General features: G+C 51.3%; 2 protein-coding genes across 4 annotated transcripts in view; both read left to right on the top strand.

The window, feature by feature from the left end:
• On the top strand, window positions 6830-57863 carry PIK3R6 (phosphoinositide-3-kinase regulatory subunit 6). Of its 3 annotated transcripts, none has more exons than XM_018064641.1 (20): window positions 6830-6920; window positions 16775-16878; window positions 26445-26528; window positions 27096-27187; window positions 27914-27982; window positions 28679-28811; window positions 28952-29021; window positions 30135-30270; window positions 37488-37653; window positions 39821-39907; window positions 44121-44544; window positions 44882-44960; window positions 45761-45883; window positions 47985-48095; window positions 49944-50034; window positions 50320-50390; window positions 50879-50969; window positions 51352-51467; window positions 56526-56638; window positions 57225-57863. In XM_018064641.1, exons 2-20 carry the CDS (start codon window positions 16866-16868, stop codon window positions 57376-57378), a joined length of 2223 nt encoding a protein of 740 aa, XP_017920130.1. In that variant the 5' UTR covers window positions 6830-6920; window positions 16775-16865; the 3' UTR covers window positions 57379-57863. The 3 variants fall into 3 exon arrangements, with proteins under 3 accessions (XP_017920130.1, XP_017920129.1, XP_017920128.1); XM_018064640.1 differs by having other exon boundaries at window positions 30087-30270; window positions 51358-51467; XM_018064639.1 differs by having other exon boundaries at window positions 30087-30270.
• Window positions 60796-61163, top strand: part of MFSD6L (major facilitator superfamily domain containing 6 like) — a 2200-nt gene continuing 1832 nt past the window's right edge. Inside the window, exon 1 of the mRNA XM_005709755.3 lies at window positions 60796-61163. This exon is cut by the window's right edge and continues 1832 nt beyond it. Within this exon, the coding sequence (XP_005709812.2) occupies window positions 60899-61163 (265 nt within the window). The 5' untranslated portion in view covers window positions 60796-60898.

Raw genomic sequence — 61163 nt, 5'->3', positions numbered from 1 at the left:
CGACAAGTAGAAGCAGATAGGACCAGAGCGTGGGGGCCAGGATGCGCTGTGTATGTGCGTGTGCTTGCACGTCTGTGCGTGTGTGTACACACGTGCACAGGCCAGATGCCTCGCACAGGTAACAGGACTGGACTCAGCTTTCTTCCTGATGTCCTCGTCCATTCTCTGCCTTCTCAGTGCGAATTTTACACAGACAAGCACCTCCTCCACACCCTGAGGAGCTTGCGGACCTGTCCTGGAGGACCTGCCTAATAGGAAAGTAAAGGGGGTTGGGGGTGCTATGAAGGACAGGCGACCTGAGAACAGGCAGAGTAAGGGCATCCCAGGCCCTGCCCTCCAGGGAAGCCCCAAGTTCTCTCTGCCCTTGACCCGGTCTCTGAGGAACCTGAGGGTCCCCAGGAGTTTGGAAGGCGAACAGGTGTGAAGGGAGGCCTGGGCAAAGTTTTCCTCACCAGCTTGAAAGATGGCTTGTACCAGAGAGAATGGACTGGGTTTCTATCTATCCCGTTTCTCTCTTTTCTTTAATAGCCAAACCTAGATTTTTAAAATTATTTATTTATTTTTGGCTGTGCTGGGTCTCTGTTGCTACGCCGGCTTTTCCCTAGTTGCAGAGAACAGGAAGTCATCTGTAGTTGCGGTGCTCAGGCTGCACCTTGCAGTGGTGTCTCTTTGCGGAGCATGGGCTCTGGGCTCATGGCCTCAGTAGCTGTGGCTCCCAAGCTCCGGTGCACAGGCTCAGTAGCTGCTCCAAGGCATCCTCCCAGACCAGGGACCGAACCCGGGTCTCCTGCGTTGGCGCGTGTGCCTGCTGTTGCTTCAGTCAGGTCCGGCTCTGCAACCCCATGGATTGTAACCTGCCAGGCCCCCCCGTCCATGGGATCTCCAGCACGCCCTCATCTAGGGGATCTTCCCCACCCAGGGATGGAACCCGCGTCTCCTCTTAAGTGTCTTCTGCGTTAGCAGGCAGATTCTTTACCACGAGCCACCAGGGAAGCCCTGTATTTTTCCAGTCTTGATCCATTTAAATGTGTTACTAGTCCAGAAAATATGGACATTTAAGAAAAGAATGTGGTTTGTCCTTAGATACTAATAATGATTTCTAAGAAACAAAGCAAGCCGAAAAACAATTTGTATAAATCACTTCAAGCTATGGAAACTGGTGATCACTGAATGGAGAGGGAAAAGAAGCTGGGAAGGAGGAAGAGAAAGCTCATTTTTTAATTCTGTAATATATATGTATATATATAATATGTAGTTTATATATTAAATATAAATAATAATTTTATTTTATTTATATATTTAATATAAAATTATATATATTTAATTTACTCTAATTAAATAGTTATAATTTAAATATGAATGTATATGTATACTGCAGTATAATGTTTGTTTTTACAATGAAAACATATTTGTGAATTGTTTGAACAATTTTTTAAACACTAAAATTTTTTTTTAAGTTAATGGTGTTTAAAACAAAAATTCTGGGATTTCTCCCAAAGTCCAGTGTTTAAGACTCTGTAGTTCCAATGTCAGGGACGCGGGCTTAATCTCTGATGAGAGAACTAAGATTCCGCAAGATGCATGGCCAAAAATAAATAAAATAAAAATTCCTTCTCTTCCCACATAAGAATGCCTGAAAGGATAAGTCACTAGATTAAAAAAAAAGATAAAAGCATAAATCTGCTTCCTACAATTGTCACCCTATTAGCCCTAAGTCTGGGTTCTCACACACCCCACAAAACAACACTGTTGGAAGTGAAGTCTGGAAAATTCCTGATACGTGTACTGTTCCTCCTTTTACACACCCACACCAGACAGTTCAAGTTACTAACAAGTTACTAACAGATGCCTCTGATGCTGCTGGTCCAGGAATCACACCTGTGAAACCCTGGTTTAGAGCCTGAGGTTCTGCTGCCCCTGCTTCCCTGGGCCACCGGTGTGAGCGCCGGAGGGAATTCACTAGAAGCAGAGATGCCCACCAGGAGAGCAGCCTTGCCAATGCCTCAGTCTCCCGTGAGTAGAGTCAAGAGCCAGGAGCGCAGGACAGGCTTCAGGCTGGCTCAGCCTGCGGTCCTCTCTGTGGGCCCTCAGTGAACTCCCGGGACTAGATGTTTCCTGGTTCAAGTCCCACCACTTGCCAGTTACGTGAGCCTGTTTCTAAAAAGTTTTGTTTTCCACAATAACATCTCTTTATTTTATGTGTTTACTTTGGCCACTCTGTGCAGCATGCAGGATCTTAGCTCCCTGTTGCCTGACCAGGGATTGAACCAGTGTCCCCTGCACTGGGAACATGAAGTCTTAGCCACTGGGCCACCAGGGAAATCCCTGCATGAGCCTTTAAAGTGAAGTTTGCCATAATTGTCCTAACTCATAAAGTGATTGCATATTTCTATAACAGCTATCTTCTGGTTTATTACTTCTCTCAGCTTTCTAAGAATAGGTCCTACCAACCAGAGAACCATTTGATTTTGGGGTTGTTGTTAATGAGTTCGGGGTATAAAAACTGGGAGACAAGGATTAGAATGGAGTTGAGGTGCTCTGAAGGCACTTCAAGAGGACTTTGAGGTGTTTGTGAAAAACTCTTGGTGGAAGGAGCCAGGAGTTAGTGAGTTGGGATCACTTGGGGAGAAAAGAGAGGATGAAAAGAACTCTACTGGCTCCATAGCATGGCCTGGAAGAGGGCATCTGGACAAAAGAAATACTCACTGAAGTTTTTTTTTTTTAAGTTTAGATTTTTTTTTTTGGCTTGTTTGTTTTTAATTTGGCTGTGCCAAGTCTTAGTTGTGGCATGTGGGAGCTAGTTCCCTGACCAGGGATGAAACCTGGGCCCCCTGCGCTGGGAGCATGGCGTGTTAGCCACTGGACCACCAGGGAAGTCTCTCATGGAAGATTTTTAGATAGCTTGTTAAGAGATGATTAATATCGACTTCTTTTCTGTCCTCCCAATGTAATCTTCAGGAAAATCTATATTGCCTTTTAGGATTTTCTGTGAGTGAATTCCTTAGAAAACTCAATGAGATGATGGATTCTGCCTCAGCTACTGAATGATCCCAGAGACAGTTCCCACAGAAGGTGGGGCTGGAGGAACACACAGATGGCTCTGGGTTTCCTGTCCCCAAAGCAAATGTTAACAATTCTTACTGGACTCCCATACTGTGGTGTTCCAGAGTGTCCTGATCCCAGCGCTCATCTACCTGCCGCCATAGTTACAAGAGGATTTTAATTTGTTTAAAAATTAAAAGTTTCATTTGCTCTGTCATAGACAGGAAAATAGGTCAATATTTTTCTGAATAGAGGCGCTTGGAAAGAGGAATGAGGATGGAACAGACATGGTGGATTCTCTGCAGGAAAGCTAAGTAACTTGGCAGCCCCAAGTGAGTTCGTGAGCAGACTTCCAACACCCAGGAATGCAGAGGGATACAGGACCCTGGGCGAAGCCATCATGGCTGTGGCTGGAGGAGCCACAGACAGTGAGCCTCAGCTTCTGTATCTTGGGCACCCACCATCCAGAGCACCTTTGCTGCCCTTAGCTCACCGATGATCCAGAAGCCAGAGCAATAAGTGCAGGGAACCCTAGCTCTCTGGATTCTGATGCTGACTGATCATGTGGTCTGTGCATGGGTTGGAAAAGAATTTCCAGACATGAGGCAGAAGGAGAAAATAGAGTTTATGCTGTCAAAACAGCGGGATGGCTCCTTTCGCAGGCCAGTAGCCAATTTTATAGCCTCAAGAGGAAGAAAATTCCTACTGAAAGGATGGCGTTAGGTGAGGATGCTATGCGCGTGCCTGAGTGCCTACTCTTTGTGACCCCATGGACTGTACCCCGCCAGGCTCCTGTGTCCATGGGCTTGTCCAGGCAAGAATACTGGAGTGGGTTGCCATTTCCTCCTGCAGGGGATCTTCCTGACCCAGGGACAGAACTCGCGTCTCCACGTCTCGTCTCCTGCATTACAGGTGGATACTTTACCACTAAGCCACCAGATTGGTCAGGAAGCTATAGGATAGATATTTTACCTGTGAAGTCAGGGAATTGGCCGGTTTAGATCAGGAGGCTTGTGGCAACAGTTGCCATGAGGCTTGGTTAATTGTGGAGATTTTTGTCCTGTGACCTTGGTATAGGGCTCCACAGTTTTGCTGGGGGCTGTTCCTGGGAGACTGGTGCAGATGGGAAAGTTGGCAACAGATGGCCTGAAAAGCCCAGATTAAACAAACCCTAGAGTGACAGGGAGCCACTAGGATCAACCAGAGAGGCCGTGCCACCTGCCTTGCCGATGGTACATATGGTGAGCTGGGGGCATCTAGGGGTCTCAGTCCTTCATCCTTGCACCTCCTTTTCACTCTCTTTTTGTCCCTGGCTGGCCCTCAGCTGCATGCCCTCACAATAAGGCTGCAAGGGACATCCCTCTTGGTCCAGTGGTTAAGAATCCGACTTCCACTGCAGGGGGCACAGGTTCCATCTTTGGTTGGGCAATTAAGATTTCCACATACCACATGGCATGGCCAAAATAAATAAATGACAATAAATTCAAAATGAGGGCGCCTCAGCTCATCCTCACAGGGGACAGCTCCGGGGCTGTCCACGGTCACCAAGCAGCCCCTTTGGTGGCCGCCACACCCAGGGTAGTTGCAGACACAGCAGCCCATGATAAGAGGAGAGGAGCAGCCACAGGAGGCTGACATCAGCTTGTGATTTCCGATCAGTTAGGCCAGAGCTGATAATGAGAAGGCGCTGCCCGCGATGGCCACACTGCCAGCTGCTGCTGAGTGCTGAACCTCCGAGGGCTCCGTTCTTGGCCCTTTATCTTGTCCTAAACTTTTTCACTTCGCTCATTCATTCCCTCCTTCATTCCTTCATCCACTTATCCATTTGTTTTATTTACTGAGCTCAACTGTCTCTCCACATTCTCTTATCTTGTGATGGATAGAATAATGAATAAGACCTAGCTGCTTCTTTCTCAGAACTTCCTGGGGGAGGGCAGAGGGATGAGGCAGACACGTGACCTAAGAATACAAAGATGCTTGATAAAATTGGGAGTCCACTCACATGAGTGGGACCGAAAAGAGGTGGCTATAAGGGAGTCTCCTGGTGGTCCAGTGGCTAAGACTCTTCGCTCTCAATGCAGGGAGTCCAGGTTTGATCCTTGGTCAGTGAACTAGATTCTGCAGCCAAGTAAAAAAAAATTTTTTTTAAAAGAAATAACTATAAAAGGGAAGCTGAGCTATAGAGCAAATGGTTTAAATTTCTGGTCTTTTTTTGTTTGTTTTTCAAATGGCCTCTTCTCCAAAATGAAGAGATGGAACCAACCCACTCAGCCCTTTCAGAGAAGGGTCAATGACTTCTCCTTTGGTTGCAAAGGAGAAACCCACGTACCAGAAACCAAATGCAAACAATCTTAACGGAAAAGGAAGGGGCCATTTATCAGATCACATAGTTGAACAATTAAGAGAAGATTCTAGGCCTCAGGGTTCCAGGCACAGCTGAAACCAGGCGGTCATGCAGTCAGCAATCTGCCTCTCTCCAGAGCCATTTAGCCATTAGGCCAAATCTGATGATAGCACAGAAGTTCTGAGTTTTTTTCCAAAGGTCTAGAAATGTGTTGGAGAGGCCCCTAAGTATTGCTTGGCTTCCAAATGTGAGAAGAAGAAAGAATACGACAAACTAGCGAGCGCATTGCCTTGGAGGCGATCTGCTCCCCAGCACTGCTCTCTCCTCATCACCAAGGTCAGCAGATACTTTTTCCTGCTCTGCATCCATGTCCTCTCTGCAGGCTTGGACATCGTAGACTGTCATGTCCTTGACACTGTCCTCGCTCCCGCTTCCACAGCACTCCACTTCTCCTCCTTCCTCCCTGACCTGTTTTTCCCACTTCTGTTCTGAAGGAAGGATGGTTAGGAGTGAGGCAGAAGGGTTGGGAGATAATCCCACTGCCCACATGAAGGCCTGGAGGTGGGAGATGGCCTGGATCTTTAAGGAACTACAGTCATTCAGGACTTCTGGAGGTGTCAGAGCGAGAGGACAAAGCCCGAGGGTGGGGATCAAGGAAGGACCAGATCATTCCTTGCAAATCACGTGAAGGAATTTCGCTGTTCTCTTGAAAGTAATAGGGTGCTATTGGGGGTTGTAACAAAGGTGTAACAGGATCAGATTCATGTTTCACTCTAAGAAAGAGACCTTCGGCTGTGAGGTGGAGGCAGGTAGACAGCAACGGGTCGTAATAATTTAGGAGAAAGACGATAATGATCTCATGACTGCCATGGGGATGGGAAAAAGGGGGGAACAATTCATGAGACAGTGATAAGACTTGGTGCCATTGAGTGACACCCAGGTTTCTGGTTCTGAGATGAGCAGCAGAGAAGTGGGTTTTGAGGGTGAAATGATGAACTGGGTTTGTAACCAACTGAGCTGGAGAAGCTTGGGGGCATTTAGCCAGAGTGTCTGCAGTGGGAGGTGCTTGGTGTGTCTGGAGCTCCAGAAAGAATCCTCAGTTCCCTGCATCCAGCCAGCACCAGAGGGGGGCCCCGGGAGGTGCCACCTCCCACCTGATCAGAATGAAGAATGTCAGTGGAACTTCCCTGGGAGTCCAGTGATTAAGACTCCACACTTCCGCTGCAGGAGGTGCGGGTTCGATCTGTGGTCAGGGAACTAAGATACTGCATGCCTTACAGCACAGCCAAAAAAAAAAAAGCTCCAGTGGCTGTGGCTGACCACAGACACTTCTCTAGAAAGAGACCTCACAGCAGGATGTGCTCTGGGAGGAGCTTCGAGGGCCATGGGGAAAGGGAAGGAAGAGGAGGGGACAGAGCCAGGCCTTGTGACACTGGGCTTTTCTCTGCAGGGCTAGAGCTGCAGACACCCATCGTCCGGGACTGGTGGCCTCCCTGGGCAAGACTGTGGGCCGCTGAGTTGCTGCTGAGTCAAGGTAGGTGCTGGCTGGAGGCAGGGTCTCCAGGGAGGGATCTGGGAGGAGCAGATGGAGGGTCCCGGAGGAGGGACGTTGGAAGGGGAGCCCATGGGGGCCGAGACATCCCTAGCCCTTATGAACACACACCCAGCATTTCTGAGACAGGTCACCCAGGTATGGTGGCTACTAGGACCGCTCTGCCAGGTTAAGATTACTCAACCCATTTTCACAAGAAAAAAGGATGCAAGACCCTGTGAGAAGACCTCTCCTTTCTTCTCCAGATCCAATAAATGCCCATAATGAAGGACTAATTATTCCTCCCTGGTGCTGCAGAGTACATTCATTAGCCTGTTGGATTCCTACAGGCGATTGGAGGAAGGCTGGATATGTATTAATACTGCCCATTTATTGATCGGGAGACAGAGGCTTAGACGGATGGAGCAACTTGCCAAAGATTGTAGAGTGGGGAAGCAAGATGCAGGACTCTGAGAGAATCTTCTGGGCCCCCATCTGTGTCCCTCCTGGGACACCATCTGTCCCTGTCTGTCCCAGGTCTTGGCTACTCTCTGCACACACACACACACACACACACACACACACACACACACACACGAAGAGGCCCAGCTGGCATGGGGTTGAGACCCAACTGTGCATGACCAACACAGACAGTAACAGGTGCCAGGGCCCCTGGCAGAGTGAGGTGTGGGCTCAAATGGAAAAAGTCCCCCAGGGGTGGGGTCAGGGAAGGTTCTGCTCAAAATGTCAACTGGGCCTTGAGGCAGACAGAGGGCTGGTGTGCAGAGATGGGGCTGCAGGCATCTCGCTGAGGGGGGCAAACTGCAAACACAGAGGAGGAAGGTGGTGTGATGGCAGGAAAGAACAGCTAGAGGTTTGGTTTGGCTGCTAATGCATGCGTTTGGGGAGGACCAACCAGTAGGGGCCTGTCCTGTTTATTTATCTGTAAATAAGTGTCTTTTGAATATCATTATTTTGAGTCCTCACAGAAACCCTATGAGTCAGGTGCTATTATTAAGTCTTATTTAAAGATAGAGAAACTGAGGCACAAAGGCTCTAAGCCACATGTTGCCATAGCAACAAAGAGATTTGGTACCCAGCAGTCTAGCGCCCAATGCTACCTGCCCTAACACTGTGTGGCTCCCCTCTGTTACCTCCTCGGCTCCCAGGGTGGGCATGAATGCCAGGCTGACTGGTGGCCACCTGGTCCTCAGGCCTTCCTGGTCTGCATCCAGGCCCCGTCACCTTCCTCCTAGGCTCCCTGCCCCCAGGAACAATACTCTCCTGCCTCCTAGACTGGCTCTCTCACATCCAGGTGTTTCCTTCGCAGTCAGGGGCAGACACAACAAAGGAAGCAGGCCTGCCCAGTCCTCGGGGACAACTGGGAAATAAAGCCCTGAGGGATCTGGAAAGCCCAGCAGGGCCTCGTGGGATGAGAGTTGACGGGGTCCCCTCGGAACCCCAAGCTCTGCCTTTCTACCCCCGCTAATCACATGCTTTAAATCGAAGAACTGGGTGTGTCGCCTGGCAAGTCTGTGTCTATGGAGAGAAAAAAATCCAAGCCCTGGAGATGGCATCTGCCAGATACCCTGGGGGCGGGAGGAAGCGTGGGTGGGAGGAGAGGGAAGTGGCTCCAGGGTGGGATGGTCCCCTCTCTGTGCTAGAGCAGCAGGCAGAGGACAGGAGGGGGCAGAAGTGCATTCCTGGGAAGTTCCATGCCTTTCTTCCCAGGGGGTGGTATAGGTGGGCTGGGTGATGGCTTTTTCTGGCTAAATAGTCTGGCCCAGGAACCAGCAGCGGGGGTGGGAGGCCAGGGTAAGCAGGGCATCAGCTGTAAACTTCATGGCGAAACAGTGACCCAGAGCCTGGCCATCTCAGACCCTCTCAGTCCTGCTGCCTGCAGCCCTTCCTCTGGCCAAGAAGCCTTTCCCACAATCTCCTGCACAGAATGAATGAGCAACAGCTGCTGCAGATAGGGTCCCATCCGCTTCTTGCTGCTGTGTGTCATGGAGCCACCTCTGGTTCTGCGGCTGGTTCTGTGGCCTGTGTTACCCCCCGAGGCAGTGAACAACTGTGCATTTGCACCCTCCCTGAGGACTGTTCGTTGCTAGTGTTCTGTGTTTAAGGAGGAATGTCCTCTGAATCCCGATTCATTCAGACACCCATCCATTCTTTGTCTCTGGTCCCATCCCTTTGACAAGAGCTGTAAGTGTCTAAGATTTACCCTGCTGATAACTAACAAATTGAGGCTTCCCGGGTGGCTCAACGGTAAAGAATCCACCTGCCAATGCAGGAGAAACGGGTTCAATCCCTGGGTCCGGAAGATCCCCTGGAGAAGGAAATGGCAACCCACTCTAGTACTCTTGCCAGGAAATCCCGTGGACAGAGAAGCCTGGTGGTCTACAGTCCAAGGGGCTGTAAAGAGTTGGACACGACTTAGGGACTAAACAACAACAACCACTAGCAAGTTAGTCTGCCAGTTTTATGGTCGCTGGCAGAAAACACGAGACTCCAGAGTCACAGATCTGTATCACTCGCAGTGAAACAAGCATCATGAGCGTCCTGCCCTCAAATCCCCTGGGAGAGCAAAGAGGTGGCCCCAAGAGGGTGCTGTGCATCACTGCTGAGGAGCCCGGAGCTTTGAAACCCCTAGTGTTCAAAGGGTTGGGAGGGTGGGCTGCCAGCAAACCTGCCACTTCTGCCCTGGAAGGAAACATTGTCTCTATTCCACTGGTGGCCAAGAAATCTGTTCTTGGCCCTGGGGAGGGCAGGCTCTCCGTTCCAAGGTTGTCTGTGATACAGATCTTGAAGAAGTGGTCTGGAACGAACGCTCATGAGGTGGGCACAAACCCATGGAGGATTGCCTGCCAGGGTTCTCCTACTGACTGCTCCCCGGCTGCATTGTCCCCTGAAGTGCCTCCAGCACCCCCTCCTCAGTGCTTAGCTGGCCATTCCCTTCGTTTGGACTGTGTTTTCTGCAGACTTTGCCTGGATTGCTCCCTTCCTCCTCCAGGCTTCTATTCAGAGGTCACCTCCTCGGGGAGACCTTTTCATACTGCACCCCAATCACTGGAACCTCATGATCCTATTCTCAGCCATATTTCTTTAGCACTTCTCAGCTGTATAATTAATACACAACTTAATGATGGCATTTTTGTCTGCACCACCCCCCCCCCACCCACACACACATAGGGCTTCCCCTGTGGTTCAGCCGCCTGCAGTGCAGGAAACCCAGGTTTGAATCTTCAGTCGGGCAGATCCTCTGGAGAAGGAGATGGCAGCCCACTCCAGTATTCTTGCCTAGAGAATCCCATAGAAAAAACAGCCTGGTAGGTTCCCAATCCATGGAGTCACAAGAGGCATGGGGACATGACTTAGTGACTAAACCACCCCACCACCCCCCGCAACAAACCCACAGGTAGTACAAGTTTTATGCGAGCAGGTGTTTGTCTGTTTTTAACTTACTACCGCATCTCCAGGACCTGGAGTAGCATCTGACACTTAGGAGAGGCTCAAAAAATACTCATTGTCTGAATGAATGAATCCATCCACTTATCTGATCTTCAGAGGAAGACCTGGTTCTTCTCACTTGAATCTGTAGGACAGATAAGGCTCTGTCATATAGAGCAAGTGAGACGAGGAGCGAGTAGCTCAGGCTGGGAGTTGGGGTTGGGGAGTGAGAGGCCACGGTGTGTGACCTTGGGGATGCTCCCAGGTCGTTGGAATTTTCCCTTTGGCCACTTCCCATGCTCTTGGTACCCACTGCTGGGAATCTTCTGGATTGGTGGCCGAGGCTGGTGTGTTTCTGTCCCACAGTGTCATGTTCTTGCTGTGATCGGGAGCTGGATTGGTGGCCAAGGCTGGTGTGTTTCTGTCCCACGGTGTCATGTTCTTGCTGTGACCGGGAGAGCAGGGAGAGGGCAGGGGCTTGCGAGCTGAGCTTGGATGTGCCATTTGCTTGGTCAGCGATGCATAAAAAGAGCCACAGTCCAAGACGGAGCCCGGCCCAGTCCCTCCCGCAGAGGGTGAGCACAGTGTCCTGACCACTCCATCCGGGCCCCCCTCCCCACGGGAAGGCTATCTCTTTACCAGGATTCTGAGCATCAGCCTCATCTCTGTGACCTGTGCCGTCTGTCGTGCCAACCGTGCCAAACAGACTGGCTTCCGCTCCCTCACCTAAGAATGGTTTGGAGTCAGGGACCCTGTGTTGTCTTCACCTGAGTGCCTGACAGTCACGATACAGTCAGGGGCTACGGAGGAGTAGAGAGGTGTACCATAAATGTTTATCGAATGACTCACATGGCACCTCGGGGCAACTCCAACTCCCAGCTCACGTCAGGCACATCTGTAATGAACTCTTCTCTCTTAGAACTGGGGCCTGGCTGGAAGTGGACAGTCCCCAGCTTACGATGGTTGGACTTAAGGTTTTTCGACCTTACACTGGTGGAAAGGCAAGGTGCATTGAGTCGAAACAGTGCTTCAGTTTTTGATCTTTTCCTGAGCTAGCATACCGGGTATGATCCTCTCTCGTGCTGCTGGCAGGGCAGTTCCTAGCCAGCCGCACGATCACAGGGGTCAACAGCTAGCACGCTCACAACCATTCTGCATCCAGACAAGCATTCCGTTTCTCAGCACTTCACTAGCAGATAGGCTTTGTGTTAGATGGTTTTGCCCAACTGTAGGCTCATGGAAGAGTTCTGCGCATGTTTAAGGTGGGCGGGGCCAAGCTGTGATGTCCTGTAAGGGTAGATGTGTTCAATGCATTCAACATAAGATATTTTCAACCTACAGTGGGTTTGTGTGTGTTAGTTGCTCAGTCGTGTCTGACCCTTTGCGACCCCATGGACTGAAGCTCCCCAGGCTCCTCTGTCCATGGGATTTTTCAGGCGAGAATACTGGAGTGGGGTGCCTTTCCCTTCTCCAGGGGATTGTCCTGGCCTAGGAATCGAACCTGGGTCTCCTGCATGGCAGGCAGAGTCTTTAACATCTGCGCCACCAGGGAAGCTCTAACGATGAGCTTATTGGGATGTAACCCTATTGCACGGCTCTGCTCATTGCAACTAGAGAAACGCCTGTGCACAGCAACAAAGACCCAAAATGAACAGACATATAGATGCATAATTTAAAGAGATGAGGCATGGATAAGATAAGAAAAAGTGAGGCAATCATTCTTCACTAGTACAGCTGAGCTATAGGCTCCTTCATGGGATGCATGCTCAGAAATGATGAAATTAGCACAGGCCACTTACTATTTATTAATGACTCACTGATAACTGTCCTCGGTCTCTGTGAAATAAATGTGTTCTCATGCTTGTTGTGAGGTAATAAATGTGTTCTCATGCTTGTTATGCGGTCAGTGTGCCAATTGTGGACTGAGAATGTGACGAGTAGGGTCACACTGCGGTCAGTAAGAAGTCACGGACAGGTAGACCCCCAGCTCCTAAGGGTAAGAAACTGTGTCTCATTTACTTATCTCTAAACACTAGGGCCTTTCACAATTTCCGCCCTGTGAATAGTGTTCCATAGGTGCACTTTGGTTTACTCAGTGATCTCAGCCCCTAGAATTACTGCCAGGAGCTAGGGAGGAGCATCCTTGGGCCTTGGAGCAGCCCAAATAGATGTTCTAAGCCCACTGCTGAAACAGCATTCACACCAGAGAAAAGAAGCCATTCAGTGTGGGATGGAGGCTTCCTTTAGCTGCCAACAGCCCCTGGAATCTTCACCGTGTTACAGCCTAGTGCATGCAATCAGCTCCCACGACATTCACCCAGAACACCTCAGAGGCATGTCCAGGTGCCTGAAAGGGCAAGCTTTATTTCCTGAGAAGTTCACATCACCCTGAACTGAAGCAAATGCAATGTTGATGCGTTCCAAGAAATGACCTGGGTTCTGCATATTTCCTGTCTGATGCAGACTTGACCCCGAGGGCTCTGCCCCACACGGGTGTGGTCAGCAGCCCAAAGGACAGGAAACAGATTACACAGGTCCCCTCAGAGGAACAAGGGGGTGGTGCAGAGAATCCCCAGGTCCCACACAAATATATATGGATGCTGGATAAATGTTTGATGAGTGAGCGAGTGAATGAAGAATGAATAAGCAGGCTTTGTGACAGTGACTGTTGAAGCTTCTTAGAATTTCACTTTCAAGAAAAAAATCAGCCCAGGGTTTCTCTGGTGGTACAGTGGATAAGAATCCACCTGCCAATGCAGGGGACACAGGTTCGATCCCTGGTAGGGGAAGATTCCACACGCCACAGGGCAGCTAAGCCCGTGAACCACAACTATTGAGCCCCAATGCTGCAAGTGCTGAAGCCCGCAAGCCCTAGAGCTCATGCTACACAAGAGAGGCCGCCTCAGTGAGAAGCCGGAGCACCACAACCAAGAGTAGTCACTGCCTGTCGCAACTAGAGGAAGCCTGAGTGTCAGCAAAGACGCAGCACAACCAAATAAATACATAAATGTTAAAAATCCACCCAGATCATCCACAGCTTTACAAGTAGAGCTGATTTACAATGTCATGTAAGTTTCAGGTGTGCAGCGTAGCAATTCAGTTTATGTGTGTGTGTATATATGTATATGAATAAATATATAGTGCTTCCCTGGTGGCTCAGATGGTCAAGAATCCGCCTGCCATGCAGGAGAACTGGACTCAATCCCTGGGTCCTGAAAAGATCCCCTGGGGAAGGGAATGGCTGCCCACTCTAGTATTCTTGCCTAGAGAATCCAATGGACAGAGGACTCTGGTGGGCTACAGTCCATGGGGTCGCAAAGAGTCAGACGTGACTAAGCGACTAACATTTTCACTTTCAAGAATAAATATATGCATATATTTATTATTTTTTCAGATTATTTTCCCTTATATGTTATTATACAGTTATAATAATATATATTATAATACATATACATTACAGTGCATATGTATAGTATAATAATAAAATATAATATTGAATTCGGTTCCCTGTGCTATACAGCAGGTCTTTGTTGGTTATCTTTTTTTCAAATTTTTATTTATTTATTTATTTTTTGTTGTGCTGGGTCTTCATTGCTGCATGAGGGTTTTCTCTAGTTGTGGTGAGCGGGGGCTACTCTTCATCGTGGTGTATGGGCTTCTCATTGCAGTTGTTTCTCTTGTGGCACACACGCTTAGTTGCCCCATGACATGTGGATTCTTCCCAGACCAGGAATCAAACTCATGTCCCCTGCATTGGCAGGCAGATTCCCAACCACTAGACCACCAGGGAAGTCCCCCAATTTCTATTCTTTCCAGCTGAATATGACAGAACAAATTTCTCATGTCCTCCCCAATAGTTGATGTTACTCTTTTTTCTAATCTCTGCCAATGGTTTGGCACATTTTTGCATTCATTTTGATGATTATCATTCAGTTCAGTTCAGTCACTAATGTCCGGCTCTTTGCAACCTCATGGACTGCAGCACGCCAGGCTTCCCTGTCCATCACCAACTCCCAGAGCTTACTCAAACTCATGTCCATAGAGTTGATGATGCCATCAAACCATCTCATCCTCTGTCGTCCCCTTCTTCTCCTGCTTTCAATCTTTCCCAGCATCAGGGTCTTTTCTTAGGAGTCAATTCTTCGCATCAGGTGGCCAAAGTATTGGAGTTTCAGCTTCAGCATCAGTCCTTCCAATGAATATTCAGGATTGACTTCCTTTAGGATGGACTGGTTAGATCTCCTTGCAGTCCAAGGGACTCAAGAGTCTTCTCCAACACCACAGTTCAAAAGCATCATCTCTTCAGTGCTCAGCTTTCTTTATAGTCCAACTCTCACATCGCTGATTATCATTAGACTAGAATTATTCAGAGTACATTATAATTTTAATACTTTGAATTAAACTATTTGATATTTATCTTATAATTTTACATCTGTATTTATAAGTGAGCCAGATCTATTTTTTCTTCTGTTGTGGTAAAATTATACATATCATGAAATTTACCTGTTTTAACTACCTTAAAGTGTACAGTTCCATGGTATTAAGTACATTTACAATATTGTACAATCATGACTACTATCTATTTTCAGAAGCTTTTCATCATCCCAAATAGAAACTCTGTGCCCATTAAACAGTGACTCCCCATTCCTACCTCCCCCCAGCCCCTGGTCACCTCCATTATATTTTGTCTTTGTGAATTTGCCTATTTAGATGCGTCATGAAAGCGGAATCATATAATATTTGTCCTTGTGTGTCTCACTTATTTCATTTAGCATGATGTTTCATGCTACGTTGCAGCACGTATCAGAATTTCATTCCTTTTAAGGCTGCATAATTTTCTGCATACACCACATTTTGTGTGAACACTTGGGACTCTTTCCACCTTTTGGCAATTTTTAAATAATGGTGCTATGAACATTGGTGTACAAATGTCTGTTAGTCCTTATTTGCAATTCTTTTGGGTGTTTACCCAGGAGTGGAATTCCTGGTAAACCATACAGGGAATCTCTGTTTAACTTTCTGAGGAATCACCTTACTGTTTTCCATAGCAGGTGCTCCGTTTTACTTTCCAGCCAGCCATGAACCCAAGTTCTCATTTCTCCACACCCTTGCCAACTGTTGTATTTATTTTTTTAAAATAGCTATCCTGGTGGATGCAGAGTGTTTCCTCTATTTTTGTAAACTATCCTCATTAGATTTTCATATCAAGGGTAGGCTGCCTTCTTCAGAGAATCTTTTCTTCTTTCTCTATGCTTTGGAACAGTTTTTGCTTTACTCTGCATATTTGAGATAACTTATCAGAGGAGCCATCTGAGCCAGATGTCACTTTCTTTGAGGGCTTTCTCTGTTTCCTCACTGGTTACCAATATAAGCAATTTCTCTGAGTTTTCTAGAACCTTTTGAGTTATTTTTATTTTCAGAGAAAACTGTGTGATTTCGAGGATTCAGGGCTTTCTTTGTATAGATCAATGTCCTATGTGATGTTTATCATTCCTAATATTGTCTCTTTTTTCTCTCTTGATTAGCTGTCCCATGTGTGTAGGTTTTTTTTTTTTCTTCTTCTTCTAAGAACAAGCTCTTGGATCCTTTCAGAGTTCCTCTGCTTCTCACTTGGGGAGTGTATTGCTCTGGGAAGCTAACTCTGGGAGTCCCTCCCTCTGCGGTCCCAGTGGGGCAGCTTGTGGTCATGATAGAGGGCTTGAGCTCTCGAGCTAGATGGTCTGAGTTCAAGTGCTCATTCTTTTACTAAGTACCTGACCTTGAATCAATATTTAACCTCTGTGCTTCAATTCCCCATTTGTAGAATGGGGAGAAAAGAGTACCTACCTGACTCATTGGAAAAGACCCTGACACTGGGAAAGATTGAGGGCAGAAGGAGAAGGGGGTGACAGAGGATGAGGATGGTTGGATGGCATCACCGACTCAATGGACATGAATTTGAGCAAACTGTAGGAGATAGTGAAAGGACAGGGAAGCCGTGTATGCCATCATGGTCCATGGGGTCGCAAAGAGCTGGACACGGCTTGGCCACTGAACAGCAACAGCATAAGGTTAATATTAAAGAGTGAATAGTTTGGACTTCCCTGGAGGTTTAATGGTTAAGACTCTGCACTTCCACTGCTGGGGTGGCTTGGTGGGGGCATGGGTTTGACCCCTGGTCAGGGAACTAAGGTCTCACAGGCCAAACAGTGTGACCAAAAACAAACAAAACACTGAGAGTGAAGAGCTGACAGTTTTTAAATTTTTAGAAGAGTGCCTGGCATGTAGCAAGCATCACAGAAGCACTTCTTAAATAAATCTAGACTCCCCTTCCATGTAGGAGAAGCCTCGGTCCCCTGGTCTCCTCTCCATTCCACACACAGACTTTCTGCACTTTCTCACCACTTACACTGTCTCTTATTTTGCAGAACCGCCTCTTTGCAGAAAAACAACCAATTTACTTTCCATTCTGCTGCCTGAGACAACCACATCCTCCTCTTACACATACCCCAGGCTCCCATGGAGAGCTCAGGTCAGTATGGCTGGGGGGAGAGGGGTCTGCAGGGTAGGGGAGGCCCCTCTTGAAGGTGAGAATGCCCCAAGGGCTGGCAAGGCCACCCTCCACCCAGCCCAGCTGGGAGATCCCCACTCAGCTGCCCAAATGTGACAACATTGTTGAGAGATGGACATCCATGCGCTTGTATGAGTCCCAGCTGCTAGCAGATCACTCAGCTGGACTTTGGGAGTAATGACAGTGAAAGCCAATATGTATTGCCAAATACTTGCATTTATTTAACAAAAATCTCCATGGCACTTACAATATATCAAGTAGTGGAAAAAGCACCCGACAAATATTAACTTGTTGAGTCTTCACAAAGACCCCGTAAGACAGATAGCATTATTGCCTTCATTTCACAGAACAGGAAAGTGAGAGAGGACACATAGATAGTATGTGGTCCAAACAGGATTTGAGACAGTGGCATCACTGACTCAGTGAACGTGAGTTTGAGCAAACTCTGGGAGATAGTAAAGGACAGGGAAGCCTTGCTGCAGTCCATGGAGTTGCAAGGAGTCGGACATGACTTAGCAACTGAACAACAGCAATTGGATTTGAACCCAGCAATCTAGCTCCAGCGTCCAGGCTGTGAATGACTTCACTGTGGGCTGCCTCATGCAAACATCAGAAGGATTCTGCGAAGTAGGGATATCAGTACAATTGTCCTCATTTTACTGAAAGAGAAACAGGCTCAGAGAAGTTAGGTAATTTGCTGGAAGCTACCCAGCTGGTTGGTGGCAGAGCTAGGATTGGAACCTAGGCCTGGCTAATTCCAAGACCCACACTCTTCTCCCTGCACCATCCTGGGATAACAAGCAGAGATGACCCTACCTCCAAGATGTATATCAACTAATGTTCTTCCAGCAAGTAAGAAACCACTCCTCCCCCCACCAGGCATAGACTCTACTGTCATTGAAGATCCCTGTCTCTGGGAATGGTAAGGGACACGCCGAGGCAGGCACAGCTACCAGCTTGTTATCATTCCCAAGACAAGCATCCCTTTCCACACCCTGCTTACCCTCAGAGAGCTTTACCCAATCAGAAGACGCGTCAAATAATGACTCCCCCAATGAGAAGAGCGTCAACCAGTGAATCACCCAATGAGAAGAAGCTTCAATCAGTGAATCCCCCAATGAGAAGAAACTTCAACCAGTGAATCGCCCAATGAGAAGAAGCCTCACCAGTGACTCTTGGTGTCTCAGTATTCCTGGTTTTCTTTAACCAGCTGGGATTTGGGCTGGGAGGACAGGGGTAGCGGAACACTGTGAAAGTCTCCTAAATATTTCAAAATCAACTTACTTTGCACTCACTTGAATTACAGTTAAGACCCACCATGCTGTGTTTTAAGAAGAGAGTGAGTGAGTGAGTGAAGTCGCTCAGTCGTGTCCAACTCTTTGCGACCCCATGGACTGTAGCCTATCAGGCTCCTCTGTCCATGGGACTTTCCAGGCAAGAGTGCTGGAGTGGACTGCCATTGCCTTCTCCAGGGGATCTTCCCTACCCAGGGATCGAACCTTGCCTCCCGCATTGCAGGCAGACGCTTTACCTTCTGAGCCACCAGGGAAGCCCTTGAGAAGAGAGGTGTACCGGTAAACTTTCTTTGGATACAAGCAATAGAAACCCATATGGTTCATTTAATTTTCAAAAATATAGCGGAGCATGGAAGGAACAACTGAAGCACCAGGCAGCAGAAAAGACAAGGAACAGAGTAGATCTGCCAGCAGAACAGGAAAAGGGAGGTTTTCTTCACTCCAGTCCATCATCCACACAAGGGTCACCCAGAGGGCAAGGAGAGCCTGTTGGCCAGCTTGGTTCTGTGCCACTCCAAGGCCAGTCTCACTGAGATTACAGTGAGTAAAGAAGGCTACTGGGCAGGCAGGACCACCAGCATCCACTCTCAAAGATGCGACAGATGGCCCCCACCCTCCCAAAGTTCAGTGGGTGAGAGAAACATCCTCCAACCAGGATGCTTGTCTGGGAGCGCGAAAGAGGAGCTTTCTCATCATGACTAGGACAGAGTTGTCCTGGCTGACTTCCCAAATTACAGTTGTTTTTTTATATTGCTCCACCTTTCTACAGTTCTCAGAGTCCTCTCATCCTAGGGTCAAGAAGAGGGGCTGCAGAAAATGAAGATGTTTATTTTGAGGGCAAAAGAGCAGTGTTTCAAGGGCACCAATGGTATTGCTGTTTTGTCATTCCTGCGAACAGGGGCAAGATTGCAAACCTTTTTAGAACCATCTGAGCCTTTATTCCACATGCAGGGAAGGCGGAGGTAAGGCACAGGATGGAAGAGGAGCAAGAACTGTATTACTCCCGTCAATGGCGCATCTGGGTGCTGGGCACATAAATGTCAGTGAACAACGGATAGGCTTCCCTGTGGTCCAGTGGTTAAGACTCCATGCTTCCCCTTCAGGGGGCGCAGCTTTGATCCCTGACCATCCTGACCCTGGGAGCTTCATTCTGTGTTGCATCATGTGGGATCCTTCCTTGCAGCCCGCAAGCTCTGGATCTTGTGTGCTTAGTTGTCCCACAGCATGTGGGTTCTTAGTTCCCTGACCAGGGATCAAACCCAGCTCCCTTGCATTGCAAGGCAGATTCTTAATCGCTGAACTAGTGGGGAAGTCACAACCTTCATTTTTAATTCAGGGATGATTGTCCTCTGTGAACTCTGAGCATCTTGTCATTTTACTCCTTCCCTTACAGAACAGATATCAGATCTCTAAACTAAGACAGTGATTCTCATTAGAATTAGGTTAATTCTGTAATCCTGTACATTCGAGTCTCCTGGGGAGCTATTTTTAAAAATTGATTATTAGTCCCCACCCTCAGATATCTGATTTTTTTGGTTTGGAGTGGGCTGTGCATTGGCAGTTTTGAAAGCTCTCCAGGTAGTTCTAATGTGCAGCCAAGGTTGGGAACTAGGGGAAAAGACAACACCCAAGAGTAGGTTGGGGAGAGATTTGATTGTCTAGGATCACAGGGCAACAGAGAGCTGGCACTGCCAAGTCCTAGGTCAGCTTTGAATGGCCGGAAATTGAGGAGCAGACCCCAGACTAGGGGGTCCCTCTGCGGTCAGGACCCTGTCAGCTTTTCTTCTCCTTTCCTTCCTCCCTATTGTCTCTTTAGCTGTGATAACATCTACGCTGGTTGGAGAGCTGGGAACCAGTGTGTATGCGTGTGTGTGGTTTGTCTCTCCACCTTCTTTTCTTTTTTCTTTTTTTAATTTTTCGGCCATACTGCATGGTACTTGGGATCTTAGTTCCCCAACCAAGGGTCGAACCCAAGGGTCGACCAAGGGTCAAGCCCCCTGCAGTGGAAGCATGGATTCTTAACCACTGCACAACCAGGGAGATCCTATGGGAAGTTTTTTTCAGGCAACTTCATCAGGGGTGTTTATTTGTGCATTCAAGCCCCAGGCACACATAAGTAGACACATGCCCACGGTTTCACCGGGGTACACCCTCTTCTCTTTCCCCAGTGAAGAGGTGAATGGTTGCACATAAGATGACAGCTTTAAAGGAAGAGCAATTGGCAAACAGAAAGCTCTGCTCCAGTAGCTCTGTGACCTTGCAAAAATCACCTCTCCCCTTTGAGCCTCATTTCCTCATCTGTGAAATGGGAAGAGAGTCAGCTCCAGGGCCCCTCTGGGTCTGACCTTCTGTGGCTGGACAGGTGACAGAGGTAAGGGTCAGGTCTGTCCCTCTAGATTGCGCAAAACAGGGAGAACAGTATTTATTCTGCCAAACTCACAGGGCTCTGCCCAGAACCCAATGAACTCAACACACCAGAGAACACTTTGTATGTCCCTGAGTCAGAGAACAGTAGCTGCTATAACAAATGACCCCAGTGTCCGCGGATCAACACAACAAATGCTTATTTCTCACTCAGGTAGCTCCTGAATACAGGCTACAGTCTTTCAGGGACTGAGATTTCTTTCCTCTTAGGAACCATCATCATTTCTTCCAAGCTCATGGAGGACAGGGCAGAGGGTTTTATGGCCACACCTGAAAATGCCACATACCACTTCCACTGCATGCCATTGGCCAGAACTCAGTCACATGGCCCCCCCTGAGCCACCACAAGGGAGTCTGGGAAATGTAGTCTTCTCATCTAACCATGACAAAAATCAAACTGGTTTAACATGTGCCGTTGTCTTGCTACACCTACACAAGATTTTCTACGTTTCTACTCTCAAGTGCGATTTAAATGTTAGGGATGAGTAGTTATCTGGATACCTGATAGTTATATCCTGCTCCTGAGTGGAGGAGAGGATAAGGAATGTTGTTTATTTAGTGGCTGTCCTGGATCAAGAATGATGTCAGGGGGAGTCCTGTGGTGGTCCGGTGGTTAAGACTCTGTGATTCCAATGCAGAGATTCAGGGGACATGGGTTCAATCTCTGATTGGGGGACTAAGATCCCATATACTGTGTGGTAGGGCCAAAAAAAGAGAAAGAAGAATGACAACTCTGAGATATTTGAGGCATGAGAAATACTTTCGTGGGCTTAATCAAATCCAGTCCAGCTTCCAGCTCCAGTTTTCCGAGGTCAGGACAGATTCCTGTGTCATTCACTGGGGGCATCACCCCCAGCTCTTTGGTATCCTGTGAGAAGCCCAGAGGTCACAAAGTCTGGATGATGGAAACATCTGTAGGTCTTCAGTCCACGGTGGCTGCAGCCCCCAGAACAGTCTGGTCAGGCTTGTGTGGTCCATGAGACAAGGGGCTCCTCTGGGGACATTCCTGCACCCTGGCCAAGGTGGCCCAGGAGACCACACCAGTGGCACTCAGGTGCACAGAGTTTGGTGCTTAGCTCCCCCCATCTGAGATCTCTGCCACCACCCATCAGCTTTGTCCCAGCCAGCCCTGGTTCTCCTCCTTCCTGGGGTCCCCACAACCCTTGTGCCCTCACAGTCTTGGAGAATCTGACCTCCTGCCCTCAAATTGCCACTTTCTCTCTCTCTTTTTTTAAATTGGAGAGTAATTGCTTTACAGTATTGTGTCACTTTCTTCTGTACAGCATGAATCAGATGTAAGTATACATAACATCTCCCTTGCTTTTAAGTCTCCCCTGCACCGCCCCCCCCATCCCACCCCTCTAGGTCATCACAGAGTACCACGTTGAGCTCCCTGCGTTATACAGTAGATTCTCACTAGCTATCTGTTTTGAAACACGGTAGTGTATAATTCAAAAAGACACGGGTACCCCAGTGTTCATGGCAGGACTATTTACAATAGCCAGGACAGGGAAGCAACCTAGATGTCCATCAACAGATGAATGGATACCGCAGTTGTGGCACATATAGACAGTAGAATATTACTCAGCCATTAAAAGGAATGAAATTGGGTTATTTGTAGTGATGTGGATGAACCTAGTAGAGTCTGTCATATGGAGTAAAGTAAGTCAGAAAGAGAAAAACAAGTATCATATAATAACACATATATATGGAATCTAGAAGAATGGTGCTGATGACCCTGTTGGCAGGGCTGGACTAGAGACACAAATGTAGAGAGTGGACTTGTTGGCACAGTGGGGGAAGGAGAGGATGGGTTGAATTGAGAGAGTAGCATTGACATCTACATGCCAGTCTTCTTTTTAACAAAAAGCAGCAGCCTTCAACCCATCCCTCTGAGACAATCCAGCGTGACTGTCTCAATCAGACAGCCAGGGGTCTCAAGGTCAAGGGGCCGAGGAAAGGATGTAAGTAAGAGAAACAAGGAGAGTGACCTCTCTGAAGCCCTGGAGGAGCCATGCCCTGTCTCAGGAGGGCAGCTGCTCCCCAGCCCCTGTCACTGGCACCTGGGAGAAGAATGCATGCCCAGTGTTGACAGACTTTCCAGAGATGCCAGGAATTCGAGCTTTTATGCAAAATCTCCTCATTTGTGAATGTTGGCAGCTAGTTCAATTTTTTTTTCCCCAAAGACACTCTGCAAGCCCAAACAAGACATGTCTGCAAACCAGATGTGGACCAAAGCCTGAGTTTGTTCTGGCTGCCCAGACTTTCGAAAACAGGGTTTATTTAGGGGTTTTCTCTCCAGGATATTGGCAGAGTTTTTTGTTTTTTTTTAAACTTCTCTATTTTTCTCTGAAACATAAAAACATAACTCCCTGTGCAAAACAGCAGGGGAACCTAAGGCTCCAAAGACAAAGGTTTGGCTACCCTTTTAATAAGTGAGGAAAACACAGTTATTAATATCACAGTTTTAAGTCTCTTGTGTGGTCCATGTTGGGGTGGCGGGGAAAAGGAAGAAAGAAGAGATAGAACGTAGCATATTTTTTAAATAACACACCCTGTGCTCCGTCGCTTCAGTCATGTCTGACTCTTTGGGACCCCCCACCCTGCCACATCGACCCCAACCCATGGACTGTAGCCCACCAGGCTCCTTGGAATTTCCCAGGCAAGAACACTGGCGTGGATTGCCATTACCTTCTCCAGGGGATTGTCCCGACCCAGGGATCAAGCCATGGTCTCTTGCATTGCAGGCAGATTCTTTACCACTGAGCCACTGTGGGAAGCTTAACTCATCCTGCGTTAACTCATTCACCTTCATGCCAGGTGAAACTAGGTAGATGGAAGGACGGCTCGGGACAAGCCTTCTTGCCAGGCAAAATAATTTCCTTGCCAGTTTGGGGAGACGCTGCACTGCCCAGCAGAGTGGCTGGGTGGGCTAATGTGGACTGGAACACCTGCCCACTTCCTGCTCGGAGCCCAAAGGAGACTCAGACCTGGACCTGCCCTGGGCAGGGGGGTGAGTGAGAGGCTGGAGGAAAGTGAGAGTATCAGAGATGCTGGGTGACCCCAGACTTGCAAGGGTCCACACAAGAGTCATGGAAAAGTGGGTCCATGACTGTGACAGCATGGGGTGCCTTGACCTAAACAAACTCTGACTCTTGGGCTGCAACCTGCTGGGTTTTTAGATTTGTCCTCTCTATCTATCCTGGTGGCTCAAATGGCAAAGAGCCTGCCATCAATGCGGGAGACCTGGGTTTGATCCCTCGGTCAGGAAGATCCCCTGAAGCAGGGCATGGCTATCCACTCCAGTATGCTTGCCTGGAGAATTCCACAGACAGAGGAGCCTGGTGGGCTACATACAGTCCATGAGGTCTCCAAGAGTCGGACACAACTGAGCACCTAACACTTTCACATTCTCACCTTTGTCCTGTTGCTGCTGCTGCTGCTGCTGCTGCTGCTAAGTTGTTTCAGTCGTGTCTGACTCTGTGCGACCCCATAGATGGCAGCCCACCAGGCTCCCCCATCCCTGGGATTCTCCAGGCAAGAACACTGGAGTGGGTTGCCATTTCCTTCCCCAATGCATGAAAGCGAAAAGTGGAAGTGAAGTCGCTCAGTCATGTCCAACTCTTAGCGACCCCATGAACTGCAGCCCACCAGGCTCCTCCGTCTATGGGATTTTCCAAGCAAGAGTACTGGAGTGGGTCTCCAGTGCCTTCTCCACACCTTCGTCCTACCTACTTTCAAAGGAACCCAAGAAGAATTAAAATATATGTTTGTAAAGCAGGAGCACCCCAAAAGGAGCAAAGGAAAGAAATCTCCATCTCTTGAGATGAGCAGATTTTTGAGGCAGGGCCTCCGTGTGGCTGTAAGTTTCCTGACAGCTCAGGCAAAAGCGGAACCTTTTGGGGTGTGTGGTTTGTACTGACAACCAGAGACTGCACCCCTGTCTGTAGAGACAGCCCCTCGGTTGGAGCTGATTTTAAAGGGGAACTGATGGCACAGGGAGTGTCTGCCGTACTTCCTGTGTTGGTCCTGATCCTCCAAAAAGCAGACACAGGAGACAAGATTGGACATGCAAGGCTTCATGTGGGGAAACACCTGTGGGATAGAAAACGGACAGGGACCCGGTGAGGGCTGGAGGAGCGCGCGCTCAGACTGTGGGGCAAGCCCAACACTGGAAGAAGGAGAAAGGAAGGAAGGGCTGGGTGGAAATGTGCTAGACTGACCACGGGCTGAGGAACCCCTGAACCAGAGTCAACCGTCCGCAAAGGTTCCTGAGGACGAGCTGGCTTTAGAATCCCTGCTGCTGTCCGTATTGGCTGGAAAGTGATGGATTTCACACCCCGACAGCCCCAAGCTCCTGGATCCCTTAAACTCCTTGTAGTGGGAGATGAGTTAGGTGCATTTTCACAGCTACCACGCTTTCCAAATGTCAGTTACCATCTCCAGAGTTTTGCCATGTCAGCACACTGCTGTTAAAGGGAAAAAAAAATTATCTTGACGTCTGTTAAAATCCTAACGGGAGCTTCCCCGGTGGCTCAGTGGTAAAGAATCCACCTGCCAGTGCAGGAGACTGGGGTTCAATTTCTGGTCTGGGAAGATCCCACGTGCCGAGGAGCAACCATGCCTGAGTGTCACAGCTACTGAGCCTGTGCTCTGGAGCCCTTGAGTCCGCGGCTCCTGAGCCTGCATGCTGCAAGTACTGAAGCCACACACCCTAGAGGCCGTGCTCTGCAACCAGAGCTGTGCCCCCTGGTCGCCACAACTGGAGAAAAGCCCACAGCAACAAGGAAGGCCCAGCACAGCCAAAAATAAATAAATAAGTAAAATTATATATGCATTAAAAAAACCCTAAGGAAGACTTTATTCAAGATGATTGCAATAGAGGAGGGGCCTGGGGCTCAGCTCTAAACAAGGCACAGAGGTAAGGGGATTTGCAGTCGACAAAGAGAGGGAGAGGTCGGTGGCGGAAAACCACTACGAACGGACCTCAGGGCTGGGGGATTCTCGATAGATGGTCCTAACAGGACTCTTGCTGGAGGCAGGTTGAGGAGTTACCCATCAAAGGTGGGGAATAGAGAACTGGATCATGTAGCCGGGGCTTCTCGAATGACTGGCAGCAGGATTCGTTCTAAAACTGGGCTGGGAGGCCAGGGACAGGACAGGGGCTGTGCTGAGAGCCTAGTGGAGAACAAGGCTTCGAGGATCCCGAGTTTGGTCAGGGAGAGAGTCTTTGTCACCTCCTGCCATTTAGCTCATGTATTTCTTTAAGCTGACTTTAAATGTTAGCTTCTTCACACTAGTTGAGGAACTAGTTACATATCTTTTCTCTATATTAAAATCAGTGCAGAATTACTCAGATTTGGGGATCACCTGTATATCACTGAAAAGTGTCTCATGGGACTTCCCTGGCAGTCCAGTGGTTAGGGCCCTGTGCTTCCACTGCAGGGCACAGGGTTTGATCCCTGGTAAGGGAACTACGATCCCGCATGCCTCATGGTGCCACCAAAAAGAAACAAATGGGATTGTCCCACATATCTCTGGCAGTATATATACCTCGCCCTGAGATACTCTGGTTGTACAAAGAACACAAACATGCTGATCAAAAGGCTGTTTTCCAGCCCTGGCCAGGATGCAGGCTGCCAGCTCTAAGTTGATTGCTTCTGGGCTCCTTCTGAGGCTTGAAGAGGAGGCTAAAGGCATTCTCAGGGAAAGAGGAGGTTGGGGGGAGGGTAAGGCTGGGGCAGCTGAGCCTCAGAGCTCCCAGCCTGAAAGCCTCCCCGCCTCCACCCTCTCCACCCCCCACCCCAGATGTGGAGCTGGATCTCCAGCGGAGCGTGCAGGCTGTGCTCCGAGAGCTCAGCGCCCAGGCCCCCGCCCTGCAGAGCAACCGAGGTAAGAACCAGCAGTCCTCCATGCACTCTGTTGGCTCCCCACTACCCCGTCACCGCCCCAGCCAACTCTGCCCATGTGCTCTCAGGAAAGTGCCCCGACCCGGAGCTCACAGGATGAGGGAGGCTTCCAGCCAAGGCCCCATCCTGCTGGAAGTCCTTGGGACCTGAAAGACCCAGATGCCTTCTCTGCCCGCTGGCTCGCCCTCCCAGAGACCGTGGCAGAGCCCATCGGGGGTCTGCCATCCTCTTTCTTAACCACATTCTCCAACTCCCCTTGCAAATAAGATTCCCCTGGCACTGCAGGCCCCTAGGACTCCCCGGCATGTGGCTGAGCTCCAGAAGCCACGTGCACACACCTGTCCCCACTAGCATCCCACCTCTGTCCTTTCTGCCCTGGGAATTCACCGCCCACTGGGGTGAAGATCAGAGCTCCCCCATGTGTGAGAAGCCCACCCATGGGCTCGGAGCCTGGCACTCAAGGCAGTGGGGGGCAGGGTCAGACCTGGGGCTCTGGGGCTCCAAGTCTCAGGGTCCTGCTCAGCACTGTGCCCACCCTCTCCTGGTCCAGGCATGTGGAGGTGGTCCCTGCACAAGAAGGTTGAGCGGGATCCTAGGAAGAGCCCGGTGCTGGTCCGCATCCTGCTCAGAGAGCTGGAGAAGGTGGGTTCTCACTCAGAGAGCTGGGGAAGGTGGGTTCTCACTCAGAGAGCTGGGGAAGGTGGGTTCTCGCTCAGAGAAGGTGGGTGGGTTCTCACTCGGAGAGCTGAAGAAGGTAGGTTTTCGGGCTTCCAGGAGGGGATGAGAGGAAGAAGGGCCATGTCTGCCCATCAGCCCCACGTTCCCCGCACTCTGGTCTTTTGGTTTCCACCATATTTCTCCCTCTCCTGTACTTTCCTGTGAGCAATAGTATCTGCACATTGATTCCCATTATTTGACCTGAGTTAACATCTTTCAGAAAGAATCTCTAGAACACCACCATAAATGGAAAACCCATGTCACTCGACAGAAACAAAAAGCTCCTACAAACATAAATGTATGACTGCTAAGAATGGTCAAAGTTACAATCATCCTTCTCACCACCCAGTGCTCTACAGCTGGGAAAGCTGCACTCCAGGGGCCTCCAGGCTGGGGACTCACCTGTCCTTTGCTGCCAGCTGCTGCCCCTCCCCCATGGAGGTCCCTGTTCCCCTACCCCAATACCTGGGCTCCCGCACCCATGTGCCCCCCCCATCCCTACTGCTCTTCTGCCAAGGCAGGCTCTGGCCCCTTTTCCACACCCCTTGGCCTGATGGGACATTGCCTTCCACCCCATCTCCCACTGGGATGAAGCAAGGCCCCCCCAGCCTCTGGCCCCCTCCATACCCTGTGCTCTCTCCTGTCTTCCAGGCAGAAAGTGAGGACGCCCGCCACATCATCATTCCCTTGCTGCACACTCTAATGTACGTGCTCACTAAGGTGAGCTGGGCTGAGGGTCTGGGTGGTCGTGGTGACCCCGCAAGTGACTGGGCTGGACACCCAGGAGACACCGGGTCTCTGCCTGGGAAGCCTGGAAGAACTACCGCCTACCCCTGTCTGGCTTCCTCCCTTAGCCCTGTCCTTGCCCTGAGACATGAAGAGATGAAACTGGGGAGGTGGGGGGCAGGGGGTAACCCCAACAGAGCAGAAGGGTTGGGAGGAGAGTTGATTTGCTGGAGGAACAGGATGGGGATGAATATCCATCTTGATAAATGTGAATGGAGTGTCTTGCATGAGTGCATACTAGGTCGCTTCAGTCGTGTCTGACTCTTTGCAACCCTATGGACTGTAGCCCCCAGGCTCCTCTGTCCATGGGATTCTCCAGGCAAGGATACCTGCGTGGATTGTCATGCCCTCCTCCAGGGGATCTTCCCAACCCAAGGACTGAACCCATGTCTTTTACATCTCCTGCATTGGCAGGTGGATTCTTTATCACTAGTGCCACTTGGGAAACCTGAATGGGATGTCAACAGGGGAGGAGTCTTAGAGATGATGGGAGAAGAAGCTAAAGGTGTAGACTTGGGAGGCAAGGGTGAGCCCACGTCTCTGGCTCTTCTCCCGTCCCATCAGCCCACCCCAGCCAGGGCCCTTTGTGACCCAGGGCTCTGGGCACCCTGACCCCTCCCTCTCACCCAGGCCACGGGCATCACAGAGGAGCTCCACCGGAGAACATACGCCTTTTGCATGAGGTTGCTGACCCTGCCTGCCCCCTACTGCACGATCGCCCTGGACTGTGCCATCAGGCTGAAAACAGAGACGGCCGTCCCAGGTGAGCACTTGCAGCTCCACCTGAGGTCTCGCCTTCCTCTCAGGATTCCAGGCAGCTCAAAAGCTCCAGCAGCTTCTGGGAAAGTGGGGAACAGGGGCCAGAGACTCAGGGACTGGTTGGCTGAAGCAGTTGCTCTGCAGGGACGCTGTACCAGAGGCTGGTCATTGCCGAGCAGAACCTGACAAGCGAGCTGTACCCCTACCGGGAGAGGTGAGTGGCCCCAGCCAGCGTGCTGCTGCCGGGAGGATGAGCCAGGAGGCTGGACGGAGAGGAGCCCCAGCAGAGCTTCTCATTTGTCCAGCCATGGGGGATGTCCTCCAGGGAGGAAGGGACATCGTCCTCCAGGGGGAATGGGATGTGTCCTTCCCTGGAAGTCCCGGAGAGCAGTCAGGTCTTTCTTCTTGCCCTGGATTCAGAGCTCCCCCATTTTCACCTGCAGAACGTGGATGTGAGCCCTGGGCCATGCTGCGGTTCTGTGGCTCCACCTCCAGCCTGCCCTTGGCTGTGATGTAGCATCAGGCAGCGGGGGGTGGCTCCAGGATTTAAGTAGTTCAGGCCACAGTCACACCATGAGGTCTGGGCTGTGAGTGTAGCCCCTTTTGATAAGATTGAGGACACATCCTTGCTCGTGCTGGAGAGAGGAGCTGATGGGGTTGGGGGTGGGGCAGGGGGTGCAGAACCTCCTTCCCGCAGGCACCTCTGCTGACCTGGTACTGAAAGGGGCAGCCTGGGGCTCAGTGTTCATGGACGTGCAGGGAGTGGAAGGGACCCAGAGGACGTGGCATCAGAGAGCCTGGGTGATAGTTGGGTATGGAGGAGAGGGTGGGAGAATTGAGTATGGAGGAAAGGGTGGGTGAGGCTGGTTTTCCGGTATGATGAAGGCGATGAGAGATGGGGCTCACTTAAGGTTTGGAGTTCCAGTTTCAGTGAGAAGGATATACAGTCCCTCCTGGAGGATAGCGGGGTCACTGGGGCACAACGCTGAGGTGGAGAGCGACATTTCAGTTGGAGTTTCCCTAAACAGGAGACTAGAGGTCCCCAGAGGGACCAGGTGCCCCCCCCAAAGGACTGTGCCTGCTGTTCCTTGCCACAGTCCCCACCGCTCCCTAGTGTTATCCACCCCTCCCCCCACAGACTTTTGAACTCGAAGCTCCTGTTTTTGGAGGAAGTAAATAACTTGGGGGGAGACTGCAAGGCTCTGAGGGTGCCCCTCCAGTGGCCCTCCTCCCCAGGGTCATCCTCATCAGCCCCTGGCCCCCCCACCTCTGCCCTCAGAGTGTTCCTCTTCGTGGATCCTGAGCTGGTGTCTCCCTCCGTGTGCAGTGCCCTGCTGCTGGAGATTGAGGCGGCCCAGGGGCAGCAGACGCCGGAGGCCTGCATGCGCCACGTGATCTCCCACGCCCTGCAGGCGGCACTGGGGGCGGCCTGCCACGCAGGCGCGCTGCAAAGGAAGCTGCTGGTAAGGTCACTGCCCTGCTCACCCACATCCGTTCTCCTCTGTCCATAGCACCTTTCACCCCTTAAGCCAAACATAAATACACATTCACTAAGGAAAATTGGGGAGAAAAATGCAGATGAGCCAAGAAACAAAATAAAAATCACTCGCACCCCTCTACTCAGTCATGTTAGCAATTAACATTCGGTATATTTCATGAATAATACTGATGGTGGCCATCGCAAAAACCACTGTTTTTGTTTTCAAAAAATATTTATTTATTTATTTGGCTGCATTGGATCTCAGCTGCAGCACACAGGATCTTTTAGTTGGGGCATGTGGGATCTAGTTCCCTGACCAGGGATGGAACCCAGGCTCCCTGCTCTGGGAGCAAAAGTCTTAGCCACTGGCCCACCAAGGGAATCCCAGAACCAGTTTTTTGAACGTCTCTTGGGTTCCAGGTACCATGTTAGACCTTTTACATGTATCAGCTTAAAATACCACTGCACTGTGACATGGGTGTACTTATCAAAACAAAGGCACAGAGAAGCCGATCACCTACCTGCGGTGACACAGATAAGAAGTGGCTATGCCTGGATGTGAACCCAGGTGTATCTGACTTCAAGCCTGTGTTTAGTTTCCATCCAGCCCCACCCCTCCCCCATCCTTTTTAACACTGAGATATGCCATATGCAAATATTTTCCTCGGAAAGCTATGCTTCTAACAGGGCAGAGAATTCTCTCTTGCGAACATGCTGTCATTCCTTTAACTCGCTTAACTAGTCCCTTGTTCCTCTTGTGGGCATTTAGTTTGTTTCCTAGCTTTCCTTTCTGACTCTGCATCTGGTAAAGAATCCGCCTGCAATGCAGGAGACCTCAGTTCGATTCCTGGGTCGGGAAGATCCCCTGAAGGAGAGACAGGCTACCCACTCCAGTATTCTTGGGCTTCCCTTGTGGCTCAGTTGGTAAAGAATCCACGTGCAATGGGGGAGACCAGGGTTCAATCCCTGGGTTGGGAAGATCCCCTGGAGAAGGGAAAGGCTTACCCACTCCAGTATTCTGTCCTGGAGACTTCCATGGAGTCGCAAAGAGTCAGACACGACTGAGCCACTTTACTTTCACTTTCCGCTAGCTTTTCTCTCTGACTCAGCCTCAGCCCCTATCCACAGCCAAGACCACAGCAGACAGAGGTTCTCTGGCTGGGGTGGCCCCAGGTGCTGGATTTCTTGGGCAGGGGAGGATGCCAGAAGGGCCAGTTGGAGTCTGCGTGGGGTGGGGCAAGGTGCCAGCCCTGGGGAAGGTGGGTTGACGGGTGGCTCTGTGGTGTGGTGCTGCCGCTGCAGGAGGAGCTGGCTCCAGAAGAGAGGTTGCCTCTTCTGGAGGGGTCCACGATCCTCTGCTTGTCCTGCCCCAGGAAGTGGGTGTCTGTTCTTTCTTTGCCCATCAAAACACACTGGAGGCATTACTCTTCCTCCTCTTGTATTCCATTCTCCATATCCTGAGCCCTACGTCTTGGATCCTTCCTTTGATGCATGTCTTTGTGTACCACTGTTCAGTTCAGTCGCTCAGTCATGTCTGACTCTTTGCAAACCAATGGCCTGCAGCACACCAGGCCTTCCTGTCCATCACCAACTCCCAGAGCTTGCTCAAACTCATGTCCTTCGAGTCGGTGATGCCATCCAATCATCTCATCCTCTGTCGTCCCCTTCTCCTCCTGCCTTCAGTCTTTCCCAGGATCAGAGTCTGTTGCAAGTAGTCAGTTCTTCACATCAGATGGCCAAAGTATTGGAGTTTCAGCTTCAACATCAGTCCTTCCAATGAATAATCAGTGTTGATTGCTTCCGGATTGACTGGTTTGATCTCCTTGCAGTCCAAGAGACTCTCAAGAGTCTTCTCCAATACCATGGTTCAAAAGTATCCATTCTTCAGCACTCAGCTTTCTTTATGGTTCAACTCTCACATCCATACATGATTACTGGAAAAAACCATAGCTTTGACTAGACAGACCTTTGTTGGTAAAGTAATGTCTGTGCTTTTTAGTATGCTGTCTCGGTTGGTCATAGCTTTTCTTCCAAGGAGCAAGTGTCTTTTAATGTAGTCGCTGCAGTCACCATCTGCAGTGATTTTGGAGCCCCCCAAAAAATAAAGTCTGTCACTGTTTCCACTGTCACCTTTTCCCCATCTTTTTTCCATGAAGTGATGGGACAAGATGCCATGATCTTCATTTTCTGAATGTTGAGTTTTAAGCCAACTTTTCCACGCTCCTCTTTCACTTTCATCAAGAGGCTTTTTAGTTCCTCTTCACTTTCTGCCATAAGGGTGGTGTCATCTGCATATCTGAGGTTATTGATATTTCTCCCGGCAATCTTGATTCCAGCTTGTGCTTCATCCAGCTTGGCATTTCTCATGATGTACTCTGCATATAAGTTAAATAAGCAGGGTGACAATATACAGCCTTGACGTACTCCTTTCCCAATTTGGAACCAGTCTGTTGTTCCATGTCCAGTTCTAGCTGTTGCTTCTTGACCTGCATACAGATTTCTCAAAAGGCAGGTCAGGTGGTCTGGTATTCCCATCTCTTTAAGAATTTTCCACAGTTTGTTGTGATCCACACAGTCAAAGGCTTTAGCATAGTCAATGAAAGAGAAGTAGATGTTTTTTCTGGAACTCTCTTGCTTTTTCCATGATCCAGCGGATGTTGGCATTTTGATCTCTGGTTCCTCTGCCTTTTCTAAAACCAGCTTGAACATCTGGAAGTTCTCGGTTTGCATACTGTTGAAACCTGGCATGGAGAATTTTGAGCATTACTACACTAGCATGTGAGATGAGTTCAGTTGTGCGGTCATTTGAACATTCTTTGGCATTGCATTTCTTTGGGATTGGAATGAAAACTGACCTTTGCCAATCCTGTGGCCACTGCTGAGTTTTCCAAATTTGCTGGCATATTGAGTGCAGCACTTTCACAGCATCACCTTTTAAGATTTGAAATAAACCTTAAACTGTGTCAGTTGTTTTCTGTCATACCTTTTCTCTAAAAGCACCATCCACACCATTCCTTTGTGCTTGCCCACCTGCTTGGACCTGCTGAGGGTTCCCAACTCACTCCTCCCGCCTCACCATCCTGGATATCTCTCTTTCCATAACAGTCCTTTTGGGGGTTCACTGCACACAGCCACATGATGGAGGAATGCCCCCCCAACTTGTACCTAAGCCCCAGATTTATTTATTTAGCTGTCTGGATTTTAGTTGTGGCATATGGGATCTATTTCCCAGGCCAGAGACTGAACCCGGAACCCCTGCTTTGGGAGCAGGGAATCTTAGCCACGAGACCACCAGGAAAGTCTCCCCAGGCTGGATTTAGCACAGACACCTAAGGCCCCTCCTGTGGGCTGCTGTCCTCTCTCCCTGCACTCGGCTGTGGCTCCTGGGGAGAGAGGAGGGGAACTCTGACCAGCCTTCCTGACCAGAGCTCGTGGGCTGACCTGGCGCCCCCGTGCGGCCACCTGCGGCTCTGCAGATGGTTTCTGGCCACCAAACAGGCTGTGGTCAAGTCGCCATTTTGACACAACAATGTCAGCTACGTTAGTGTTGCAGGAAGCGGGATCCCTTCCAGGGTCCAAGAGTGGACTCTTGTCCAACGCTGGGAAATGAGTAGTCCAAGGAGACACACATGCTTACCAAGCAAGAGACTATTGGGAAGGCGCTAGGTGGAGAGCAGTAGCGTAAGGGAACCCAGGAGGACTGCTCTGCCATGTGGCTCACAGTCTCAGGTTTTGTGGTGAGGGGTTAGTTTTGGGATTGCCTCTGGCCAGTCAGCTTGCTTGGCCCATGGTCTGACTCGGGTCCTTCCTGGTGGCACACGCATCTCTCAGCCAAGATGGACCCCAGTGCAGAGGATTCTGGGAGGCTGGTTGTCTCCACCCTGTGGTGGCCTCTCCCGAATTCTCCCGGTTAGTTTTATTGGAGCCTCTTGCTATGAGACCACTTAGGCAAGCACTTCTCATCCTGCCTGGCCAAGGTGGGTTGTGTCAGCCAATGGTTCCCTAACATAAGAACATTGGCTTTTGTTTCTCAGTGGTACAGGCAGTAGAGCATCTCAGGCCTCACTCCATCCCTGAATCAGATGCGCCTGGAGTACAGGGGATAATTGGCTTAGCAGTGAAGCTGGGCAGAGTTTGAGGGCATCAGGATGGGGAAGGATTGGGAGGTGCCTGGTCAAGAATGGAGTGGGGTTCAGAGCTGGAATTAAAGGGTGCCTGCACTATTTTGCTACAGAAAAAAAAATGCTGAAAATGAAAGCTGTATTTTTTTTAAGCAGTCAGCCTGTTATGCGCTCTCCCTCACTTTATCTGAGTGCCCATTTTAGGGAATAGAGAGTGGGGGGAGGGGCCAAAGAAGTATCAGGAGAGACAAAGGAACTGCACCATCTGTCTGAAGTTAGAGACCCTGAGAAGCTTGGAGTTAAGGGGTCCTCAAGGACCCCCGGCACCCCCCGCCCATTCTGGGTGCACCCAGACAGAGGCCTGGCCTGGGGTGGCCCACTCCCTGAGACCCCAGCCTCCGTACCTGGAATTCTGCTCCTGGGGAAGCTGTAGGGATCCCATGTCCAGTCATACCTGCCAGCTGGAGGACAAGTGGGGCCTGAGAGAGGTGGCCCAGCCAACCATGGTCTGGTGGCTAGGCCATATCTGGCCAGCAGACCACATCCTGTCTGCGGAGGGCCTGGTCCAACCCTCAGGTAGGGAGTGGGGGAAGTAGACTGGCCTCCCCGCATGTCCACAGAATCAGCTGACAAGGCCTCGAGGCTTGAAGGTCAGCTTGGGACGACAGTACCGTGTTCTGCCTGCTGGAGATGGGTGTCCAGGTGGGGCTACCCCGCGGCAGGTATCCACAAGGCTCGATCCTTCACTTCCTTTAAGCCTTTACTCAGAAGTCACCGTTCACTGAGGCTCCTCTGGTCACACTATCTAAAACTTCAGCCCCTCACCCAAATTTCACATCCACTCCCTGTTTTATTCTCTTCTCATTACTGTTATTTATGATACTGTACATTTCACTAATCTTGTTTATTATTTCCCCACCCCCTCTCATGCACACATACAAAGAGATGCCCTATAATATAAGCTGGGCTTCCCACGTGGCTCAGATGGTAAAGAATAAGCCTGAAATGCAGGAGACTCAGGTTCAATCCCTGGGTTGAGAGGATCCCCTAGAAAAGGAAATGGCAGCCCACTCCAGTCTTGCCTGGAAAATTCCATAGACAGAGGAGCCTGGCTGGCTACACAGTCCATGGGGTAACAAAGAGTTGGACACAACGGAGAGACTAACACTTTCGCTATAAGCTTTCACTTTCAATATAAGCTACATGGAGATAGGAATTTTAAAAATATTTGTTTGGCTGTACTGGGTCTTAGCTGCCACAAATGGGATCTAGTTCTCTGACCAGGGATTTTGAGAGCTGTTTTGAGAGCTTGGAGTCTTAGCCACTGGACCACCAGGCAAGTCCCCAAGACAGGAATTTTTATCTGTTTTGTTTACTACTGTACCCTAGAACTTAGAACAGTGCCTGGCACCTAGGAGGTACTTGGTAAATATTTAATTAATTCACTTATAATCAATTTGTAAGATGAAGCAACAAGATGAGATGGTCCCCAGGGTCCCTTCCAGCTCTGATTCCTTGTCCCTGTCATCACTTGTGTTCATTCAGTTGATCATTCAGCAGGTATTTACTGGAAGCCTCAATAGTCAGAATGACCCTCTCTCCCTGAGCCCAGGAAGTTAAGCCTTTGCTCAGCAGACCCCTAGCACAGAAGAGAAAGCAAGTCCTGCAGTGCCCACCTGTGTGTGTCACTTCTTTGGGTCCCGGATTCTCAGTGATGAGCTGGGATTAGTTGGGGAGTAGGGAGTAGGACACAGCCCGAGAATGGTGACCCAGGGTGGTGGTCAGGTCAGGGTGGCAGGGCTGTACCCTGGAGACGGAGCCTGCGGTGCTGGAGAGAGTGGTGCCGCTCTTTCAAAGAGGGAGGAACTCTTTCAAAACCTATTTCTATTAAGGGGAAAGGCTCTGGTGCTTTACCCTTAGCCTCTTTTTTTTTTTTCTTTTAAAGAATTTTTTTGATGTGGGCCATTTTTAAAGTATTTAATTTGTTACAGTATTGCTTCAGCTTTATGCTCTGGTTTTCTCACCCCGAGGCATGTGGAATCATAGCTCCCCAACCAGGAATGGAACCCACACCACCTGCTTTGGAAGGTGAAGCCCTAACCACTGGACTGCCAGGGAAGTCCTCCCCCTCACCTCTTTAGCACTCGCTAATCTACCTTTTCCAAAAGAGAAAGCAAGCTGCCAGCTCTAAAGCCTTGGCAGCCCATAGTACCTGGCTAGAATTTAAGAACAGAACTTTGTGATCATTCCCTGGTGGCTCAGATGGTAAAGAGTTGGCTTGCAATGCAGGAGAGCCGGGTTCGACCCCTGGGTCAGGAAGATCCCCTGGAGAAGGGAATGGCAACCCACTCCATGATTCTTGCCTGAAGAATCCCATGGACAGAGGAGCCCTGCGGGCTACAGTCCATAGGGTCGCAAAGAGTCAGACAAGACAGAGTGCTTAACACTTGTGATTATTATATTCAGCTTACTTATTTTCTATTTATGAGAAGTGACTGTAGCATTTTTACTTAGAGCAGCAATATAAAGTTTCCTTTTGATATAATTTTGAACCAAAGAAAAAGTGCACCGATTTAAAGAAAAGTAATGATTATAGGTGGTATGTCAAAGCAGTAATGGAGTGACATGTTTAGGAAATATGCAGCAAGTAATGTGTTGAGCACCTACTGGGCTGGCAGATGTAATAGGGGTTGGGGAGCTGTAAAGGAAACAGACAAAACTGCCGCCTTCCTGGAGGTTATATCCTAGTGACGGCAGAACAGTGATCCAGAATGCTTGGTGACATTCCTAGGAAGGTGGGCGTCAGTGTCATCCCTGGCCCCCTGGGTTCCCGGTAGCCAGCCATCCCCCCACAACAGGAAGTGAGGGGCCGAGGGGACCCCCCCCCACCAGCTGCAGAGAGCATCAGGCAACAGCGAGTCCCTGGATGTGGGGAGCAGAAGCTATCCTGGGGAAGTTCCTGCCGGTGTCCGGGGCAGAGGAGAGGTGCCACCGAGCAGTGGGTGCACCTCCGGACTGGGCGGAGCAGGGGCGGGAGGTGCTGGGCCAAGGCTCAACCTCTGATGCTCCTTCTCGGCAGGCCAGCTCCCGCCCCGCCCTGGAGGGCTATTTCCACGCCGTGGTGACAGCAGTGGAGCAGATGGCCAGAGAGCCCAGCCCTAGCCGAGAGGGCCACCTGGAGAGGCTGGAGGAGATTTACTGCTCGCTGCTGGGGCCGCCGCCGGCCGCCAGGGGGCGCTGCGGCGGTAAGAGGCAGGCGCCTGAGCTGCGGCTCGGGCACCTGCAGGGGGCGCCAAAGAGCAACTCTAAACTAGCCGGGAGCGGGCCAGTGTGGCTGAAGCAGGGGTGGGACACACAGCAGCTCCCAGGAGCCCAGGGCCTGAGGATGCTCAAGAACTTGAAGGTCCTGGGTTAATATGAAGGCGGGTAATTTGGTCATGATAACAGCTGACACCTACTGGGCACCTCCCTACACCCCAGTTGCTGTTCTCAGCAGTTTACATGGTGGTTTAGACTCTTTTATGCCGTGTCCGACTCCAGCGACCCTCATGGACTCTAGAATACTGGAGTGGGTTGCCATTTCCTTCTCCAGAGGATCTTCCCCACCTAGGGATTGAACCTGGGTCTCCTGCGTTGCAGGCAGATTCTTTACCGACTTAGCTACAAGGGAAGCCCTTGAAACAGTTTGCACAGATTAAATCAGTTAATCCTCACAGTAAACTACTTATGAAATAGAAAGCATTATCCCCATTTTACAGATGAGAAAACTGAGTTAGAAAGAGGCTATAAATCTTGCCCAAGGTCACCCACCTCCTAAGTAGCTGAGCTGAGATTCAAGCATAGGCCGTCTGGTTCTTAGGTGTGTGGTGTTAGTTGCTCAGTCGTGTCTGACTCTTTGCAGCTCCCTGGACTGTGGCCCACCAGGCTCCTCTGTCTGTGAAATTTTCCAGGCAGGAATACTGAAGTGGGTAGTCATTCCCTTCTCCAGGGGATCTTCATGACCCAGGGATCAAACCCAGGTCCCCTGCATTACAGGGGAATTTTTTCACCATTTGAGCCACCAGGGAAGCCCGTCAGTATAATAACCAATGTGCTTCCTGTGCAGAGGTCACAGGTTCAGTTCCTGTTCAGGGTACGAAAACCCCACATACCTCTCGGTGCAGCAAAAAAATAAGTATTCTGTAGTGCTTCTGATTACCGCATGGAAATACCTATTCATGAAGCTCCCCATCCACCCAACCCTACCCCCAATCCCAAAGCTGGGCCAAACCCTGGAGCAAACCTGGCTTTGCTCTTCTTGGGTACCACCTGCTAACTCAGTGGTAACTCTGCATTGGCAGGACAAGACCTGTCTGGACTGTCCCCACCATCTCTGCCATATCCAGACACCTGCTTCCCACCCAGACTTGCCCAGCACATCTTACTGACCAGCCAGCACCCCCGTTGACCCCTTGCTTCTAGGGGGCTGCATGAGACAGTGGTTATGGGCACCGCATCATGGGTAAAAGCATGGACTCTGAAGCCAGATTGCCTGGATTTAAATTCTGGCTCTGCCCCTTCCTGTCTGACCTCAAGCCAGTTACTTAACCTCTCTGTGCCACTGACTCCCCCTCTGTAGTGAAGATACTATTCCCTGTGACCTTGGGTCACTGGTAGCACCTGGTGAGACAATAAGTGAGGTGAGAACAGTAGTAAGTGTCCCGTGACCGTAGGTTGCTCTCCCCTGAGGAAGCTGCAGCCTTATTCTGGAGGGAGCCGTGCTCTGGGGAAGTTAAACCCTAAGGCTGCCCATTAGGTGTGCCCAGTGTGCAGCCAGTAAGGTCTGGGGAGGGAATGACTCCCAGGGCTGGAGTGTCAGGAAGCTTCTGGATGGAGGAGTGGGGATCAGCTGGCCCTGGTCTCATCCCTGGATGCAGGCTTCCCTCTGCACTTAGTACTTGGCCGTGAGTCTGTAAAATCCCCTACAGGAGCATCTATTGCACCCAAGCTCCTAGAGAAGACCCTGAGAAATCCAGAGGCCTCTCCCCCGGTCTGCTTGTGGACAGTGGGAAGGGCAGCGTGGTGGCAGCGGGGCTGGGGGTGGGACCGCAGTAGGAGGGGCCAACAGCGGGAGAAAAGGTTCTGAAGGATAAAGTGGACTCGCTTGAGAAGGGTCCTACAGTTCCAGCTAGGAAGTTTGCAGGAAGCAGGAGCCACTAGGCGTGCTTGGGTTGCGAGGGGACCAGGGGTGTTAGCTCCGATGAGCTGATGGAGGCAGAGAGGCAGGGGAGCTCAGCAAGGCCAGACATGGGAGGTAGCGGGTCTCTGCCATTTCCTCTGGGCACCCTGACAGGGGCTGGGGGCGGGGGCGGGGCAGAGAAGACTCCCACGACCCTCTCCTCCGTGGTCTCCACAGCCTGCTCCTTCCTTCAGGTGACCCCCTCCAGGACCGGGCGCTGAGTGTCCCTCTGCCCAGCCCCCGCATCACCTTCCACCTGTGGACTGACGAGGAGCAGCTCTGTAAGCGCCTTGGACCTCCATGGGGAGCGGGCTGGAAATCATGGGGGATATGCGTGTGTGTCTGTCTGTGCATCTGTGTGTTCACGTGTATGTCTCGGTGTGTGCGCTGGTGTCTGTGTGTCTGTGTGTGCACTGTGTGTGTCTGTCCCTGTGCGTGTCTGTCATGTGTCTGTGTGCGTGTTTATGCGCTTATGTGTCGTTTTGTGTCTGTGTGCCCTGTGTTCATGTCCCTGTGTGTGTGTCTGTGTGCCTCTGTGTGTGTCTGTGTGTTGTGTTGTGTCTGTGTGCCTCTGTGTGTGTCTGTGTGCCTCTGTGTGTGTGTCTGTGTGCCCCTGTGTGTGTGTCTGTGTGCCTCTGTGTGTGTGTCTGTGTGCCTCTGTGTGTGTGTCTGTGTGCGCTCTTGTGTGTGTCCTGTGTTGTCCTGTGGTCTGTGTTGTCTCTGGTGTGTGTCTCTGTGTTGGCTCTGTGTGTGTCTGTGTGTCCTCTGTGTGTGTGTCTGTGTTTGCCTCTGTGTGTGTGTCTGTGTGCCTCTGTGTGTGTCTGTGTTGTCTCTCTGTGTGTGTCTGTGTGCCTCTGTGTGTGTCTGTGTGCCTCTGTGTGTGTGTCTGTGTGCCTCTGTGTTTGTGTGTCTGTGTGCCTCTGTGTGTGTCTGTGTTGTCTCTGTGTGTGTGTCTGTGTGCCTCTGTGTGTGTGTCTGTGTGCCTCTGTGTGTGTGTCTTGTGCATCTGTGTGTGTGTCTGTGTTGTCTCTTGTGTGTGGTCTGTGTGCCTCTGTGTGTGTGTCTGTGGTTGTTTGTCTCGGTCTGTGTGTGTCTGTGTGCCTCTGTGTGTGGTTGTGTTCTGTGTGTGCCTCTGTGTGTGTGTCTGTGTCTGTCCTCTGTGTGTGTGTCTGTGTGGCCTCTGTGTGTGTGTCTGTGTTGTCCTCTGTGTGTGTGTCTGTGTGCCTCTGTGTGTGTCTGTGTTGTCTCTCTGTGTGTGTCTGTGTGCCTCTGTGTGTGTCTGTGTGCCTCTGTGTGTGTCTGCTGTCTGTGTGTGTCTGTGTGTCTCTGTGTGTGTTCTGTGTGCCTCTGTGTGTGTGTCTGTGTTGTCTCTGTGTGTGTCTGTGTGCCTCTGTGTGTGTGTCTGTGTGGTCTCTGTGTGTGTCTGGCCTGTGTGTGTCTGTGTGCCTCTGTGTGTGTGTCTGTGTTGTCTCTGTGTGTGTCTGTGTGCCTCTGTGTGTGTGTCTGTGTGCCTCTGTGTGTGTCTGTGTTGTCTCTGTGTGTGTCTGTGTTGTCTCTGTGTGTGTCTGTGTGCCTCTGTGTGTGTGTCTGTGTGCCTCTGTGTGTGTGTCTGTGTTGTCTCTGTGTGTGTCTGTGTGCCTCTGTGTGTGTGTCTGTGTTGTCTCTGTGTGTGTCTGTGTGCCTCTGTGTGTGTGTCTGTGTGCCTCTGTGTGTGTGTTTTTTTCTGTTGTTGTTCTGTGTGCTGGTCTGTGTGCTCTGTGTGTGTCTGTGTGCCTCTGTGTGTGTCTGTGTTGTCTCTGTGTGTGTCTGTGTGCCTCTGTGTGTGTGTCTGTGTTGTCTCTGTGTTGTGTGTTCTGTGTGTCTGTCTCTGTGGTGGTGTTCTGTGTCTGTTCTCTGTGTGTGTCTGTGTGCTCTGTGTGTGGTCTCTGTGTGTGTGTCTGTGTTGTCTCTGTGTGTGTCTGTGTGCCTCTGTGTGTGTGTCTGTGTTGTCTCTGTGTGTGTCTGTGTGCCTCTGTGTGTGTCTGTGTTGTCTCTGTGTGTGTCTGTGTGCCTCTGTGTGTGTGTCTGTGTTGTCTCTGTGTGTGTCTGTGTGCTCTGTGTGTGTCTGTGTTCTCTGTGTGTGTGTCTGTGTGCCTCTGTGTGTGTGTCTGTGTTGTCTCTGTGTGTGTCTGTGTTGTCTCTGTGTGTGTCTGTGTGCCTCTGTGTGTGTGTCTGTGTCCTCTGTGTGTGCTCTGGTGCTGTGTTGTCCTTTGTGTGTGTGTCTGTGTGCCTCTGTGTGTGTGTCTGTGTTGTCTCTGTGTGTGTGTCTGTGTGGTCTCTGTGTGTGTCTGTGTTGTCTCTGTGTGTGTGTCTGTGTGCCTCTGTGTGTGTGTCTGTGTGCCTCTGTGTGTGTGTCTGTGTGCCTCTGTGTGTGTCTGTGTTGTCTCTGTGTGTGTTTTGTCTGTGTGCTGTGTTGTCTGTGTGTCTCTGTGTGTGTCTGTTGTTGTTGTGTGTCTGTGCTCTGTGTGTTGTGTCTGTGTTGTCTCTCTGTGTGTGGTGTTCTGGTGTGCCTCTGTGTGTGCTGTGTCTGTGGTGTTGGTCTCTGTGTGTGTCTGTGTGCCTCTGTGTGTGTGTCTGTGTGCCTCTGTGTGTGTCTGTGTTGTCTCTGTGTGTGTCTGTGTTGTCTCTGTGTGTGTCTGTGTTGTCTCTGTGTGTGTCTGTTGTGCTCTCTGTGGTGTCTGTGTGTCCTGTGTTGTCTGTGGCCTGTGTGTGTCTGTGTGCCTCTGTGTGTGTGTCTGTGTTGTCTCTGTGTGTGTCTGTGTTGTCTCTGTGTGTGTCTGTGTTGTCTCTGTGTGTGTCTGTGTGCCTCTGTGTTGTGGTGTGTCTGTGTTGTGCTCTGTGTGTGTTTCTGTGTTGTCTCTGTGTGGTCTGTGTTGTCCTCTGTGTGTGTGTCTGTGTGCCTCTGTGTGTGGCTGTGTCTCTGGTGTGTGTCTGTTGTGTGCTCTGTGGTGTCTGTGTCTGTGTGTCTGTGTGTCTCTGTGTTGTGTGTCTGTGTTGTCCTCTGTGTGTGTGTCTGTGTTGTCTCTGTGTGTGTGTCTGTGTGCCTCTGTGTGTGTCTGTGTGCCTCTGTGTGTGTGTCTGTGTGCCTCTGTGTGTGTGTCTGTGTGCCTCTGTGTGTGTGTCTGTGTGCCTCTGTGTGTGTGTCTGTGTGCCTCTGGTGTGTCGTGGTCTGTGTGCCTCTGTGTGTGTGTCTGTGTGCCTCTGTGTGTGTGTCTGTGTGCCTCTGTGTGTGTGTCTGTGTGCCTCTGTGTGTGTGTCTGTGTGCCTCTGTGTGTGTGTCTGTGTGCCTCTGTGTGTGTGTCTGTGTTGTCTCTGTGTGTGTCTGTGTGCCTCTGTGTGTGTGTCTGTGTTGTCTCTGTGTGTGTGTCTGTGTGCCTCTGTGTGTGTGTCTGTGTGTCTCTGTGTGTGTGTCTGTGTGTCTCTGTGTGTGTGTCTGTGTTGTCTCTGACTGTCTGCTTGCGCATCTGTTGTGTGTGCCTGTGTGCATCTTTGTATGTCTGTTTGCGTGTGTGTGTCTGTGTTGTCTCCGTGTGTCTATGTATCCGTTGTGTGTGTGTGTGTGTGCTCCTTGCCCCTTGAGTTGTCTGCAGCATCCGAAAAGCATTTCTCTGTGTCAGAGCAGCCCTGTGCATCAGCCTCTGGTCACGTGTGTCCAGAAAGTGCCACACACCATGTTGATGCCAATAGACAGTGCATGCCCTAAGAAGGAGGCAGGCGCCAGAGAAGCTGTGGTTCCCGGAGCAGGAGGGGGCCCACACTTCCCCTCCATGCTGGTGTCGGTCCCCTTCCCCCCCAGGCCCTGCTCTTCTCAAGGGAGGGGGAAGTCAGAGGGGTAGGTTGCAGTGGGCAGTGTCAGCCTGGTGAACCAAGTTCCAGGTCCACACACCCTTTCACGTGCTGGGTTACTCTAGATGGGCTCAGTGCCCTCGGACCCTCAGTTTCCTCACGAGCAACAAAATGAAAGGCAATTGGAAAAGCCCGGAGGCCTCTCCAGGAGCCGATGCCCTGTTGTCTGTGTTCCAGGGGAAGCTGCCGGGGAGTGGGAACATGGGAGGGTGCTCATGAGCCCACGGGGAAGAGGGCTTCAGAGTCCAGAGACAGTGCGTTAGCTGATGTCTTTGCAGCAGGACTTCTCAGAGCCTTTTAAGCTGATGTCTTTGCGACAGGACTTCTCAGAGACCTTTAAGCTGATGTCTTTGCGACAGGACTTCTCAGAGACCTTTAAGCTGATGTCTTTGCTCTCGAGCCTTTAAGATGTTTACTTGTGGTATGAGTGTGTGGGGTTCTCAGTCTCTGTTTGCCACATAACCTCTGTTCCTTCTCGAAGCATCTCATGGGGCTTCTGTTCAGCTAACAAGTGTGTGGCAAACATGGAACCACCAGCCTCGTGGGTGAGGCCCAGCCAGCCTGGTGTCCCCTCCCCACCCTGACAGTCCCCTTGGTCTCATGTCCCAGGGAAGGAACTGGTGCTCTTCCTGCGCCCGCTAACCCAGCTGCGCCTCAGTGCAGACTTGGAGGCCTTGGATCTTCAGGGCCTCCTGCCAGACTGGGAGTTGGCCCGGGCATCCATGCTGTCCACCGACAGTGGCATCGTGCGGGACCTTCCACTGGCGGCCGACGAGCTGCTGACACCTGGCAGCCCCGAGGCAGAGCGAGCCGGGCTGCAGCGCAAGGGGGGCATCAAGAAGCGGGTGTGGCCCGCGGACATCATGATGCCCAGCAGCTGGGATGGGCCCCTGGGGCTGCACCGGAGGACTGGCAGACCCAGCGGGGATGGGGAGCTGCTGCCCGGCATCTCCCGGCTGCACACAGCACGGGTACTGGTGCTGGGGGATGACAGGATGCTGGGGCGCCTGGCCCGGGCCTACTGCAACCTCAGGTAGGGTCCCAGAGGGCAGCTGGGTAAGGTCGGGACACAGGTGGGCCTGGCCTGGGCTGATGAAGAATGGAGAAATGGGCTGGGGGAGGCCGAGACCAGGGTGGAATGGGGGGCGGTGATACACTGTGTTCCCCCCAAACCCCACACCCAGCCACCATGGAGCACCATGCTCCCTGCTTTACTGCACCCATTCTACAGATGAGAAGGCAGAGGCTCAGAGTGAGCAGGTCAATTGCCCAGAGTCAAAAAGATATTAAGTAACAGAGCCAGGAGGTGGAACCAAGTCTGTGGGAAGCCCAAACCCCTGCTCATGCCTGCGCTCTGTTCCCCCTGCCAGGAAGCGAGAGGCCCAGAGGTTCTGCCTCACCCCTCGACTCAGCCTGCAGCTCTACTACATACCCCTGCTGGCGCCCGAGGTGCTGGACTGGGTGGGGGCGGTTGGGAGAGGGGGGAACCTAGGGGAAGGGGTGGAGGGCAGGGTTGGGGGGTGAGCCCTGGGGAAGTGTTCAAGGGTGTCAGGAGGAGGAACTGGGGTCAGTCTTCCTTAGGATGCGGAGCTGGGCAAGATCTGGAGGGCTTCGATCACAGAAGCCACAGACATGGGCCCTAGGGGTGGTAGAGATGCCTTTTTACTGTGGCAGCCTGCCCATGACCCCACGACACCATGGCTGATTTCCTTTTGCTTGTCTGATGGAATCAGTGGCAAACTGATGCTCAAACAGGAGGGCCTCTCTTACACACACACACACACACACACACACACACACACACACACACACACACACACACACACACACACACACACACACACACACACACACACACACACACACACACACACACACACACACACACACTCCTACCCCTTCCTAGGGGGAGATGAAGCTGCACTGGCGATATTTCATTTCTATCGCCCACTCTACTTCTGACAGGGGATCCTTAAATTCAAGGCACTGCTTGTCTCTCCCCTTTAAGGCTAATAACCGTTTTTCAGTGTCCCTGGCAGGCATCCTTGGGAAGGGGGGTTCCAGCTTCACCTCAAGTATGAGACCCGTCTTCACGTGGTGCAGAAATCTAGGCCCCAAGAGCTTGAATAATTTGACCCGTTCCCAAAGCTAGTTCGTCTAGGACCAGTACGTGGGGACCCACCCCGCACCGAGCAGGAAGAAAGTGCCAGAGAGGGCCTGACCGGTCCGCCCTGTCCCCTTGTTCACAGACGTCTGCAGCATCCAGGCGTTCGGAGCTGGGAGAGTTGGCCGCTTTCCTGGGCCGCGCGGACCCGTGGTACGAGAGCATCATCAACACCCTGTGCCCCACCATCCACAAGCTGGCAGAGATGGTAGGGGGGTGAGGGGTAGTGATGGGAGGCGGGGGGCATTTTCTTGAATTTTGACCTCAAGAGTCAGCCTCAAGGGGCCCCACAAGGGAAAAAAGGCAGAAGAGGGGCCCTAAGGAGCTAGTGGCTATAATTTACTCTGTACCAGGCACCTTCTTGTCTGGACAGTCCCGCTGTGTGGAGAGGACAAGGGAAACACTTTTTATTCTTTATTAAAGTGTGTGGGCCAATGATATGCTTCTCATTGGAAACTTGTGAGTTTCCTGGGCCACTTTGCAACGGTTGCAACAGTTAACGTTCCTGAGCACGGCTCCATGCCAGGCACTGTTCCAAGCACTCCCACCTGCAGCCCTACCAGCTGGGTACGCGTGTTTGTCTACTTGCTATAGGCACCACATCCCCATTTTACAGATCAAGCAGCTGAGGCACAAAGAGATTAGGTCTCTTGTCCAGAATAACAGAATGAGTCCCACTTGGAATAAGGCAGCTTCATTCCGAAGCATGTTCTCTGAGCCACAAGCCATCGTGCTGTCCCCAGGCCCAGGCGGTGGTGAGGACAGGCATGTTCTCTGAGCCACAAGCCATCGTGCTGTCCCCAGGCCCAGGCGGTGGTGAGGACAGGCATGTTCTCTGAGCCACAAGCCATCGTGCTGTCCCCAGGCCCAGGCGGTGGTGAGGACAGGCATGTTCTCTGAGCCACAAGCCATCGTGCTGTCCCCAGGCCCAGGCGGTGGTGAGGACAGGCATGTTCTCTGAGCCACAAGCCATCGTGCTGTCCCCAGGCCCAGGCGGTGGTGAGGACAGGCAGGGAAGGGGCTCGTCTTTCACTGATTTGAAAGGCCTTCTGCTGTCGTATGTGCTGCAGACATTCTTTTCCCACTTTTTTCATTTCAGTCTTATCAGAAGTGGGGTTTGTTCTGACCTACAGAATTTCAAATATGTTTTTCCTTTATGGTTTCTGCCTTTGCAGCCATGCTTTGAAAGACCTTCTCCATTCCAAGATTAAATTCACTGATAATTTACTCTAACACTTTTAGCATCTAATTTTTTACATTTAGATAACCTGTCTGCAATTAACTTCAGTATGTAATTTTATTTTTTCCAAGTGTTTAGATTATTGTTGTAAAGCTATTTATTGGGTATACTATCAGCTTGAAATGCCACTTTTATCATTTATTAAAATTCTTACATATGCTGGAGTTTATTCTTTCTCAGTGATCTATTCATTTCTGTATAAATTTGCACTTTTATATTTTAAGATCTGGCATGATACATTTACCTCATTACTCTTCTTTTGCAAAACTTTTCAGACTATGTTTATTTATCTTTCCATATAAGTTTTAGAATTCCATTGTTGAGTCTGTTTTGGATTTTTCTTTTCTTTTGTTTTGCATACTGCAAGGCATGGGATCTTAGCTCCCCAACCAGGAATTGAACCCATGCCCCCAGCAATGGAAGCACAGAGTCCTAGTCACTAGACAGCCAGGGAATGCCTATCAAGTTTTATTTTTAATCTCGTTGAGATTTTGATTGAATTTTGGAGAATGACCTTCAAAACCTTTAGCACATTAAGTTACCCTCTGGGGGTGTGGTATAACTCTTCACTTCTTAAAGTCTTTATTTCCCTCAGGATCGGTGTTCAGTCTTCATTTGTATTTTTTTTTTTTTAGATTCCACATGTAAGTAATATCCCATGAAATTTGTCCTTCTCTGTCTGGCATACTTCCTTTAGTATGATAATCTGTAGGTCCATCCATGTTGCTGAACGTGGCATCATTTCATTCTTTTCTGCGGCCAATATTCCACTGTATGTATGTGCCACAGCGTCTTGGTCCATTCATCTGTTGATGGACATTTAGGCTGCTTCCATGTCTTGACTATTGTAAATAGTGCTGTTATGAACACTGGGGTGCTGGATGGACCCTTTTGATTAGGGGTGGAAATCAGCCGGCAGGAAAGGCTTGGACAATGCTGAAGAAACAGCGAGGTTAGTGCAAGGCAAGGGGCACGAGGGGGTTTTGGAGTTTCTCTGTAAAGAAAGTGGCAGCTCCCGCAGCAGTGCGGAGGGAGCTGGCTGAAGACAGTCTCCCTCCCTCCCTCACAGCCTCTCTCCCTGGACACATCCCAGACCGTAGACCCCTTCATCCTAGATGCCATCACCTACTATGTTCGCATGGGCACCCAGCCTGTCTATTTCCAGATCTACACGGTCAAGGTAAGCTTCCCACCTGGGGCTCCAATGAGGCCATGGCAGCCTGTTGGACTCCAGGACCCCACAACCTAAATACCCTGGCTCCGGGGAACCAGGGGACCAGGATGCAAGTCATAAACTCATCCAGACATTCTTTTTTTTTCCCCTATATTTATTTATTTTATTTCCTTGGCCATATCAGGTCTTCCTTGCTGTACACAGGATCTTTCGTTGTGGTTCACAGACCCTCTAAGTTTTGGCCCATGGGCTTAGTTGCTCCTCGGCATGTGGGATCTTAGTTCCCCAATCAGGGATCGAACCCATGTCCTCTACATTGCAAGGTGGGTTCTTAACCACTGAACCGCCAGAGAAGCCCCCCATCCAGACATTCTTGGTTGTTGACTTTATCTTCTTCCTCTCCGGATAAGTAAGATAATCATTAACTTCTAACACCTCAAGTTCAAGCAGAAGCAGACTTCACGCAGAAGGACTCTTTGTCCTTTCATCCTCCCCATCATCCTTGCCAACCTCACCTCTTGCAGCAACTGCCCTCACCTCTGCTCTGCTCACCCCATTACACGATCAAGTGCTTCTCCTGGGTGCTCCTGCGATGCTCCGGGCCACGCTCTGGCACCTCACTTTGTTATGTACCTGCAGACGCCAGTGTGCCGCCCCACCAAGACTCTGAGTCCCCTGAGATGAGACTATACTTTGTTCATCTTGAGCCTCCTGCCAGCAGCACAGTAAACTGTGTGTGTGTGTGTGTGTGTGTGTGTGTGTGTGTTTGTGTGTATCAGAGGATGGGTCAGTGTGGGACTGGCTGTGTGCAGTGGGTATAGAGTTAGAGGCAGTGTGAGGTAGTGAGAAGTTCATGGTTCGCCTCCTGGTCCCTCTGCATGCTCGCTGTATGATCACAGCTCCCTTCACCTCCCTCACATTGATTCTCCCCACTTTTTTTTTAAATATTTATTTTAATTTATTGACTGCATTGGCTTGTGGCACACGGGCTCTCCTCTTGCACTTCCAGAGCATGCAGGCTTAGTTACTATGAGGCATGTGGGATCTTAGTTCCCTGACCAGGAATTGAACTCATGTCCCCTGCACTGCAAGGTGGACTCTTAACCCCTGGACCACCGGGGAAGTCCCCCTCCCCACCTTTTGAAAAAATGACTTTATGTACTCATTTATAGGCTGTGCTGGGTCTCTCAGCTGTGCTGGCTTTTCCTGAGTTGCAGTGACCGCGAGCTGCAGTTTGCAGGCACCTCACCGCAGTGGCTTCCCTTTTGCAGAGCACAGGCTCTTGGGTGCATGGGCTCAATAGTGATGGCTTGAGGGCTCCAGAGCTCAGGCTCAGTAGCTGTGGCACACAGGCTTAGTGGCTCTGTGGCATGTGGGATCTTCCCAGACCAGGGATCGAACCCATGTCTTCAGCATTGGCAGGCGAATTCTTTACCACTGAGCCACCAGGGAAGCCCCATTTTCCCCATTTATAAAATGGGGAAAGTAATCTTCATCACAGGGTTTTTGTGAGCACTCAAATGAGTAGAAAAATATATTAAACGATTGATGGGGGAAGATGATGGCAAGGCAGTCAGCACATGGAAGATTCTAGGACAGTGGTGGGAAATTCAAAATCCCACATCCCGGGACTTCCCTGCTGGTCCAGTGGCTAAGACTCCACTCAGGGGGCCTGAGTTCGATCCCTGGTCAGTGAACTAGATCCCACATGCTGCAACTAAGACCCAGTGCAGCCAAATAAGTAATAAATAAGTAAATATTTTAAAAACATCCTGGGCTGTGGGGGTTACTGGGAGCTGCCCCTGGCAGGGACAACATCCCCCAGCCTCCCTGCCCCCCGCAACCTCCCTCCAGATCTTCTCTGGTGACCTGAGCCAAGACCCTGCCGAGGACATTTTCCTCACCGAGCTCAAGGTCAAGATCCAAGACTCCAAGTTCCCCAAAGGTGAGCATCTGTCTCCCCTTTCCCAAAGCTCAGCCAACTCAGCTTCCTCAAGGCCCACTTCCAGAAAGTCCTCCCACCTCTCACGGCCCCATCGCACCCCTTCCTTCCCACCTCTGCTGAATACCAGAGTGCCCTGTCCCCTGCAGGCTCGCCCAGCCCTAAGGGCATCCTGGTCCCCCCCTGAGATGCAGCCTTTCGGCTCTGGAACAGATGCAGCTTCACCTGGGCCTTGATGAGGGAGGGATAGGGCCTCCCACCTTCATTCAGCCTCTTCTCTTCCCACAGATAGTTTTTCACCCCGGAGGAGAGGCGTGGCTGAGGGTCCAGGGGCTGAGCTCTCCATCTGCTACCAGAAGGTCAGTGGGCATGGCGCCGTCAGGAGGTGGCCAGAGGTACCACTGGAGGGAGGCACGTGTCAGGAACATGGTGGGGGAGAGTGGGGAGCAGACAGAGGGACCTTCTGACCTTCCTTTGACACAGCCCCCAGTTTCCCGACCTCCAGAGCGTTTTGCAGGGATGGGTGGGTTATGACTGGCCTTCCATATGGACAAGGAGGCCATCTGATGTAAGGAACAGGGTGCTGTCCCTTTGTTCAAAAATACCCTCCTCCCTAGCTGACCAGATGCATTGGAGTACAGTCCTCAGTCTAAAGGGAGGAACGTGCCCCCAGGATTGAGTGCTCTGAGCCTTCGTCCTCTGGTTCCTTACTGGACGTTAGCTTAACTGGTGCTCAGGGCAGTGGCAGGAAGCAGAGAAGGAGGGGTGGGGAGACAAGCAGACTGTTGATGTGGGGATGTGTGCCCTGTCCTGAGGACCCCTTCTGTCCCTGCGTCCCCCTCCCCAGGCCCTGCTCAGCCACCGGAACCAGGAGGTCACCGTCTCCCTGCGGGCCACTGGGCTGGTCCTGAAGACCCTTCCAGCCAGTGACACTGAAGGTGAGGAGCTGGGCAATCAGGGAAGCTGGGGCGGGAGGAGGAGAGAGGGTGGAGGGCCAGAGATGGAGGGAGCAGGGGAAGGCAGCCTCCTTCCCCGTCCCTGGGAAAGCAGGAAGATGGTCCAGCTCCCACTCATGCCAGGCCCAGGGCTGGGCACCAGGCTGCCTGGCGAGGCCCAGCCCGGCCCTCAGGTGGGCCATCATCAAGCCGCCCAGGGTGACGCTCCCCTGCATGAGCGGGTACGGGAAGGGGTTAAAGCGGGAAGGGGCGGTGGTCACGGTGGGTTCATGTCCTTAGGACATGGCATCTCCTTCCCTCCTTCCCTCCAGCTGCCCTCCTTCCCTGGAGGCCCATCCACAGCCCCAAATCTCACCCTTCCCAGTTTCAGGGCCCATCTACTGCACCCCCACTGCTGCGCCCGACACAGACCACACGTGCCTGAGAGTTAGTGTGACAGAGATTGTGAAGACCTCCAACTTGGCGGGAAGGTCCTTCTCTGTAAGTCCTGGGGAGGACGGGAACCAGGGATATTCACACAGGGTAGGGTGAATCAGAGAAGAGAGCCTGGGGAGGGTGTGCAGAGAAGAGGGAGTGAACCCCGAGCCTTTGTGAGCCCCTGCTGTTGGAACCAGTCTTCCTGTTGGGAAGAATCTGATTTCCAGTCTGTTTGAAATACTGAGCACCCACTGGCCCTCTTCCAGGGCCCTGGACCTCAGACACACACAGATAACTACAAAATGCACCCGAGTCCTGTATGCCCTGCTCACAGCAGCCAAAACAGCAATGGCCCAGCCTCTGTGTTTGTTTGTTTTTGGCTGCACTGGGTCTTCATTGCTGTGCTTGGGCTTTCTCTAGTTGCAGTGAGCAGGGGCTATTCTTCCTTGTGGTGCTTGGGCTTCTCGCTATAGCGGCTTCTCTTGTCACAGAGCACAGGCTCTAGGGCACGTGGGCTCAGTAACTGTGACCCACGGGCTTCGTTGCTCCGTGGCATGTGAAATCCTCCCGGACCAGGGATCAAACCTGTGTCCCCTGCATTGGCTGAGGGATTCTTAGCGACTGTAGCATCTGAGAAGTCCCAGCAATGGCCCCAGCCTTTGACCAAATAAAGCCAGCCCATGGCCCTGCCACTGCCCTTTGCCCTTTGCTCTTACTGATACTCATAGAGATACAGACATAGGACCTGCCCATTTTCTCCCTATCTGATGGCCACTCTGGATGTCACTGCCCTAGTCAGTTGGGCTTGGAGTGCATGATTACACCTGAACCATGTTGTCAGAAAGCCTGAACTCCCCCCTCACCCAGGCAGATGCTCCCTTTAGGTCAAGCTGCCTAGGAGGTCTGATGCCCAAGTGTCTTGAGTGCTTCTGTGACATCCTGCATCCCTGCAGGTCAGGATATCTTATCACTTCCCACCTCATCCTAGCCCTGGGCATTACTCGACCCTTTCCTCTGGACTCTTTTTCCTAAATCAGCTCCTTAAATAGATAGTGTTCTCCACGTTGGTCCATGACCCACTTCTTTTCTTAGCTCCTGGGCTATCAAAGCTATGTCTGTGGCTTTAGTCCAAGTTGTTCAGGGCACCCACATCTTTATCTCCTGCTCTGACATTCACCTCTGAGTGTCTGACCCCTAAGTTAGCATGAGCTGGGTGTCCCACAACACCTCAAACTCAAGATATTCAAAACCGAAGCCAGAGCTTTCCAGTAGTGGAGTTCTCTAGAGCCAGACTGCCTAGACTCAGATCTTGGGGCTCTTATTTACCAGCTATGTGACTCTAGGGAAGTGTCTCCAGTTTTCTGTGCCTCAGTCTTACTGTCTAGAAAATGGGGATAATAATGGTAGCTACTTTATCCGGTTGTTGTGAGGACTGAATGATGGTGACATGTAAAGGTTCTAGGAGAGCACTTGTCCAAGGCAGAGCTATATACGTGGTACGGTATTATTTAGTCGCTCAGTCGTGTCGGACTCGTTGCAGTCCCATGGACTCTGGCCTGCCAGGCTCCTCTGACCAAGGGATTTCCCAGGCAAGAATACTTGAGTGGGTTGCCATTTCCTTCTCCAGGGGATCTTCTCAACTCAGGGATCAAACCAGTGTCTCTTACATCTCCTGCATTGGCAGGTGGATTCTTTACCACTGAGCCATCTGGGAGGTCCCATATATGTGTTAGCGGCTGTTGTTATTTCATGCCCTCCTCCGCTGTGTCCATCTCCTGCCCAGTGAGGCCATCATTAACCAGTCACCTTTCCCAGAAACCTGGGAGTCAGCTCAGATGCCTTCTCTTCCTTACTTCCCTTTGTTTGCTGGTGTTCCCTCTCAAATGCTCTCATGCCCCTCCCTTCTTCTCCATCCTCTTTTTGGTCCAGCAAGGTTGACCAGCTGTCCCAGTTTGCTGGGACTGGAGAGTTTCCTAGGATTTGAGGCTCTTGGTGCTAAAATTAGCGAAAATTCTAGGCAAACTTGTCATTCTTAGGCCAGATTTTTCATCCACCTCCTTCTGGACAAACTCAACAGCCCCCCGTTGTCACACCAGTGCTCCTTCAGTCCACCCTCCACACTTCTGCCCGTGTGATCTTTCTAAAACAGACACATCACTCCGTGCTTAAAACCCCTTGATCATCTTCCTCTCCGCAGGCAGAAGGGTGGAAGAACTTCAGTGTTGCATAGCTTGGTTCCTCTTCCTCTCCATTTGCAACCCCAGCCAGCCCTGCACACCCTTGACACTGGGTTATCTGTGATACAAAACCTAACCTGGGTCCTCTCGCCCAGGTGCAGTAAAGCCAGTCTCCTGACACTGGGTTGTGGTGAAGAGCAGTGTAGCTTTTGTTGCAGGTGCCAAACAAGGAGTCCAGGGCAGCTGATGCTCAAAACCACTGACCTCCCCAAGGAGTTTCAGCAAAGCACTTTTAAAAGCCAGATGAGGGAGGCGCATCCTAGGGTATGTGATCAGCTGGTATACAATTCTATGATTGGTTGATGGCAAGGGAACGGAGTGATGTCATAGGCGTTAACACCATCAATCATTAGGTGCCAGTAGGTCTGGGGGCTACGTGCTCATGATTATGTAATTAATAATTATCATGTAGTTAATTTCTTCCATTGGTGATGGTTTTAGCATCTGTAATAAAACAACTCAGGAAATGTGCATCAGACACTGTGATCTAAGTACTTCAGAGAGGAGCTGAAGCAGAGGATATGGGGGAGGGGCCTGTTCCCAGGAAGGCCCCATAGCACCCTGCTCAGTTACATTTGGAAGTGTGCTGGCCATCCTTCCTCTGTGCCTCACTTGGCCTGAAACCCCGTTCCTCCTTTTCTCTTCCCTGTCCTCCTTTAATAACCTCTTTCTCTTTCAAGATTAAACTAAGGTGTCATTTCCCCCAGGAGGCCCTTCCCTGCACATCCTCCACCCCTCTCCCCCGAGAGCTACGTCCCCATGTCTGTGCCAGCTGCCACCCTCCCCCCACCCCCCCGCAAATCCTGGGGACATGGCCATGGCAGCATTTGCAAAACTATCAGTGATGTGATCCCAAGGCCTCTGTAGGGCTCAGGCCCTTCTCCACCCTCCCATCATTCAGTGTGGGAACGGCTCACAGCAGGAGCTCTCCAGATGTCTCCTGATCCAGCCTCCACCTCTGCAGGATCTCACCCCTAACTAGAGCTCCCTTTTTCTGGGGCAGCCTCTGCCCCGGAGGAGCCCTCTACAGGCTGAGAGCTCTGTACTGAGCTGAGATTTCCAGACAGGATGCTCTGTGTTTGAGCTTCGAGTGCCAGGGTGGACCTATTTCCTTTTCATATATTTCCTCTTTCAAAGTCAGTTCCTTACAACGGTTTCTATTTTGAATGACCTCTTTAAATAACCTGGTTGTGGGACTTTTGAAAATCTAAACACCGCAGTGAGTTCCCTTTCATCTACAAGGTAGTTGCTAATAGTAACATATTTTTGCTCTCAATAGGTGAGAAAGAAAAAGCACAGAGAGATTAAGAATCATGTCCAAGGTCACACAAATAAGAAGTGGCAGAGCCAGGATAGGAACCCGGGTGCTCTGGGTGTGGAGTCTCTGACTCTCTTCCTGGGAGATTCTTGCACACCCTGCCCAGAGACTTCTGGCAGCCAACCCTCCCAGTCCACAAAAGTCTGGCAGAAATGCCCGGATGAGCCTGACCTCCCCAGGTTTAGTCTCTGCTTGCATGCATACATGCCCAGTCATGTCTGACTCTTTGCAACCCTATGGCCTGTAAGCCCCCCAGGCTCCTCTCTCCTTGGGATTTTCCAGGCAAGGATACTGGAGTGGGTTGCCATTTCCTCCAGGGGATCTTCCCGACCCCAGGATTGAACTTGCATCTCCGTCATCTCCTGCATTGGCAGGCAGATTCTTACCACTAGGCCACCTGGGAAGCCCTTCAGCGCTGTTGTGAAAGTGAAAGTTGCTCCGTCGTGTCCGACTCTTTGTGACCCCATGGACTATACAGTCCCTGGAGTTCTCTAGGCCAGAATACTGGAGTGGGTCGCCTTTGCCTTTCTCCAGGGGATCTTCCCAACCCAGGAATTGAACCAGGGTCTCCTGCATTGCAGGTAGATTCTTTACCAACTGAGCTATCAGGGAAGCAGTTCCCTGCAATTTGACAGCAGGAGGACAGATCAGCCCTGCCTACAGTGGTGACCTTATGAAAAATGCCCAGGCCTTGGTTGGACTCCAGACCGCTCAGATCAGAATCTCTAATTTTATGTTTGGGAAAGGCGGTTCTGTGCTTGAAAGAGGTGGAGACTAAGGCTCTAGGATCTAGTGTTCCATGGTGGTGGATCACCCAAAGCTGCTGTCCACATGTGGAAGTGGCCAGTGACCAGAAAGGCCCTCAGAGCCCCGTCTGGAACCCAAGATGCTCCACCTTCTCTGAGAGGGGGAGGGGCCTCTCAGGAGCAGCAACCCCCTGCCCCACCTCCGTGCTCCCCAGGTCACAGGTTGGAGGGCTGCCTCAGGGCTGTTTTCTTTTGGTCCTGGGTGCATTTTCGAAGAAGCCACAGGGCTTTGGGTTTCGATGGCGGGGTTTCCTCCACCCCTACCCGGGTTTCCCAAGCAGAGGATGGATCCCTCCTGCCTGTCACTGGTCCCCTGGAACAAACTGATACAGGCCTGGTCTCACTCACAGGGGAAAGTTGCCACTTTCTAGACCTTCTGTCTCTGCCCCAGGGAAATGATCTTGTATGCAATCCAACTAATAACTGGGGTCAGGGCTTATAAAAACCTGGAAGTATCCCCCAATTCCACACATAACACGCCTGTCATATAGGAGGTGCTCAGGTCACTGGAGCACCTGGAGGGTCCAGCTGCAGCATCCCAAGTTGTTTTTTAAATTAAGGACAACAGATTGGAAAAAAGAACTGCACAAATGATGGGCAAGTCAAGGGCCAGGGCAGCCTGGAAGCACTTCCTGCGGGGCTGTCACTGCTCAAGAGTCACTTGTAGAAAGAGAGGCGGGGGCCCGCATGAACAGGGCAGGAGGTGTTGGCTGGGCCATCTGTTACCAAGGTGACGCTCCCTGAGCTGTTTCTATTGCAGGTGGTGACAAACACCTTCCGGACAACCAACATCCAGATCCAGAGCCAGGACCGGAGGCTGCTGACCCTGTCACTGGACAAGGACAGCTGCCGCACGTACAGGGATGTGGTCAGGTGAGGTTGGGCTCCATGGCAGCCAGCCCCTCCCCCTCCTGCCTCGAGCCCTGAACACCTTGAAGGGGGTTTGGATCCTGTGCCAGGCAGCTGTCCCGGATAGGTATGGACTCAGGTGATGACTTGAATCCAGGCAAAAGAGCACTTGAGTGGCTGAAGGTGGGCAGCAGCTGAGATTACACTGTTCCAAATCTGTTCTACAGACGCTCAGCCTGCAGCCCTTGACCCATCCCTGAGGCTGGCACTGCGCCCCACTCCCCCACAAATACACACACACATACACAGGCTGCTTCTTCTGAGGCAGCTATGCTGCAGTTAATGTGACACTTACTGGGGTCACCTGGGAGGTGTATTTGCATCAGGCAGGCACACAGAGTGACCCACCTGGGCACGTCCTCTGCCTGTGTTCACCCCAGTATGCTCTTTCTCATTTTGACTCTTCCTCAGCTCTCATCGGCCCCTCCCCCTTATCTATACCAGACAATAAAGGGTATATTTTAAAGGTATATTGTCTATACCTTTAAAATGCCCAGACAGATCTGACCCCTGAGATGGGTCTCCTGAGCTGGCCTCTCTCTGCCCATAGGTTTGAGGTTGCTCCCTGTCCAGAGCCGTGTTCCAGGACCCAGCAATCCAAGGTGCTGGGGCTCAGCTCCCACCAGCAGGAGATGGAAAGGAACAAAGCCAAGGCTAAGCCTCTGCTGATACCCATCAACACGTTCTCTGGCATCGTCCAGTGAACCCGAAGGGGAGTCCGAGAGTGGCGGGCTTGAGAGAAAGGATACACCACCCGTCCTGCCACAGTGGCTAGAACAAGGTTCCCTGGGGCAGCTTCCAGCCACATCTAGAAGCCGGCAAGTGCAACGGAGCCCAGGACAGGGGTGATGGAGCAGCCCCCACACAAAGGCCCAAGGAGGCCGTGACCAAGCTGTGCACACAGAACCCAGCTCCTCAAGCCTGCGTCCACTCCTGCATGAATTTCCAGTTCCTGCCTCTCCCACTATCTTCTCCCACTCAGGCTGAAACCAAGATGAGAGCTGCGGTCCGGGCCAGGGCCCAGCAGCCTGGGGAAAATAGGAAGCAAGCAGCGGCAGCCACAACCCTCCCTTCCCGCCCAGGCTATTCCCTTCAGCCTTGTCACCACTCCCAGGCGGGCGTCTCTCCCAGGTGAGACGACATGTTAGATTCAGTAAATGCACACTAAAGTCTCTCTGCTTTCATCTGATATCCAGCAATACTTGTATGTTATTTCATTTAAATTTTTTCTTTTGGGCCACCCTGCATGACCGGCTTCCCTGGTGGCTCAGACGGTAAAGCGTCTGCCTGCAATGCAGGAGACCCGGGTTCAATTCCTGGGTTGGGAAGATCCCCTGGAGAAGGAAATGGCAATCCACTCCAGCACTCTTGCCTGGAAAATTCCACGGACTGAGGAGCCTGGTAGGCTACAGTCCATGGGGTAGCAAAGAGTCAGACACGACTGAGCGACTTCACTTTCACCCTGCATGACACGTGGGATCTTAGTTCGCCAAGCAGGAATTGAACCTGCACCCCCTGTAGTGGAAGCACAATCTTAACCACTGGACCACCCGGGAATTCTCAGTATGTGTATTTTAACAGACAGCGGAGGCACGACTTAGTCTAACCTGATGAGTCCGTTTAGCTAGGTGAGAGCTTGGTGAAACGTTCCCTGATGTGTTCTGTCCACCTGCCCAGCTCCCTCCTCATTCACGTTCACTGAGGGCCTCCTGACCAGCGCTATTGCCAAAGTGGAGGTGGGAATGCAAGTTCGTTTCAGAGGAGCCAGAGATTAAAGACATCAGATTTCGTGGCTTTGAGTTCAACAGCGTATATCTAGATGTTAAGTTCATACCTATCACCTGGGCATGGTGACTCTGGGATGGAAGAGTCCCTTCCAAGTTTGGGACCGAAGAGTAGAGAAGTAGGCACTTCTCTTGTGGCCTTAGTGCCCCAGGAGTGGGGGGCAAGTCTGAGCACATTCTCAAAGCCTAAGGAGATGGTGTAAGAGGGGCTGCCTGGGGTGGTCAGGCAGATGGGCCCAAGAGTAGCCGTAAAGAGAGCCCCTGTGCCTCTGTGGGCATGGGGAGCCGGTAAGGTTTTTCCCAGATAGCTGAATGCAGACAAGCCCAAGGGGTCTCACTGTGAAAGGGAAGAGGTGCAGCCGTGAGGTGGCAGCAGGGACCCTAGGATACGGACTGCGGATATCTTGATGGATACCACATGGCAAAGGCTCTGCTGCTCATTGGCTGCTACTGCTGCTGCTGCTAAGTCGCTTCAGTCGTGTCTGACTCTGTGCGACCCCAGTGACGGCAGCCCACCAGGCTCCCGCATCCCTGGGATTCTCCAGGCAAGAACACTGGAGTGGGTTGCCATTTCCTTCTCCAGTGCATGAAAGTGAAAAGTGAAAGGAAGTCGCTCAGTCGTGTCCGACTCCTAGCAACCCCATGGACTGCAGCCTACCAGGCTCCTCCATCCATGGGATTTTCCAGGCAAGAGTACTGGAGTGGGGTGCCATTGCCTTCTCCGGCTGCTCATTGGCAGTCGACCCTAAACAGCTAAGATGGAGAGGTCAGTGAATGTGCAGTCCTCCACTGAAGCTCTCCCATGAGGAGCCCAGGGAAGAGGGGGGAACTAGGAACAGCCCTGAATGTGACTAAGGTGACTTTAAACTGGAAATGACTGGCATCACTGAACATGGCTAGATTTTTTTTTTCTGTCATTGGGGTGATGTTAATTGATTCATACCAATTTGCGCAACAAGTACTAGATTCTTGAACTAAATGTTTGCAGGATTTACTCAGAGTTAGGGAGGGCTCTGAGCCTTCCCTCAACAATTTCCCCACCAGTTTACAAAGAAAGCACGTCGTAAACCAAATTCTGCTGCACATTCAGGTATGCATTGGCAAGTAGCCCCTCATCCTCACCCCCAGCCAAATTAGCTGCTCTGAACAAATCTTGCTTGGAAAATTCACGGAACAGCTCTTGTTGAACACTGGGCCATCCCGGAGTAAAGGCTGCTATTCCAAAGGGTTTGGGCTGCTGGAATCTCTGGATTCTAATACTCTGTTCACCAAGGGAGGAAATGCCTCAAAAAAAATTATAAACAATCCACGTGACATGCGAAATTTTGCCAATATCTTTCGGGATAATTAATAAATCCACTTCCGTTGATGTAAAATTGTTCACGTGCTAGTATTACTGCCTCTGGAGTGACTTTTGGATGAAATGTTAGCTAGCCACCCCCGGAGTGTGTATCCCCAAATGGACAACAAAGCACTCTTAGGGATAATTTAAAACCATCCAGGGACTTCCCTGGTGGCCCAGTGGTAAAGACTCTGTGCTTCCAATGCAGGGGGCACAGCTGGATCCCTGGCTGGGGAACTAAGATCACACATGTGGCCCAAGATAAAAACCGATCCAGGACATACATAGTGTTGGTGGAGTAGGGGTGTGCTGGAGGGCTGCCTGGAGGAGCTGCCACCTCAAGTCTGCCTTCAGCTGTCAGTCCCTCTCAGGGGATGTCTCCACTGGAGGAAATTGTGTTGCCTAAAAGTCATGCCTCTTCCAGGGGCAGCTCACATCCAATCAGACTGTTCTAGGCCCTGGGGACAAGAATAGCACTTTGATTCTGATGGGAGAGAGACAGTCAACAAGATAAACCCCTGAAATAGAAGCCAGTAGTGTGTCTGACAGGGACACTGCTGTGGAGGGAAATAAGCAGGAAGGTGACCAAGTGAGCCTGGGGAAGGGGCAGGACTTGTCAGGGAGGGTGGCAGGGACGGTTCCTGAGGGGGAACCGGATGGTCCTTAATCAGGGGGCCAGTGAGTAAACACCTGAAAGGCATGAAGTGGGGGCGGGGTGTCATATCACGAATTCATTCTCGCTCGCCAAGTTTTCCTTGCCTCTAGAAGTTCAGGGAGGTAACTCAGCCTCGCGGGCGACGTGGGGCCCTGAGGGGCGGCCTGGAGCGCACCCCGCAGGCCCCAGCCCTCAAGCCTCCCGCACCTGCGCACGCCCCGCAGGTGCGCCCCGCAGGTGCGCAGCCCCCGCCCCCGAGGTGCGGCGGCCTCCGGGCGGGGCCACTTCCGGGCCGGTGGCCGGACGTGGGGGCGGGGGCGGCCGTTGACCCGGTGACCGCGGCGCCGCCGGAGGCTGGAGGCGCCCTGCGGCTCGCTCCCCCGCCGCCCTCCGGGGGACAGGACGCGGCGGCCGCCGCCCGGGTCTGAGGGAGCCGGGCAGCCATGAGCGCCAACCCCCAGTGGGACATCAGCAGGGCGCTGAGGGTGGCCAGGCTCTTCCACCTGGTGTGTGGAGTCCGGGATGCCTGCGTGACCCCGTTCCTGACCCTCTACCTGCGGCAGCTGGGCCTGGCCGCGCCCTGGGTGGGCATCCTCATGGGAACCAAGCACCTCATCGCTGCCTTCTGGGCTCCCTTCTGTGCCTTCCTGGCCAGAAGCCACCAGAAGCGGAGGGTGCTCATGACCGCCTCGCTTCTGGGCTCGGCGG

This window comes from Capra hircus, chromosome 19 (genome assembly GCF_001704415.2).
Source record: "Capra hircus breed San Clemente chromosome 19, ASM170441v1, whole genome shotgun sequence".
Taxonomy (NCBI): Eukaryota; Metazoa; Chordata; class Mammalia; order Artiodactyla; family Bovidae; genus Capra; species Capra hircus.
Note: the sequence above shows the minus strand (reverse complement) of the source record. Positions and strands in the feature narration are given on the sequence as shown.

Coding starts and splice junctions, on each gene's coding strand:
- PIK3R6 (XM_018064639.1), top strand. Junction 30,271..37,487: donor CGCTGCAAAGGAAGCTGCTG/GTAAGGTCACTG, acceptor CCTTCTCGGCAG/GCCAGCTCCCGCCCCGCCCT. Junction 50,035..50,319: donor AGACTCCAAGTTCCCCAAAG/GTGAGCATCTGT, acceptor CTCTTCCCACAG/ATAGTTTTTCACCCCGGAGG.